Genomic DNA, 71,948 nt, shown 5'->3' on the forward strand with positions numbered 1-71,948 from the left:
TCTTAGTGTAGTTTTGATTTGCATTTCTCTTATTACTAAAGATGGTGAACATGTTTTCATATGTTTGTTGATTGCTTGTAGATCTTCTTCGGTGAAGTGTCTGTTCATTTCCTTAGCCCATTTGTTGATTGGGTTATTTGTATTCTTGGTGTAGAGTTTTTTGAGTTCTTTATATATTCTGGAAATTAGTGCTCTATCTGAAGTATGAGTGGCAAAGATATTCTCCCATCTGTAGGCTCTCTCTTCACATTGCTGATAGTTTCCTTTGCTGAGAGAAAGCTATTTAGTTTGAATCTATCCCAGTTATTGATTTTGCTTTTATTTCTTGTGCTATGGGAGTCCTGTTAAGGAAGTCTGATCCTAAGCCAACAAGGTGAAGATTTGACCTACTTTTTCTTCTATAAGATGCAGGGTCTCTGGTCTGATTTCAAGGTCCTTGATCCATTGTGAGTTGATTTTTGTGCAGGGTGAGAGATAGGGGTTTAGTTTCATTCTGTTGCATGTGGATTTCCAGTTTTCCCAGCACCATTTGTTGAAGAGGCTATCTTTTCTCCATTGCATATTTTTGGCACCTTTGTCTAGTATTAGAAAATTGTATTTATTTGGGTTTGTGTCCGTGTCCTCTATTCTGTACCATTGACCTACCTGTCTATTTTGGTGCCAATACCATGCTGTTTTTGTTACTATTGCTTTGTAGTATATTTGAAGTTCTGGTATTGCGATACCCCCTGTTTCATTCTCCTGCCAAGGATTACTTTAGCTCTTCTGGGTTTCTTATAGTATATTACTTTTTATATAATTTTTCTTAATTGCAAAAATTATAACTAATGTTATGATTTTAGATTAAAAATTAACTGTGGATTCCCCTTGAGTATTGAGAAAATACTGAAAGCTTCATATTTTCCCCTTTAACAACTCTATGTATGTGAAAATCTATAAACATTTCAGGGAACTCATGGGTCCCTTCTGTTTTATCCTAAGTTCCAGTTTATAATTCCAATTTCTTTATTTCCTCATCGTGAGGATCTGAGACTTTAGAGCAACACATTTATTCTTCCCTTCATCAGTAGGACCTGGATGTAGGTATGCTGTGTCTTATTCTTACTGGTAGTCTCTCTGGACACCATGTGGCTTCTTGGGGTGTGGTGGACAGGAGACTGTGCAGTGCCAAGAAGCTCTTCCCATGCTTCACACACTCGAGCATGTGGAATCCCTTTGCAGGGTGTGAGCTGGACAGTGCAGGTCTCCCCACTTCTGCTCTCAGAGGCCACCAAAGTCCTGGCAGTATCCACAGTAGGTGGGTTGTGCTTGCAGGAGAATGGAGACAGGAGTGTCCCAGGCACATACACAGTGATCAATAAGTGCTTAGTTAGAGGGTCATCCTCATAATTTTCATGCTCAGCTTGTGTTTCTAGGCTAGAATAGGAAGGAGTAAGTGTTGCCTGTGTGGCCTAGAGGGAACTCTACAGCAGAAGTGCAGAGAAGAGTTCTGGAGAAAACAGAAATATTGTTTTTTGTCTTGCTTGGGATAGTCTCCCTAGGATGCAGGTGACCCAGATAGTACACTTGGTCAGGTAAGTCCTCACAGAGCAGGAGACCCATTTGAGAAAAAGTAAAGATCCAAAGCAGCATTTTTCACTTTCAGGGATCAGCAAGTACAACAAGCATAATGTGGAGCTGGGTGATTAGGTTTTCTTAGGAAAGAAAGGAAGCTGGTTTGTGTCTGGGGCATAGAAAGGAAGAAGAGGCAGCTCCAGAGCATGGGTCTTGTATCTCATGGTAAGTCTTTGATTCTTTTTCAACTTGAAATGAGAAGGCATTGGAAGTTGAAAACAGACAAGTTGGTGCATGTATGTAAAAACCCATATCTTCCTCCTTGGGCCCATTCAGTTAGGCAATTCTGCCTTTCCTAATGTTGCAAGAGATGGAAAACGAGGTTGAGGGACTGAACCCAAGGACTCCAGGATCAGAGGAGGATGGGAGTGAAATGCCTGGCTGAGAGGGAGAGTAAGTGGATATTGAGATGGTGGGACCACAAGATGGAAGCACACTGTATTTACATGGAAGGGACCAGCCCTAGAGAGCTGCTGGGCCCACAGATCTTACATGAACAGGATTGGACTTGTACCTGATAAGGACTGAGAGATGGAGGCTTTAGTTCTTCAGATGAAGTTTTGTTGCCCCGGGTGTGCAGGGACACAGGCTTCAGCTGCCAGTGCCTTCAGCTGTGGAGAGATGCCTCACCCAAGGCTGTGGCTCTTCTCAGGGAAGCCCACATCCAATGACTGCTCCAGGCTGGGGCATGAAATTCTGGCCACCCTGCTCCACCTGGGACAACTCTGAAGGGCTGGTTCAGCTCCACAGTTCCCTGCAGGATTGGCTGAGACTGTCTTTGAGCCTGAACCGCAGCTGAGCTTTTCCCTCTGCTCAACCCTGCCCCAGTCCCCTCCCTTCCCTAGGCCATGTGCATCCCAAGGGCACTTCTAAATAAACACCCTGAGTGCTGAACTCAGTCTGCTCCTAGGGTGAGAAACTGCAACACTACTCTAGGTTCTTGATTGAGAAAGTGAAGACCTGATATTCTTGCTGATATTTCAATCCTTCATTGCAAGGTTGTTCAAGGATGTGAGGAATTAGAAATGATAATCTCTACTTCCAATCTATGAATTCTTGTAACTCCTGGCAAAAACAGATGCCTTTGAATACTAAAGGTCATAAGGATATGAAGCAAGTGTTTTGCCCTTGGCATGGTAGATCATTCCAAGTTCTACCCTTAGATTTAGTGGAAACACTGCTCTGAGAGGCAAAGTATCATATTTGGGGCAATACGCACTCATGTGTGTAACAAGGTGGTGGCAGTTTTGAAACACTGTCAATTTCTTATAAACCCAAGCACACATGTAACTCTAAAGAATATGCTTCTATGTGAAAGACAATGGAATGAATTTGACCTAACTTCTCTATGTACATGTATGAATATACCACAGTGAATGTCACCATCATGTACATCCACAAGACACTATTTAAAAAACTGGTAAATAGGGGAATTATCAGTTGAGTAGAGGGACGGGAACAGGGGGAAGGAGGAGTGGAAGGGAAGTGGAAGTAGTGGGGACTGAAATAGAACAAATTATGTTTTATGCTTTTACAAGTATGTCAAAATGAATTCTAATGCTATGTATGGCTACAAAGAATCAGTAAAAATTTTTTTTAAATCATTTTAAAACAATGAACCATAGGTTTGTACTATAATAAATAGATCTCAGAAACACGAGGTTGGGCTAAAGAAACCATTTCCAAGATAAAACAAGATTATGATTCTATTTACATTCCATCCATGAATAGGCCAAACTGTTCTGCAGTCATAGGAGCTAGCCAGTGGTTGCTTCTAGTGTGGAGTAGGGACTGACCAGGAAGGTCCATGAAGGAGAGAATATTTTGGGGTGGTTGGATCATCCTACATCTTTTTCGCGTGATGCTTGCATGGTTGTACTCAATTTTTAATATTCACTAAAGACCTAAGATTAATGCATTTTATTGTGTGGATTTTATTCTGAAGCAAACTGAGTAGGAGAGAGGGTAATAACAAGTGAAAACGTGAGAACTTTCTTAACAAATCTCAGAAAATGGATTCCTGGGTTGGTGAGGAGAAAATAGAAAGCAGCCCAATCTGTAGAACCAAATGGGGGCAAGAATTTAGGACATATCACTGAAGTTGGGAGTGAAATTGAGGAGAAGTGCAGGAGGTTTTGTTGAAAATTTATTTGAGAATTTAGTAGTTGGTTGGATCAGCTCTATCAAATTATCATTTCAGTTAGTCCTTTATAGCAATCTCAGTTGAAGACCAGAGTTCTTGTTCTTGTTTTCCAGATGAAAAAACGGTAATCTTAAAATTCAGTGGTAGAATTACATCGTGGATATGGCAATGCAGAGAAATAAGGGATTCTGAAAAGTCTTTCAAGGGAGTAGCCTTGGCTTGCATTCCTATTGTGGACAACGGGAGCTGCATTTGTTCTTGTTATCTTTCAGTAATATCACAATTTCTTCCCAGATGGATCGATGCTGTGGGAAGTCTTTGATTGAAAAACAAAAACCCCTTGGGCTGTGAAAGACAACATAAGCACACAAGGCTGCTTCCATGGCACTCCTATGTTTTTACTCTGCAACATTCATAATTTTTTTATTCTCTTGCCTATAAGTACAAAGAATAGTACAGTTAAATTTCTAAATTAGTCTTCTGGAGATTCAAGCAGTGGAGGAGATTCTTCAAGAAATTTTACTCAGAATTATATATCACTTGCTGTTGCCACACTCAATCTGAACACACTCAATTTGGAGCATTCTTTTTAGTAAAACATACCCACATTTACCTGTTTGTCTATTCAAATAAGTTTTTATTATATTCTATTTTGGGAAATCAAGAGACATTGATAATAAAACATACCGATAAGTGTAGAACTCTCTCTTTTCTCTCTACAAGACCTCTATTTTTAGGCTTTTCTTCACTTCTAAGAAATAATGAGATCAGTGCATCTTCAATTTATAGTCATAATTCTACACACAAAAGTAGTATGTCACTTATGCTTTCACCAACTTATTTCCCCCTCCATCTTTTTAAAGAAAATTCAGTGTACAGATTTAAGCATGTCGCTACACATACAGATTCAGGTAACTTCAAGAGTCAATAGGATCAGTGCATCTTTTCATCACATCCCTCCCTCTACTGTTGGACAAATAAATTACTTTCATATTTTTTTTTTAATTTTTTTGGTTCCAGGGTTTGAACCCAGTGGGGTTTTTATTTTTTATTTTGAGTCAGGGTCTCACTAAGTTGCTTGGGGCCTTGCTAAATTGCTAAGGCTGGTGTCAAACTTGCAATCTTTCTGCCCTGGGTCTCCCGAGCCACTAGGATTACAGGCATGTTTTACCGTGCCCAATTACTCACACATCTTTGCTACCTCAAACAACACTTCACTGCACATCATCATACACAGAATCAATGAGTTGTATTTATTTTTATTTTCAACTTTTCTGGGGACAGCTAGCTTGGTTTCAAATTTCTATCTCTCTTAGCACTGTAGGAAAGTTCTGGTTTCCCATTTTGGCCCACTATTGTATTGTCACACATACTCATTTTTCATATCTAAGTCAGTAAAAAATACTGTCTTATTGCATTTCTCCAATTATTAATGACCTTAAACATCTCCACATATTTCTTGGTACTTTGGATTTCCTCTTTTTTTAGTTGTGTGTTCTAGGAATTGGCTGCTTTTTTAAGTTGACTATTTTTAAAAAATTGATCTGTAGTCTGCAGCCGATTTTGGATTTTTTCTTTTTTTTGCCACTGAGTTTACCTCCAGCCCATTCTATTTTTTTCATTTTTGAGTCAGGGTCTCATTAAGTTGTCCAGGTTTACCTAGAAATTGCAGTTCTCCTGCCTCAGCCTCCAGAGTGGCTGGGATTATAAGTATGTGGCACAGTGCCTGACTTCATTTTTGATTTCTTACCACCTTCTCTCCTTGGGCAACTTTATTTTCAAGATTAAATATTTTGTCTTCATTGTCTGAGGTTCTGTCTTCCAAGTGGTCTAGTCTTTTGGTGATGCTTTCCATTGAGTTTTTTATTTGGTTTATTGTTTCCTTCATTTCAAGGATTTCTGTTTGGTTTTTATTTGAGAATCTCTATCTCTTTGTTGAAATGATCTTTTGCTTCCTGCAGTTGCTCTTTCAACTGCCTATTGGATGATCATTCATTTGCTCTCTTATCCATCCTTTGCTTCACGAATCATTTTAATCATGTATAATCTAAAGTCCTTTTCTGACATTTCTTCTATCATACTGTCACTGGATTCTATTAATACAGAATCTAGATTTGTTTGGATCATTTTCTTCCCCTGTTTTTTCATGTTGTTCATGTATCTTCCCCTCTAGCAGTGCAGATCTGGGTATCACAGTTTCCCCACTGTAGGCTTATAGTGACCCTATAGGTTTCCAAAATCTTTTCTTTAAGGGGGAGATCAATATCAGCAGTGCCCAGTTCAGAGAGTACGCAACCCGAAACCAAATAGCTCCTATGAGGACATTAGCAATATTGTCATAATAAACAGAATGAGATCAATTATTATCTTCAGTATAATAAATAGATTGGCAATAAGGTCTACAGTTTCTAATGGAGGACAAAGAGGATGCAGAGGGGTGTAGAATGTAGCTGTTAATGGGATAAAAAAAGAATATATAGAAGTTCTAGATTATAGAAAGAGTGCGAGTATACTCAAAAGAAGTTGGTTATTAGCATGGAAAAAGGGAGAAAGAGACTCCAAGGGAACAGGTAAACAAAAGGAAAAGAGAGCGAGGGAAGTAAAGAAATAAAAACTTAAAATTGTTCGATAATGAGAAAAAAGAAAATCGATACTATAACAGTCATGTAGTATTCAAACCTCCCAGTCTTCAGTAGCTTGATGTATGAGAGGTATCTGACAATAAGCTTCCAGTCTCCAGCTGGCGTCTCAGGATGGGATTTGCCCCACCTAAAGATGGGAGATACAGCTTCCAGGATTATCCAAGATGGCCACTCTGGCTTCCAAATGTGTTGACAAGTGGGCAGCTGCAGCTCAGAGTGTGGGTGTGGTCAACTGGAGGTCCTGGAGGTGGAGTGCAGTTGGTCAGGCAGGAGTCCTGGAGGTGGGGTGTTGTCGGTCTAGTTGCGGGACCCTGGAGGCGGGGTGCAATCAGTAGGTCTGGGGGTTCTGGTGGTGGGGAGAAGTCAGTTGATGTGAGGGCCCCGGAGGCAGGGAGTGATCTGTCAGGCTGAAAGATCCTGGAGACGGGGCTCAGTCATTCCGGCCAGGGGCCCTACAAGTCCTGGCTGTTGTATCAAGATGGTAGCAGCCACATGTAACCAAACCTGCAGGTACTGTGACAGTGAACTTCCAGGCAACAGCAGGCAGCTGGTGCTCCAAAGACAGTCTGTGGTCAGTCTGCTGTCTACTATCGGACGATCGGGAGGTGAACCTTGGGCAGTGGGTGATGGGTATGTGAAAGGCAGGAGACGGACAGGCAAGCAGCAGGCAAATGGCGGATGATAGGTGTCTGACAGTGAGCAATCTGCACTCAAAAAGGTGTCAATATGCTGGCAGAATGCAGGTTATCTCAGTAGACAAATGGGGTAAACAGCAGGGGATCGATAAGCTACAAAAACTGCCTCACCAAGAAAGATATCCTCTGCTTGAAACCCAAGTTACACAGCAACAATGAACGCAGCCTCTCTCTAGTCCACCATCTTGGATTGAGATCCTGACTTCACTTTTGGATACTAATTCATTCTTTCCCTCCCTCTCTCTCTTTTTCTCTGAGTCTCTCTCTGTGGTATTAGGCATTGAACCCAGGTGTGCTTAACCACTGAGCATATTCCCAGTCCTTTTTTATATTTTATTTAGAGACAGGGTCTTGCTAAATTTCTTAGGGCCTTGCTGAGTTAATGAGGCTGGCTTTGAACTTGAGACCTCCTGCTTCAACTTCCTGAGCCACCACACCAGGCCAACCTCCATGGTCTTGAACCTTTAGAATTGTGAACTAAACACACTTCTTTATTAAAGTATGAAGCCTCAGGAATTTTATTGTAGCAATGTAGCAGTGGTCCATCTCATGCTTTGACTATAGCCCTTGTTGCTCTGCCACTAAGGCTTATTTTAAAATGGACATGTTTTTCTTTTCCTCTTCTCCCTCCCTCCCTAACCTGGGAGCAGGGAAACAAGATTACCTTTTCCCATTCCAAGTCAAGTTACCTGTCTTTGAGTACAGGAAGGAAATGGCACCAGAAGACTGAGGAAGTGACTGCCTCTGAAATTAACAAGTGAATTTCAACACCACATTAGGACAAACCTGGGATCCTCTGTCAAGGCACACCTGGAATGTAGCCTTTGAATAGCTTCTTTGAGAATCCTCTTTGACCCCTTATGGGCAGAATCATAGCCTCTGGAACAGGAGTCCCCTGTGCTTCTCCTTTGCTAACAAAGCAATAAACCTTCTTTTTCCTTTTTCTCAAGACTGTATCCTCCTTATTAAATTGGTGTTGGGGACAAGGACTGAGCTTTTGGTAACAGCAACACAAAACAGACTAAGACCATGGCCTGTCTATTCTGTACATACCTGTATTTGTCCAATTAAACTCAAATATCACAGTTTAATAAGTGAAAAGTCACCCATTTTTTAAGGGAAATCAACTTGAAGATATCTGATGTCAGATATTCAAATGTCTCCATGACTCAGTCTCCTCATCTGAAAATAAGAGTTAATAAGATTTTCCTTGTAAGTTATCATGAGGATTAAATCAATCATTCTTTGAAGAGTAAACAGTGTCTGTCATTTGAGAGTCACCATACATATTCTTTTTTGTGTGTGTGTGTGACACTAGGGAGTATTGAACTCAGGGATGTTCTACCACTGAGTTACATTGAGGCTGGCCTCAAACTTGGGAGTCCTCCAGCCTTAACCTCCCCAGTTGCTGGGATTACAGGTGTGTACCACCATACCAGTGATGTTAGCTATTTTAATAATATTTTGATTATAAATCATAAAGAGGGACTTCTGTTCATCAAAAGGTATGATAAAGGAAAGAAAAGACAAACCAAGGAGTGTGAATAGATATTATATTACTCATATCCAATAAAAAGCTATATTATCAAGTATATAAAGAACTATTACAATTGACTCTCTGTATCCATGGGTTCCACTGCATCTATAGATTCAAGCAATCATGGAATGAAAATAGTTTTAAAAAATTAAATCTGTACCGAATGCATACAGACATTTATTCTTGACACTCCCTAAACAATATAGTACAACAACTACTTCCATTGCATATACATTGTATTAGGTATTATAAGTAATTTAGACATGATTTAAAGTATATCAGAGGATACATGTAAATTATATGCAAATACTATACCATTTTATATAAGGGACATGAGCATCCATGGATTTCCATATCTTGAGGGGGTTCCTGGAATCAGTGCCCCCACCCCAGATACTGAGAGATAATTGTACAAAGAATGAGGACTCAGTTTTTTAAAAAGTGGATGAAATTATTAATAGTCTCTTCTTGAATAAGAATAGTCAAATATCCAATAAATGTATGAAAAAGTTGTAAGGAAATCCCATGAAACCATGCTGGACACGGGAAATCACATAAGGGAGTTTAGTAAGCAAACAGAGTGTCTCCCTGCAGGGTAAGAGAGAAAATGAGAGGAAAAGAGAAAGGAAAGAGAAAGGGTGCCCTAGAGAGAGTGGAAAGCCAGGAGGAGGAAAAGCAAGTGAGAAAAGATGGCAGTGAAGCTATCTTTAAGAATCCCACCCAACTAATGGGACCAATAATGGAGAAGGATACTTGCAAGCTGACTGATGAACCAATAGCTAGCTAGGATGTTCACAGACTGACAGTAGTTGGGAGGTGGGGAAATGGCTGCATCCAAAAGGGTGGGGAGAGCAGCTTTATACATTACAAAAGTACTGTCATTAGTAATCAGGGAAACACAGAACTTAATGGGATACCTTCGCCTGACTGCCTAACACTGAAAAGGCTAATATTTACCTAAGATTTGCAGAGATGAAAAGCAACGAACACCATCATATGGAGCTATTGAAAAGCAGTTTGGATGATAGTTTGCATTCATGTGTTCTATGACCAAGAGATCCGTTCATTAGTATGAGTACACATGAACACCTGTACACAACCTACAAAGTCCAAAAATGGTCAGAGTAACATTGTAAGAGGCCAAAAGTGAAACTATTTAAATGCTCATCCATGGCAGAAGTATTCATAAAATTGAATACCTTATAGAAAGAAAATGGAATAAAGTACAACTACATGGAGCAATATCAGTGTTGAAAAAGGCACATACAAAGTACATTAAAATATATAACTAAAATTCTTTGTATGTAAAATTATATGATGTTTTTAAAAGTGGGCCAACTTTTATGTAATTTATTAGAATTCTACAGGAAAACTTTATATTTTCTCTCAAATTTTTAAATTTATTCAACCATTTATTTAAGTAAGTGTGAACTCATTTGTTTTCTACTTTGGATTTTAATACAATATTACTTTTATTTTATTTTTTTATTCAATGTCTTTGAGAGTTGGCCATTAGGAACAGTTTCATGTGCCCCTTTAACAGACCCCAATCAATGTTTTTGTTTGTATTTAGCATATTCTTATTTTCAGCATGATAAGATAATGTAAGCTCATTCCATGTATTTCCTGCCAAATTCTGGAAACTTTTTTCCTCATGTTTTCCTTTTATTTGGGAAGAGATCAGGGATCAGACCTGAGGTTCTAAATGTTCAACAATCCCCCCCCCCCCCAACCCCGGTATGGTCAGTGCTGCTGATCGTAGATCATTCTTTGAGTAGCAAGGATGTAGAAGACTCCATTGTGATTCTCCTATGGAAATTTGACAGCCTCCATCAGTGGTTCTTGAAGTGTGGCTCTCTTTCCCAGAGATGCAGTATCATCTGGGAACTTGTTAGAAAAGCAAATCTGGGGGTCTCACCTTCCAGATCTACTGAATGAGAAGCTGGGGTAGGACTCAGCACTCAATTTTTACAAGCTCTCCAGGTGATTCTAATGTACACACAAATGTGGCAACCACTGGTATTCATAAGTTGATGGTTTTAAATCAAGTAATAGAATCTCTAGAAAGGGAACTGAGGCGTCAGCAATATGTACTTTTTAATTTCCAAGGCACAAGGGTCTCAGATAATGCCAGTGTTCAGTCAAGGATCACTTCCACAGAGCACCCACAGATGCTTTGAACACAACTGACTCACCGGAATTTTAAGGAACATGTGACAAAGCTGCTTTTGTTATAATCATGACCTGGTGGAAAGTTTTTATCGTTCTGAATCCAATGTAAAACAGACTTTTCTGGTATATTGTATATGTTGTCTCCAAATTCCTAAGATATACATAAAGCTTTGTGTCTCTTTCTTAGTATTTGAAGTCTCAGGACTCATCAACACATCCTTTACTTTGAAGGAGATACCCAATGCAGCCCATCCCACTAGATTTAAAAGAACTTCACTGAGTTACATGTGTACTCTCAAGTCACCAAAAATATTTACTGCATTGTTTTTCCTGGTCCTATGAGAATGATATAACAATAAAATAAATCAATGTCCTGTTAACAAGGAAGTCTGTGTGTGGGGGGGTGCTTATGTCTTCTCCAACCAGGATGGAGATAGCAGAACAGGATGAGTGCAGGTACTGGGAGGAGAAAGTCTGAGTTCCTAGGGTAGACTACAGAAGAAATGAGGCTTGGGGAAACCTGTCTGGGTCTGGGTATGAGGGTCCTGGTAACTTAGCTACAACAAAGGCCCTATGCTGTTCCTCAGTGAATGCTGGAGAGAATATTCAGAGAGGGACGTTTTTGCTTCACAGCACAGACAGAGGGATGGAGTGAGACTAGATGTCTGCAGAGGTGCGCATCATAGGGGTTGTGTGGAGGAAGCTCTGTCTGCCTCCTGCTCAGGCTTCTGCTATAAGATGGACTTCAGAATAGTTGATTAACATCTTTGGGGACCTGAGACTTTTTGTTGATCTAGGAGGACAATCAGTTCTGTCAGTGGTAATCAAAGAGTGGAGAAAACTGTGATAACCAGAGTTACATGGACCTTTTATAACATCTGAGATTAAGAAACTGAAAATTAAATAACCATAGTGAGGGGCATTCCTCTTCTTCTCTTTCCTCCTCCTTCACCTCCTCCTTCTTTCATTGGTACTGTGGACTGAACCCAGGGCACTTTATCACTGAGTTACATCCCCAGTTCTTTTTATTTTGAGACAGGGTCTTGCCAAATTGTTTAGAGCCTTGCTAAGATGCTGAGGCTAGCTTTGAACTTGCAGTTCCCCTGCCTCAGTCTCCCTAATCACTAGGATTTCAGGCATGTGCCACCATGCCTGGCTTCAGATTAGCTTCTTTCGCTTAATAATATGCAACCAAGTCTCCTCTATGTCTTATAGCTTGATAGCTTATTTCTTTTTATTACTGAATAATATTCCATTGAATTGGACATACCACAGTTTAAACAAAATTCACATATTGAAAGATATTTTTGTTGCTTTCAAGTTTTGGCAATTACAAATAAAAATGCTATAAACATATGTAGGTTTTTGGGTGGATAAATGGTTTCAATTTATTTGGTTAAATACCAAGAAACTCAAGAGCTGGATTATATGGTAAGAGTATATTTAGTTTTATAGGAAAAAAACAAATTATTTTCCATCCATCACTTACTGTTCTTTTTTCTCTTGATTCACCCACATATTTGTACAAAAGGTCACACATGCTTATTTGCAAATTCCACTCCTTGTCATGTTTGGCCTTGTTGCAGTGCTACCAGGGCAAGGTCAAGATTTCATAAATAGGAGCCAAAAGACTCAACCTTTCTTCAGAACTTCTACACTGGCTTTTGAATAATCTTTCAATAAATCAGCTCTTTCCTCTGGCTCTCCATTTCCTTATTTAGTCAAAAGAAGCTCTTAGCCACATCACACCTGTGCTGGAGTTGACACATAGGTTCAGACCAGTGTGAACAGTATTTGTGCTAAATAACTGTCGGTTATTATCAGTGTTATTTATAAGCCCAAATTAAAAAGAGGTACATTAGAAACTCTACTTAAATGCATACTTTTAGAGGTTGGTGTTCAGGCCTTAAGAGTTCTCCAAGATTTATTAAAAATTTTCAGTTATAGATTTTGTGTGACTACCTGCCCACATTGTATAATTCATAAAAATCAACCTATGCTAACTTATTTTTTAAAATATTTAAACAGTCATTTCCATATATTTAGAAATGACTTCACTATGATATTTATTTTGTTATGGGGTATAACTTAAGAACAGACCGATCACCACTGAGAAGTCCAAATTTGAGAGTCTTTATTAAGCCGGCCAACTGACTGTCTCACACAATGCCCCCAAAAAATGGTTGCTGGGAGAACAGCCCCGACCATAGGGTTGTAGGGGTTCTTATACCAAAAATCACATCAATCAAAAGTGTCTGTTGCTATGATTCGAAATTACACATTAACATCATGAGATCATCAACAGAGGGGGAAGTGGGTCAAAACGACCTTTACCTAGGTACAAACTGAAGAATGGTTACTAACGTCCACACAATCACTGTTCACCTGGTACATTGTTTAGGAGCAATAGGAATCAAAAGAGAACAATTTTTCTTCTCGTAAGAATTGTCATGTTGAGAGTTTTAATCCAATCAATGAATTAATCCCCTGATAGGGATTAACTGAGTGGTAACTGAAGGTGAGTAGGGTGTGGCTTCTTGCATTGTCTTACACATGAGCTTTTAAGGGACACCTCATTTCCAAACTAAAACAACCATGGATCATCATGGTTGTTTTGAGACTTTCTATAAGATGGTGCTGGCCCTGCTGCTGACTCAGTTCTATATTCTCAGGAAAGGTATCTCTTAATCTTAATTCCTCATGAGCTGTGTCACATTGAATTGGTTTTTGTAAATCCAGTGGATTGTCTGCCCTTAAGGCAAAGTCCTTCTGGTCCAATCCTCCACGTCAGGTGCAGGTGGTGGAATCACATGCACATAGTACACTGCTGTCTCTCACTGATGGATAGTTCGTTTCCTAGTTTCCTACTGACTGAGGGAGAGACCGCTTGGCAGAAAAACATTGGCTAAAGATAACAGAGAATATATGTTTAATAAACATTGCTTTTTTACTGAAAAAAAAAAAAAAAGAATTGTCATTGACTACAGAATTGTATTGCTAAACATGTCACGCTAAGTAACTGATGATGGGTACAGAGGCAGGGTGTTCCCATGGGTGAAGCTTATTTCCTACATAACATGGAAATTACAGAGCAAAATGGAGTCTGTTTAGTCATTTGCCTTATAGTCTGGCCTATAACATTCTCATGGAGCCAGATCTGTCAGCCCATCACAATTTTAGTGGGTCATAGCCATGTATTCAAAGTTTTTTCTTTTGATGTTTGTGTTACCTATCATTGCTTTAAATAGAAACATGCAAACAGTTGCTAGGAATTGACTACAGAGACAAGCAGAAAGGAAATAGATCTGAGTTGAACAGAACCCTGGTAAGGAACAACCCCTCCCTCTGGTGGTCCCCTCACTCTGCTCACCAGCTTCTCAGAATGAAATATCCAATGCTCTACGGTTGCTCTTCATTGCCACAGTGAACTGTCTCGGCAGCCTGCAGTGACCAACAGGATGATACCTTGAGCAACTTTTCACTAATTTTCAGTGTTGTGGTTTAGATGTGAGGTGTACCCCAAAAGCTCATGTATGAGACAATGCAAGAGAGTTTAGAGGTGAAATGGTTGGGTTATGAATGTTTTAACCTAGTCAGTGCACTAATCCTTTCATGGGGATTAACTTGGTGGTAAGCGCAGGCAGGTAGGGTGTGGCTAGAGGAGGTGGGTCCCTGTGCCTTCTGGGTATATAGTTTGTCCTTGTTGAGCAGAGCTCTTTCTCTGCTTTCTGGTGCCATGTTCCCAGCTACTTCACTGTACCATACTCTTCTGCCATGATGTTCTGCCTCACTTCAAGCTCTGAGGAATGAAACCAGTTGTCTATGGACTGAGACCTTTGAAACCACAAGCCCTAAAATAAACTTCTCTTCCTCTAATTGTTGTTTTCAGTTCTTTTGGTTTGGCAACAAAAAGTCTGACGAAAACACTCAGCAAGAATTGGACATTATGAAAATAAGCAATTTCTGGCAGGACACAGGAGGGGCATTAGGAGAAGAGGACCATTACTCAAGATACCACCCCCCCAAAAAAAATTTGTGCTGCTGGGTTTCTGTATTTCCTTACCTCATCTCTAGTATACTGGCATCCAGTATCCTTATATCCTAAAAGATCAGGATCTTCCATCCCAGAAAGGACTGTATCAAGCCTGTGGACCTCAGAGAATGTCTTTTCCTGCACTCATAAATGACTTCTCTCCTATCCCATTCTTCACAGCCTTTAAAAAAAAAAAAATAAATAAATAATGACATTGTGTCTAAGTATTTCAGGTCCATTCATTCATTCAATGAATGAGAACCTGTTGTATACCAAGCTCCGTTCTTAGAAGACAACAGTTTAAACTCTCTTGAGCCTGTAGTCTCATCATAAAGATTGACATAATAATATGCCAAGTAATCAAAAATGTCAAGAGGAAAAATAAAGCACAGTAAAGGGTTAGAGAGTGACAGGGGCTGCTATGTTTGGTTGGATGGTCAGGGGTGACGTCTTTTGGGATGTGGTCATCAAGTGAACCATGTGGACATGGAAGTGGGGCATGTTTATGGGCAAAAAGACAGGTACAAATGCTTTGAAATAGGAGCATGTGCTTGCAGATTAGCAAAGGGGCTGGCGTGAGTGGCGATGGATTGGAAGTCAAGGCAGAGGTCTGGATAGGGCCAGAGTAGGCGCAAACATCTTGCTCATTGCAAACTTCTCCAGAACACCACTGATTGGAGTAGTTGGTGTTTTAGGTAAACAGGGGGTGGAAGAATTTGGGTGGGCCACAGACTCTTTGAAAGCACTTATAATAGACAGCTAACCCTGGAAATGACTGTGTCTTTCCAACCAGTTATAAGTCCTACTATAGCATGACTTTTTTTTTTGGGGGGGGGGGGGGTTACTGGGGATTGACCCAGAGATGATCTATATTCCCAGCCCTTTTAAATTTTTTTATTTTGAGATAGGGTCTTGCTAAGTTGCTGAGGCTGGCCTCAAACTTGCAATATTCCTACCTCACCCTCATGAGTTGCTGGGATTACAGGCCTCTGCCATTTTACCTGGCTGGGAACTGTTTTTTCTTTTCTACTGAATCAGCATTATAGTGCCTGTCTGACTCACAGTAGGTAGTACATACTGGCATTGTATTAGACTGCACTCCACTAGATGCAGAGGATTTCACTGTGTTAGCAAACACATAAGCAATCTATGAGCAACCCAAAATCAAGGACATGTAGTCAATACATGGGAAATTCACTGAGGCTCATATCTGAAGACCATAGAGGGCTATGAAGCTAGTGTGAAGGAAGGAAGGATACACTTAGATCCTAGGGAGTTGGTGGCAAGACTTGTCTGGAAAAAGGGCCTTGGGCAAGTTGAACAAGGGATCTACCACTGAGCTACATCCCCAGCCCCAGGGATTTACTTTTAGGATGATAAAAAATGTTCTAAAATTAGATCATATACTTCATGAACATATTAAAGCAATTGAATTGCATACTTTAAAAGGGGAATATTTATGGTGTATGAAGTACATCACAGTAAAGCTGATTCATTATTTAAAAAGTGGATCACAGACTAAATGTAAAAACTAAATCATAAAATATAAAAGGGAATGTTAAAACAAAGAATTGCCTGGAAAAACAGCTACCAGATGAGAGATCAGATATGAGAGTAGAATGGGGTGTGGATTTGAGGGTAGGACTGTGCACAGGGAAACTGAGGTTCCAGATAAGGATAAAATTTGGGAAAGTACTAGAATTAGGAATTGGCAATCATCTTAGGAAGCATTCCTGGTGATTGTCAAGTATTGGCTGAGTAAGTCTCTCCCATCTGAGAAGCTCCTTAGGAACCAAGCAACTTTCCCTTGCTTTTCTTGGGGATGACACTTATTAACCAGATTTGCACACGGCCATCTGGCATCCTAGCACTTTATTTTATCTACAGTTGACCTCATTTATTAAATCTGATTAATACAACCTGTTACTGTTTTTCTTATTTTTGTTCTGTACAGCAAGGACTTAATGAATATTATTGATTGAATAAATGACTTGAAACCATCAACACAAAGAGAAAAAAGGCCCACTTTGTAAGAAAAACCTATGACAAATAAATTATTGCTTTAACATTAACTATCTTTTGAAATAAGATGTACAGTTCTAAGCAGAGGTTAAAATAAATCGAAGAGCCAGAGAATAAACCATTTCTCATATTCCAACACCATCCTTTCATTTATTCACTCAACAATTACTGTTAAGCCCTCTTCCCATGCAGCAGTGCTCTGGAGGCTAAGGGTGAACATAATATGGAGCTCAGAGTCTCCTTGAATGGAGTCACAGACAAGCATTTAGACAGTTTCACCAGAAATGTGTCTTCTGTCAGGAGCTGTCAGCCTCAACTTCAGGGCCAAGGACACATACACAGGCCCTTGGAGCTGTGTCAGTCTGTTTCTGGGCTCTTGGTAGCCCTCTCAATCACTTCTTCCCAATCATGACTGAAAATGGACCAAGGCCACTTTTCTTGGGAGCAATGCCAGGCATGGGATAAGCCTCCAGGGACCTGGGATAAGCCTCCAGGGACCTGGGGTAAGCCTCCAGGGACCTGGGGGCTGGCTTTGACTGAATACATTGACTTCTTTACTCTAGGAAATGGATACTACTTACTATCAAATCCTCCCTCTTCCATCTGTGCTATGGGCATTCCTTGGCTCCTTTAGAAAGTGGGGCCATTTAAATCCCATTCCTTATGTTTCATTCTCTCTTGCCACTATTAATCTCTTTTCCATGGACCAAACCTTAATTCTTATGTTGAAGCCCTAATCCCCAGCATCATGACGTTTGCAGGAGGGGTTTTGGGGAGGTTGGTAGGTCATGAGGGCATTAAAACCTTAAAAAAAAAGAAGAAGAAGAAGAAGAAGAAGAAGAAGAAGAAGAAGAGGAGACATGAGAGTAAATTCTCTCTCTGCATTTGAGGCTATAGGAAGAGAATGACTGTCTGTAAGTCACCTTCATCAAGACCTCAACCATGCTGACCCCTTGATCCCAACTTCCCAGCCTCCAGAACTGTGGGAAATGAATGCTGCTTAAGCCATTCAGTGTATGGTAATTTGTTATTGTGGCCTGCCTGAGCTGACAAGGCATCCTCTCAACTGTTTGTCTAAAGTTCATACTGGATACTCATGGAGAAAGTTAAAAAAAAAAAAAAAAAGAGGGTAAAGGAATCAAGAAACGAGTCGCTACATTATGAGTGTCTGCAATGAACCTGGCTAGCACTTCTGGTACTTCCCTCCTTTTCTCTCCCAAGAGCTCCATCTATACTGTAAGGCCAATAGAAATTCTGAGCCCCAACTCTATCATTATTCAGGCAGTGACTCACGACTCTGAGGCTCTAGCTCCCCCGGGAGACTGTAGCAGAGTGGTTACCAGGATGTATCCTATGTTTAAACCCCAGTTCTGTGCTTAGAAATGTGTGGCCTTGGCAAGCTGCTTCATCTCTGTGTGTTTCAGCTTCCTCTTTCCAAAAATGGAAATGAATGAAAATAGCAGTGCCCACAACAAGGGTGATTGTGAAGACTAAATAAGCTAACATAAGTAGAACACTTTGAGCAATAACCAACTCAAGGTAAGAATGTTTCCACACATTCTTAACACTCCGAACATGAGTTCAGAAGCTCATCCCCTGAAAAACCCACTGTTCAAGACAAAAGTATTGGGGAGAAAGGAAGGTTTTATTTATGACCAAAGAATGGAGAAGTGGGAAAAGCTGTTCACAAATCAGTTTTCCAATTCCAGAAGGTTGACAGGTTATAGATCTAGGAAAGGAATACGTTACAAATGTAAGGGAGTTCAGTCAGTTTTTCATCATTGTGGCTAAATAGCTGAGAAAATCAACTTGACCGATTTTGTCCCATTGTCCCAGATGTGTAACACTTATAAAAATTTTAGTATAGTATATAATTGTCTAATGTATAATTATGTAACAATATAAATATAATATCATAATACTAATACAATAATATAGGTTTTAAATTATGAGTTCCAATTTTAGATTTCCGGGTTTAAATTATGATTTTAATGTACCCATATCAATTTCACAGAAGTGAAAATTGGGACTTAATGGGAAAGAGGAGGTTTATTTTGGCTCATTTTCAGAGGTTTCAGTTCATGGTCAGTAATTGGCCCCATCACTATAGGCTTGTGGTGACACAGATCATCATGACAGGGAGGTGTGGTGAAGCAGAGATGCTCACCTCATAGCAGCTGGGAAGCAAAGAGAGAGAAGAGGGGATTGGGCACAAGATGTACCCTTCCTGGGCACACCTCCAATGACATGTTTCTTTCAACCAGGCCTTAACCTCCTACAGTTCCCACCTTCTCCCTGTAGTCAATTCATTTATGACCAATCAATGGATTAATCCACTGATGATGTCAGGGCCCTCATGATGCAATCACTTCCCCAAAGCCCCACTTCTGAACATAGCAGCATTGAGGATCAAGCCTTCAACACATGAGCCTTTGAGGGACATTCCAGAGCCAAGTTAAAACAAACAATAAGGAGGAGAGGCAGGCTAATAAAGAAGATAAATATTTATGTCTGTTTTGGGATAGGCCGAGATCTTCCAAAAACTCCTTTCATGGCTTGGTGTTCCAGACATGGCAGCTGGTAGGTGTTCTTAGCCCTGAAGGGTAGAGAGAGAGAGACTAGGTAAGTGTAGGTCAAGTTAAATCTATGTTATAGTTTTGGACAAAACATTTTTCAAATGATCAACATGTCTACATACAGAGCCAAGTAGAATCTGACCCACAATTAAGGCAACAAAGGGGACAGACACAAAAGGAGAACAGAGAGGTCAAGTGTTTTCATCCCATTCCAGTCATCCTTCAGACATCTGTAGGCTCAGAGAAGAGTCAGTTTTTTCAGCAAAAGGGAACTTCAGGCCCCTGAAGAGTAACCTAGGCAACCATTATCATCATAACCCACATGGCAGAGGTGTTATCTACAGCAAAGATAGTGGGAGACTAATAATGCATTGCCAAGCTGTGTGACCTCCACAATTAGTTATTTTTAAGTCAACAAAGAGCAAGTGAAACTAGAAGGTTTATTTAGGTTTTTTTTTTTTTAATAACAAGGACAAGCTGTTATTTTGTTATTTTATGTTTTTTTTTTTTAAAGTATACTTCAATACAGTGGTAGGAAAAAGACATACAATAAAGTCTAGCTAATGATGGCATATTATTATTATTATTGTTGTTGTTGTTTTAGTATTAATGTTATTATTACTATCATTCTTATTTTCAGACTTGGAGGTAATGGATCTGCTGTCTTCCCTACTAAAGAACTTGAAAAGAGATTGACAAAGCAAAGGGCTGTAGATCATTCAAAGCATGGGCTGGAATCCCAGCCTGGCATCAACTTCAAACTTGTTGCATTGCAAAAACTCAGAATCTGCATTTTTAACTAGATCCCCACGTGAGTCATGAGCAAGTTTAAATTTGAGAAGCAAGGCTCTAGCAAGTGCTAGATCTACTTCTAGCACTGGTTCTCAGCTTTGCCTTGGATACAATGCCTGAGTTCCTCAACCCTGCCCCACCCCAGAAATTCCATTTTAATTGGCTGGAGCACAAAAGCTTAAAAGGTCCCTGGGTGACACTAATGTGCAGTCAAGGCTGAGAGTCACCCATGGAGCATTTGGCTCAGAAGGAGTTAGGCTGCAGGGTGCCTGGGAGTTTCTTTACTTCAGCAACTGCCAGTGAGAGTTCTGGTTTGTTTTGCTTTTTTGCGGGGAGGAAGAAAAGTGGAAGTATGAAGGAACACAGGAAAGACACATTCTTCACAACCCACCCCCACCATTCCCCAGTCTTCTTTCCAGCCAACAGGACACATGACAAGGCTTTTTGTCCCACATTTCTGTTTCTTTGTTGCAGCACCCAGGCTGTGTTGTTTGGCTTTGTCTCTCTCACTCAAGTCACTGTGCTGAAGGGACTTGTCTTTTCTTCGAAGGAAATTTGTATTTCCTTGGAAATGATGTCCTCCTTGCTGCTTCTCCTGCCCATCATTCACAGTACCCAGAAGTCGTTTGGTCGTAGAAAACCTGATCAGAGATCTTTCCCTGAACTTTCATGTCAAACCCTTGACCCCTGGTGGAAAGTCCACATTCCCAGTAGGCTCGGGGAAGTTATCTGAGTGAATGCTGCTGCCTAGACAATGGTCCATGCCTCATTGTAAAGCTAAGGACTCTCCGGGGCACGGGTGGGAGGCAAGGTCATGTCATTCCTACATTTTAAAGAGAAGCTGGAAACCTGGAATTTTATGAAAATTCTTCAGGTTTTCAATGTTGGCAGTTAATTAAAAAACATAACAGCTTTGCTGGCCAAATAAAACATTACCTGAGGTCAGAGCAGACCATTGACTTCTGAGGCATGCCTGGTGTTCCAAACTGTCCATTTGGGTTGGAAAAGTTCCATGAGCAACTAAGCTAAATGATCTTGCTTTACCTTTGGTACTGGTAGAAAAGGTAAGATACCTGAGTATCATGTCTTCCAAGTCCTGTAGCCAAGGTTTTTAAATCGGGTGGCTTTTTCTGGACTCGTTATGTTGGGCAAAGGCACATCTTCCATATATACAGGCCCAAGTATGGCTGTTTCCTCTGTACCATCTAGGTCCTTTGTGTGTCCTAGGGTCACAGTGGACTTCTCTGCCTCACCTGATGCCAGACATTAAGGAGTTAGGCAGAAGATGTTGCAATTTCCTGGGAAAGCAAAAAGAAGGAAAGAAAGGAAGGTTTATATTCTTCAGTCTTCTCCCTCTCCTATAGCTTCCCTTCCTCTGCATAACAGCCCCAGCATTTGTCAGAGTTCCTTGTGTAATACTGCCTTGCTTTGTAAGTGACTAAATGTTTCTCCCTCAATATTCTCTTTATACAAGATGACGTGACTTGTGTTTGTTGCTAATATTAGATTTGGAACAGATGCCCTCATTGTTGGGTCCTGGGTACATGCAGAGCAGATTAATAATCTAAAGACAAAGACCTCATGCTCAGTGACTTACTTTTTTTGTGTGTGGTGCTAGGGATTGAACCCTGGGCCTCATGCATGTGAGGCAAGCACTCTACCTCTAGGCTACATTCCCAGCTCCCATGACTTTAATAGCAGAACTTGCTGCAAGGGACAGGAGTTTACACTGCATTGGGTGAGGTGTGGGGGGCATACCTTTGTCAGACACAGGAGTTGAGTATAGTATATCTCTCATTGGAAATGTAGGCACAGCTCTCATAGGAAGGGATGAAGAGTATACAGAACCAAGAGACAAGGACTTCATGTGAACATAAGCAACAATACCCAGGCCACCTAGTCACCATTGGTGGTCAAAATAAGGACCCAGGGAAACCAGGTAGCAAGCCTAGTGGATCAGTGGATACTTCAGTGGACAAGACCAAGGCCAGCGTTCTTTCTGCTCCTTTCCATTTTTCTCAATATAGCCTTCTTGGAAAAATCAGAGGATGGTGGTTACAAACTATGAACCTACCACATCTCAGCATGAACATTTGGGACTTTCCTCTTCCCTCATTCTCAGAATGGACTCAATTTTGTGAGGTAATTTGTTTCTTAACTTCTGCCAATGTGTTGTATTTTTCCTTAAATTTAGCTGCCTGAACCCTAGTAGAAGCTAATGTTGCTTGCCATGGTAGAGAATGTCCATCTCTGGTGCTTCCTGCTCACAGGCACAGGCTGCAGATTCGGTTCGTAAGGAGCACCTTCTGCCAACAGAGATCCCAACACTAACACAATGGAAAACTGCCTGAAAACTTGGCTAAAGTCAATGGATCGAAATCTTTTGGTCTCGGGGGCTGAGTTAGAAAGATCCTATGCCATAAAAATTCTCTTGACTTGCAATTAAATTCTTCAGTTAGTAAGTTTACAAACTGAGTATAACCTTTATGAAAATAAAAACCAGAGCCCTAAAATACTTGGCTTTTAGTTTCCAGTTTTGCATTATGGCCTTTCCCCCATCCCCAAGTGAAAGTCTGGTGATCTACCTATAGAAGGGCAAGAAAGAACTAGCATTTAGTGAATTTTGCTATAAGTCAGGTGCTTCACACTGGTTATCTCTCTGGAGAGCTTAAAAAGCTTGTAAGTGGCAGAGTTCATATTTAAACCAAAGCCTCCTAATACCCAGAAATACGCTTTTTTCCATTTGTCTAAGCTTTTGGAGTTCTCTTGCATTCTCATGTTGTCACGTGCAGAATAAGACACATACAGATTTAGAGATAGGACTGAATGTTTTCCTTTTTATTTTAGAGATAAAAATAAACAGATATTGTTTTAAACTCATAAATAATTACAATGAAACAGATACTTAGGCTGATAGATTTCTGAAATGTTTAAAGTTCTGTGTTGAAAATAGAAATGACCTGGTAGAAAGCTTATATTGTGAATTCCAGGAGGGCTAAAACCATGTTTTACTCATTCTGTATCTATAATTAGCACCAAGTCTGGTCTAAAGGGGTTCACTCAATATTTGTTGAATGAGCGGTTTACTCCTCAATCCCCATCAGCATTAGGAGGAGAAACCTCTGCTTAAAAAAATAGAGGAACAGTGACTGTGTCTCTTTTACCTACTGAGCAGACTGTGGTCTTCAACAATACTACATAATATTAACAGGTATTAGGCAGGACAGCCCAGGCAGGCAGTTCAGCCACATCTGGAGAAGATGGAGATTTGGGTCATCTTGCTGCATCAGAACCTCCACCTCATTTTGTACTATGAACAAGCACTTTGGGGATGCCAGTAAAAAAACGTTCTTCTGAGAGTGTGTCTGTGGTTTATTCTTAGTAAATTTATAGCAGTTTCCAAACTGCAACGAATTTAATATTATTTACTTTTTTTGGAGGGGGGTGGTATTGGGTATTGAACTCAGCGCCACTCAACCACTAAGCCACATCCCCAGCCCTATTTTGTATTTTATTTAGAGACAGGGTCTCACCGAGTTGCTTAGTGCCTCACTTTTGCTGAGGCTAGATTTGAACTCAAGATCCTCTTGTCTCAGCCTCTTGAGACGCTGGGATTACAGGTGTGCACCACAGCGTCTGACTTTAATATTATTTACTTTTTAAAATGCCAGTTGGAAGGTGAAGTTTCATTCCCAGCACCCACCCCCTGTGCTGGGTCCTTTGGAAGTAGGAAACGGTGGAAGAGGTCTGAGTCCTGTGCCATTTAGGAGGGAAGTATCGTCTCCGCTCAGCTGTCTGTACACAATGGACTCAGCACCTGCCACCGTGCCTTCTGTCACCGCTTCCCCAGGGGGGACCCGGAGCTTCTGGGACCCCTGTGGGTGCTCTATGCAGCCCTCATAGGGAGGGACCCCAGCTGTGGTAGGCGGGTGGCTGAGTTCTGAGTGGAGTAGCTGCACTGACCGACACAGCTAGAAACGGAGTGTGTCAGGCCCCAGGCGGGCAGGACCTAACTGTATTGTTAAGCAAGGCCGGTGAGAGTGTACTTGAAGCTTTCCTCATTACACTTTTTAACAGAATACCTAGAGGTGACAAACCCCTTGTTACATTCCTAAATGCAGCTAATGTCACAATAGGTCTTGTCCCTATGGAGACTGTTGGGAGATGGGGCCAGAATGAGACTTATCTCGGACACTTGAAGTGGGCAGTGTAGAATAGTGGAGCATAGGCTGGTGTTTAATACTCTCCCTTTGAACAGACATTTAGAATTAGACATTGAGACATTGAGTTTTATAGAAGGAAGTTAAATTCAGAGTAGTTTATCTAAGCCAGTTTTCTAGAGTTGTCTGGAATTACTTGTCATTTGTCTTTGTTTATATAAGAGTAGAATGGAAATATGATTAAAATCTTAGAGAAATAGTTCATTATTTGTATTATTTATTATCCTCATGGTTTTATTTGTAGCCATAAATTAATTAGTTTTATCATATATTTAAGTTTTTGTCTTACATAATTTTTTTAAATCATAAAAACCGGGTGATCTGTGAGAGAAGTATTATACAGAGCAATTCCAGCCAGGTGTTAGACACTCTGATGTCGTAGGGCCTATTACAAATGGAAATATATGATCAATTTAAAGTATTTAGACTCATTATACTTGAAAACATTGCAGGCAAACAAGAAATATCACACTGCCAGGATCCTATCTCTCGAAGAAGCTATTGGAGAATTTTGAGGAGCTAGTTGCCACATTGCCCAATGATGTTCAGCCTGGGCCTGATTTTTATGGACTACCATGGAAGCCTGTACTTGTCACTGTCTTCTCGGGAATTGTTTCATTTGCCATTTTCTTCTGGAGAACTATTCTTGTTGTAAAAGATAGAATATATCAAGTTACTGAACAGCAAATTTCTGAAAAGTTAAAAAAGATCATGAAAGAAAATGAAGAACTGGTAAAAAATTGTCAAATTATGAACAGAAGATCAAGGAATCAAGGAAACATGTCCAAGAAACCAAGAAACAAAATGTGATTTTCTCTGATGAAGCAATTAAATATAAGGGTAAAATCAAGCTACTTGAAGAAACTAATGAGATTCTTGATGACAGAGCTAAAAGTCTTCATGTTATGTTAGAATCTGAGAAAAGAATGTCAAGAATCAGGACTTGATATTAGAAAACAAGGAATCTATAGAGAAGTTAAAGGATGTTATTTGGAATGAATACATCGGAATTTTCAGAGGTTCAAATTGCTCTTAATAAAGCTAAGATTAGTGAAGAGAAGGTGAAGTCTGAATGCCATCGGGTTCAGGAAGAAAATGCTAGGCTTAAGAAGAAGAAAGAGCAGTTGCAGCAGGAAATTGAAGACGGGAGTAAATCACATGCTGAGCTCAGTGAGCAAATAAAATCATTGGAGAAGTCCCAGAAAGATTTAGAAGTAGCTCTTACAAAGATGATAATATTACTGCTTTGACTAATTGTATTACACTGTTGAATCAGATAGAACGTGAATCAGAATCTGAGGGTCAAAATAAAGGAGGAGGTGACCAGAAATATAAAGGAGGAGGTGAAGGTGAAAAATCAAAGTAAGCAGCTGATGGATGTCTCTCAGACACAAACTGCAATATCCGTAGTTGAAGAGGATCTAAAACTTTTACAACTTAAGCTAAGAGCCTCAATGTTCACAAAATGTAACCTAGAAGACCAAATAAAGAAATTAGAAGATGACCACAATTCACTGCAGTCTGCTAAAGCTGGGCTGGAAGATGAGTGCAAAACTCTGAGGCAGAAAGTGGAGATTTTAAATGAACTGTACCAGCAGAAGGAGATGGCTCTGCAAAAGAAACTAAGTCAAGAAGAGTATGAGAGACAAGAAAGAGAACAGCGGCTGTCAGCTGCAAATGAAAAGGCAGTTTTGGTTGCAGAGGAAGTTAAAACTTACAAGGGGAGAATTGAAGAAATGGAGGAAGAATTATAGAAAACAGTGCTCATTTAAAAACCAGATTGCTACTCATGAGAAGAAAGCTCATGATTAGGGGCTCAAAGCTCATGCTGCAGAAAGAGCTATAGCTGAAGCGAAAAGAGAAGCTGCTAATTTTGAAACACAAATTATTGGAAGTGACCCAAAAGATGGCAATGTGGCAGGATGAACTTGTGATTGTAAAACCAAGGCCGGGAAGACCAAATACACAAAACCCTCCCCGGAGAGGTCCACTGAGCCAGAGTGGCTCTTTTGGCCCATCCCCTGGGAGTGGTGGAGAATGTTCCCCTCCACTGACAGCAGAGCCAGCTGGGAGACCTCTCTCTGCTACTCTTAATCGAAGAGATATGCCCAGAAGTGAATTTGGGTCAATGGATGGAACTTTACCTTGTCCTCAATGGTCTTCTGAGGCATCTGGGAAACGTTTTGCCTCTGACCCAGGATGTAGTCCAGCTCCCGTGAACAGCAGCTCCAGGAGCTTTTCTCCAGCCAAGGTGATGGATGAGCGCAAGGTTAATATGGCTACAAAAGGACCTCCTCCTTTCCTAGGGGTATCTCTCATGGACTCCCCTGTGGGAGGGCCTCTACCACCACCTGTTGGATATGGACTGCCACTTCAGCTTGGTAGGCCTTTTGGTCTTGGCCACTTCCTCCACCATTTGGTCCTGGTGTGCATTCACCACTAGGCTTAAGAGAATATGCACCAGGTGTTCCACCTGGAAAACAGGATCTGCCTCTTGACTCTTGGGAATTTTTACCAGGACCCACACCACTTAGACCTTTAGGTTTCTTTGGTCCAAGACAGTACTTCATTCCTGGTACCCGATTACCACCTCCAACCCATGGTCCCCAAGACAACTCATCATCATCTGCTGCAAGAGACTTACCACCTTCAGGCTCTAGAAATGAGCCTTCACCTGCCTCTCAGAACAGTAGCCAGGACTGTTTGCAGGCTTTAAAACAGAGCCCATAACCATGACCTCTGACACTTAGTCAGAATGTGGACTGTGCACTATTCATTGTGTTAAGGAGGGATTATTGGCTTCAAAATTCAGAAGTTTTAAGGGTTTGTTTTTAGAACTAAGCTGCTTTGGCAGTATGCATTATTGAGCCAAAAAATTCAAAACTATTATTTCCCCCTCTAAATAATGATCACCTCTTATTAGATATCCTTCCAACTTTGAAATGTGCGATAAGGAATACCTGTGTTTTAGTTAATGTAGCATATATAATTGCTAAATGGTTTATAATGTCATAAAATATGAACATTTCCTATGGAAATGCTTTAAGAACATGTATTTCCATTATCCTGTTTTTAGTGTATTCCAGTCGACACAGAGCAATGGTGTTTATAAGCTTGATCTTTCTCAATATCTGGTCTCAGACTGTTACACTAAAATGTTTACTCAAATATCATAAACTTATTTCCCTTCTTGCTGAAGTTCTTTGTAGAACTTTAATAAGCAAGTTCATAAAAATTGCTTATTAATATAAAAAAATAAATAAAAATGTCAGTTGTATTTCAGAGATGTGCTCAGTTGCCCATAGGCCAGGTGTCTTTCATTGTAGACTCATGGTGGGGGGTGCTTTGATGTGTATGTGTACATGTGTACATTTTCTATGAGATTTGGTTAATATTCCTCTTTTTTAACCCATTTTAAGTGTGGTAAAAAGTATCTAACATAAATTCACCATCTTAATTATTTTTAAGTGTTAAATACATTTACATTGTTGAGAAATCGATTTCAAGAACTTTTTCATCTTGCAGATCTGAATCTCTATACCCATAAAACAACAACTAATATTACTTTTAAACATCATCTACAGTCTAACTTTGCTTTGCTAGAAAGAAGACAGCTCTGCCCTCTATTTCAGGAAAGCATGACTCAACCTCCTGTTGCTTATACATGGAGGACCTTCTTGACTCAGTAAACCACATTCTTCCTCCTACCTGTGGGGTGAGCCAAGCAGGCTCTTAGGTTTGGTCATTATTAGGAAAATATATCAGTGATTCTAACCCAAATAAGTACTACTACTCAGCTTCCCTCTTCTACTAAGCCCAACTTTGTCAATTATTCATTATTTGTCAATTCATTATAAGTACTAGAGACACTACAGAGAGGATAGTCAAAGACATAGCTTCAGGGGCCTAGAAAATATTATTCTAGTTTACAAGCTATGTTTCAACATGTCTCACAATTAAGTATCATTTTCTACCATATCCATTGTCTTTCCTGATCTGATCCTCCCCAGATTGGCCTAGGTAGGGTGATCCTTCTTTGTACCATAACAGTAGTTCCCTTATCAAAGCATTTCTCACATTGTATTGCAATTGCTTATCTATCTTCCCTGTCACACTTCAAGTTCTGTGACACCAAGGTCTGTGTCAATCTTGCTGTGGAATGGAGCTAAATGCATTATTAAATCAATGTTATACAATTTGCCAGTTGTGAGAGGGTCCCCCTGCATTGCTATTGCATTTCTCTGGTCCAAGTCAGAGCAGCTTGCAGAGGATCACTGAACTTCTGTGCACTGAGATGTGCTGGCATGTGAGGGCCATGAGAACAGGAACCAGGTTAAGCTTTGCTGTCCTTGAAGACCCAACACTGAGCACAATTGATGGCTCTTGGTAGACATTTAAAAAGCATTTTGAGAATGAATGAATGAATTAGAGCAATGAAGAAATAGAAGTTTCACAGAGGAAGGATTCTTTCTTTTCTCTCTCTCTCTGTGAGCATGCCTTGATAGCAGGCATAGGATTTATGTCCGCCGAGGGAGAAGGTAATGATTATGATACAAGGGAAATACTGGGCTCGATAGGTACAATTAGAAGGGGCTCTTAACCACATGTAGGGCAGAAGGGGTGTGGTGTGAGGGTATGCTTGTCAGGAAGGTCAAGGGGAGTAGGTTATGATGCAAAGACAAGGGCAAGAGAGCACTGGATGTTTGTGGAACTGCAGGAAGTTGAATGCTGCTTAGGTGTTGGGACAAGGTGGGAAGGGATGAGGCCTGACAGAAGGAGGGGCAGATCTCAGTGGTCTTGAGGTCAGTCAGGGAGGACTGATTTCCTCCTGAGGCAAAGGAAAGTGAATGCAGGTAAGAGTAGGATGACAGCTTTATGTTAGGAAGTCACCCCAGCTGGAGAGTGGAATAGAAGGCATCATGGGATAAAACCCAGGCAGGAGAGATGAGGATGGCTTGGTCTATGTGGTGTCATGCTGGGGCAGGAGGAAAGAAGTGTCTAAGTGGGCTCATATTTTCAAAACACTTGGGACAGAACCAACCAAACCTCCTCCCTTGTGGGAAAAATCAGTGGAAAGGAAAAGGGACTCTAGGTGACCAAACAGAGAGACAGTAGTGACTTTATGATGGTCATTATGTGTATCACACATGAAGATGCTGCTAAAAACAAGGTCCCCTGCAATGAGCAGTAGGTAGACATTTTAGTTAGATCAAGGTGCCTGCCCCCATAGTTTGTTCCAGATGTTAGGAGTTAGGATACTTGTAATTTGCAAAAGTAAGTTAAAAATTATAATATAATTTTATCCTTTGGAGGCAAGCACACAAAAAGAATCTCTATTGTCTTCTACTATAAGTTAAAGGAAATATAGGCAAAATCATTAGTGGGATGTGCAAGTGTTCTGGGTATATATGTTCAGCTACTGATGGGGGCTGGAGAAACTCAAATCTGCCATACAGAGTGGGAGGTGGGGACAGAGATACTTAAAGAGGAGGCAGGGATCAGGAAATACTGAGAAATAGTGAATTAAAGTCCCACAGATACTTCAGTCATATGGGCCAACAATTTATAATGTTATAATGTATCTGTTTGTTAAAGTATAATATAATCATCATATTTGACCTCTATCACTTCAGACTTTGTGGCAGGTTCTATGATCCAGAGATTAAAGAGACTCTGCCTTGCCCCAGGAGTACACATCTAATGGAAAAGACAGACACAGGAATCATTACTGTCTAACATGATAAGAACCACAACAGATGCACTGTCAAAGAATATAGAGAAGAGAGTGATTGACTCCTAGTTGTTCAATTGTTTTATACAGTTCTGTAGGATTGATAATGTAAATTGATACTGGGAACTAATAATCTTATAAAATAATATAAATACTTTTAAAATCCTGTAAAACCTATAAACCTCTAAGCATTGCAGGAGAGGCATCACCTCCATGAGAGGATTTGACTGAGGCCTACATGGGAGAGGCATCACCTCCATGAGAGGATTTGACTGAGAACCACTACCAGATAGCCAGGGTCATAACCCCAAATCAAAGGGACACTAAGTTTAGTCTTTTCTGTGACAATAAAGTAAGTGTGTCTTTTTTCTTAAATTAATATACAAATTTAGTTTTCAATTCAGGGACTAAATCTACTCAAAATTTCCTAGCCCTGAAACCTGTAACAAATTTGTGAAATTTCAGAGAATGTTTTCACCCTCCAGATAAGACTCAAAGGAAAGCTCATTCTTGGGAATTAGAGACCTGCTCTAAATTTGATTCAGGACTCACCATCTATCTTATCAGGCAAGCGTCAACACACTCTGGTCCTCAGTTTCCCAAGTGGCAAAAGGGGAAATAAGATTAAATAATAAGATGTCAGTAGAGGAAGCTGGCGCTATCTCTGGCTCTATCTCTATTACCAGCACCCTAGTCCAAGTTACCATCTCTCATCTGGATTATTGTAATTATTTTTTTCATTCATCCTGGATCACTCCAATCTACCAGTCTCTGTTAAGAAAGCACATGCAATTGTATAACCACCATTGAAAAGATAAAAATTCTCAACGTGATTTATAATATTCTTTCCAAACTGCACATCATGAACCACAAGTGGGTCGTATAAATAATTTCATAAGTCAACACCAGCACATTAAAAAAAAGTATAGTCATAGAAATAATTTCACAAGTCACCACCAGCATGTTAAAAAAAAAAAGTACAACAAAGTAGAAGAGAACTATAAGAATGCAATGATAATTGTTTCAGTTAGCTTTCCCCCACAGTGACCAAAATACCTGACAAGAAAATTTAGAGGAGGAAAAGTTAATTTTGGTTCACAGTTTCAAAGGTTCGGTCCATGGTCCTGCAACTCCATTGCTCTGGGACTGAGTGAGGCAGAACATCATGGTGGAAGGACATGGCAGAAGAAAGCTGCTCTGCTCAGGCTGTCAGAAAGGAGAGGCAGAAGGAGAGAAAGAGGGAAAAGTGTACAGGACAGATATGGCCATGCCCCCAGTGACCTACTTCCTCCAGCCACGCCCCATCTGTCTACAATTACTACCCAGTAGTTCATTCAGCTATCAATGCATTAATTTAGCAAATGAATTAATCTGTTGATGAGGTCAGAGCCCTGATCATTGCCTGAAAGCCCCACTTCTGAAACTAACTGTATTGGGGACCATGCTTCCAACACTTTCCCTGAGCTTTTCAGGGTGCATTCCAGATCCAAACCATAACAATAAGCATTAAGAATTATTTAAGGGCTGGGGAGATAGCTCAGCTGGTAAAGTGCTTGCCTTGCAAGCACAAGGCCCTGAGTTCAATCCCCAGGACCGAAAAAAAAAAAAAAAAAAAAAAGAATTATTTAATAAACAGCAAAGGCTCTAGTCTACCGCGTGATAATGACCTCTGCCTCCTAGTCCCATTTCCCATAATCTCTGCCAGTTCTCTGCTCTAGCCACAAAAGCCTTCCTTAAATTCCTCCAACAAATCGTGCTTCCTTGTTCAGTAAGACCCCTTACCGCATGCTGCTTTCCTCTTCTCTAGTACATGTCAACCATCAGATCTCAACTCGGTGCCACTTTTTCAGGCAAGCTTTCCCAAACTATATCTTGAACCCTTATAAGGGTCAGGTTCCCACAGTTCCTGTTCGATTTTAAATTATTTCTTTAATAGTACGCTTCTTTGGTTAGCGACAATCCTTTCCATTAGGCTGTGGTCTACCTGGCTGCAGGGACCCTGCTCTTGATTACCATTGTAGTAACCCAATGCCTAACTCCCTTGAGCACCTAGGTATTCAGAGGAGTAAGGAAGGAAGGAATCAAACAACCTATCTGTCAATGATGCTGGCTGCTCTCCTTCCTTTCCTGGCGTCGGTTTGGTTTCTAGCCCTTGCACTAAGTAAACCACAGCTGGGCTATAATGTCTGCGTAGGTTAGCAACTTCCTTTAACATAATTCCTTAACTTGGGTGTTAGTGAGGAAGGGGAGACTGCTCTTCATCAGGTTTCAGGAGGAGTCTGCTCATCCTCTCCAGAGTCATAACTCTAAGAGCATCTCACGCCACCCCTCTGCATCCCTGGGGTCCCCTGGGACGAACTTGATCAGAAGGCTTCTAAAGCATCCCCCTGCCTAGGCGAGACCGACCCGTTCCAGCCCCTCGGACGAGGCCATCCCACTCAGACCTGCCACTCTTCGCCGTGAGGTTCCCCTTGACTGCTGGACCCAGGCGGCGCGGCGGCAGGTGACCAGCCTCTCTAGGTTCGGGTGCTTTCCCTGGGAGGTCGCCAGCATCTCTGAGCTTCTGCAGCCATCTTCGGGGACGCAGGGAGCGAGGCCAAAAGGGGGCGGGTCCCCGTCCAAAGGCCCCGCCCCCACCGCCGGAGCCGCCCTGCCGGGCTCCGCTGTGCGCCGCGCCTGGGTTCGGACTTCCCCTCCCAGCCCGGCTAGGCTGCGTCGCGCGCTGCCCGCCCAGCCCGCAGAGCCCGCGCCGCGGCCGCCCCGCCGCGCTCTCAGAGGCCGCCATGGGCACCGCGCGCTGGCTCGCGTTGGGCAGCCTCCTTGCCCTGGCGGGGCTGCTGGAAGGCCGTCTTGTGGGCGAAGAAGAAGCTGGTTTTGGCGAATGTGACAAGTTTTTCTATGCCGAGACGCCTCCTGCGGGGCTGGCCGCCGATTCCCACGTGAAGATCTGTCAGCGCTTCCAGGGCTCCGAGCGTTTTGCCACCCTATACAACACCCGGGACCGCATCCCTGTGTTCTCAGCGTTCCGCGCCGCGCGTCCCGCGTCTGGCAGCGCGGAGCAGCGCTGTCTGGTGGAGCCGCAGGTAAGCGAGGTGGTTCCAGAGCCGGGCGGGGCGCGTGGGCCAGCCTCCAAGGGACGCTTTGCAGTACCGCGAAGGGCAGTGCTAGGGAAGGCAGTCCCCCATGCCTTTGAAATCTTGGACTAGGAAACCCGGGTTTCGGATCCACCCCATTGCGCCCCAGTAGTTACAACCAGCCTCACCGCTGTCGAAACTACAATGAATGCTTGGCGATCTTCGAGCCTTCACCTAGAGCCGCAGGGGAGGGAGGTCCCCTGGGGAGGGGGTTCTCCTTACATTTCTGCGCAGACATCTGCAGTGTCTCCTTGGTTTCCTGAGTAGCGTGGAGCGTGAGACGGAAACGTAGGAAGACCATTCACATCCGCGGAAAGCTTAGGCCGGCCACTCAGGTTTGGTTCATGTCATTGCTGCAGAATTCATTTGGGGGTGGGTGAGCATTTTCATCCCCATTTTACAGAAGAGGAGATCAATGCTCAGGCAGGTGAAGAGTTTCTGATGACCTCCTAGCTGGTAAGATCTGGCAGATTTTTTGATTATAGTCACTGCCCTTTCTCCTAAGGAAAGCATCTTTTTCAAAGCCCATCCTAGTGTAGAAATTCTTTCCTCTACACAGAGCAGTGAGTAAATTAGCTCTGAAGTTGTATTGAGTTAGAACAATACAATAAAAGCATGAGTTTTTAGAAATGCAGTGAAATAGTTACAAATAGTAGGGAAACATTGATTATCTGCAACTGCTAGGAAGGACAAACCAGTTTTTCCTGACTCTTTATATCTACATCTATATTGTCAGACCACTTGGGAATCATGTAACCTCTTACAGGGTTCTGTCTGGTGACAGTGACCAAACATGCCAAGAGGCCTCTGAGGGACCTGCTGGGTTGTGCTTAACACATCCTAGCTCACCTCTGTCAGCCTCCTCTCCAGAACATCCAGTCCTGCTGGGCTTTGACCTCTCACTCCACCAGAACTGCCAGGACAGAGCTATCATACAGCCCTCAGTTCCTGATGATCACAGCTGCTTAGTACCAGGTGAACACCCAGCTGGCTTTCAGGTGATTCATTCAGAGCCTATGGGTTGTAATCTTATTCAGAAATTTCTAGCCTGGTACAATTTCTAGCTTGGCTGGGTCTCAAGCAATCTGTTTTCTTACCTTCTCTGCCTCCTTTCACCTATTTTGTCTGTCAATGTGAGGACCTATGAAATTAGGCATGTGAAAAAGACTTTGTACACTCTTAAGACATTTTAGTTTAAAATTAGTGTCCCCCACATATGCACCTAGAGTTCGCATACTGTGTGACCTCCAGCTCCTTATTATGTACTTTGATTATGGGCCTAAAAAGAAAAGAGATGGCCTGGTCCTTTCTCCTTGAAGATCTCTTGCAGATGAAATGTACACAGTAAGAAGTCATGGGAATGTATGCTGAATAAATATCAGTTAAATTCAGAATCATTTAGTAATCACTTGCTGTATGCCAGACATTTAGTATACCAGAGAAACTCAAGGTATATTAAATGTATGATTCCAGAAATCAAGGGCTTCCTAGTCTGCAGGTGGGTATTCTGCTTGGAGAGGTCACATAGTATCTGATTAGACACACTGTGTGGGCTCAAATCCTAGTTCCTCCCTTGACTGGCTATAAACTGGGGCAAGTTAACTTGGAGATAATAACATGGCAGTGGTTATAAGGATTAAATGAGTTACTATATATAAAGTTCTCGGGGAGGTGTCTAACACATAAGCATTAGATGTTGTTGTGAAATAAATAAAAAACCCATAATTTAATAAAGGTAAACAAAGTCCTGTTAGATTTAATCTGTCTTTAAAGTGATGGGGGAAAAAGCCTTAGAGTCAGGATGACATTTGTGCTGTGCATGGAAGGAAAAGGTGAAGTTCAGAAAGGAGACAAGGAGGAACACATTTTAAAGCTGAGGAAACATGAGCAAGATAGGCATGGCAGATTCAGGGCTCATGGGGAGTGGTTGGAACACGTAAACTAGTACAGGTGAATAGATTACAGTCCACTATACCTAGGTGCTCAGAATAAAGGGGAATCATGGAAGGGAAGGGCCAGGTAGGAAGGAATCATCAAAGAAGACTTGGGGAGGCAGAGCCATTTATACAGTATTTGAAGGAGTCATAAGGGACATGATGTGGCAGAGAGGAAGTGCAGAGGACTGTCAGGCAGTGGAGACTTTGGGCGTGGTAATGAGGAATGGGACTGGGAAGATAAAAGTCTGTGCTGAGGGAGGGGAAATAGTTCCATATGGCAGATGGAGAGATGAGATGTGTAGTGGTTCTGAAGATTACAGAGGCGGAGTGCCCACCCTGCGGGAGAGATCAGAATGGTCAGAGGCCTGAGAACTGCAGGATGCTTTTCCCTGCAAGATAGATGGGCTCCCTGTGCCATCCCCATCCCCCAGCCTGAGGTCTTGTCAGCCAGAGAGGGAGGAAAGAAGAGAGGGAGGGAATAGGAGATAAGGAGGTTCAGGACGACTTCGGAGAGCACTGCAGCAAACCTGACCCGCCTGCTCCCTGAGACCTGCCTCTCAGCCAAGGTCTCCACTGCAGAGAGCAGCGCAGGGCTCAATGTGTACTTCTGGCTGCTTCCAAGCAATTTATAATGCTAAGTTGCCTTGTGCTCAAATCAGCGTCTTCTGAGGTCAGCATTACCAAAAGGCCCAGCAGGCAGGAGAGGAAGAGGCAGGCCAGCAAAAGATCCCAGTGCTGATGAGCCAGGCAGTGCCGCACCGACCCTGGGATCCTCACGGCCTGACCCAGCAGCTTCCAAGGCCAGGCCAAGGTTCTCCTTTGAAAAAAGCTTCTAAATCAAAGATCACAGAAAATTATTACTTGTGCTTAAAACGTTTAAGGTGTGTTGGCTGCCTGACACCATCAGGACAAAGTTCAAGCTGCAGGATGCCTTTACAAGGCCCTGTGTGGCCTGGCTCCTGTCTCTGGCTCCAGCCCTGTTTCTTACTACACCCCACCCTCACATTTATGTCCTGGCATTACCAAGCTGCCTGGAGCTCCTCTCCTAAGCCATAGTTTTGCCAGTCTGTTTCTTTGCTGCTGTTGATTCCCTATGTCCTGAATGCTCTTTCTATACTTCATCCTGCCCTTTACTTCCCCATGCCCACTCTGTTCCATCCTTTATGACTCTGCTGTTGTGTCCCCTCCTTCAGAAAGATTTCTTCACTTGTGTTGGATCCATTTCCTGGGTCAGGCCCACCTCTTTGGTTCTCTTATAATTTCTCTAATTTTGTACTTATAGCATTTTGTAATTAATTACCTTCTTATCTATCTGTAGTGGCAGCTGAGAACTGCATCTTATTGACTGTTGTATTCCTAGTGCCTAGCACATAGAAAACACTTAATAAGTGTTAAATAAAATGATTTGTTTTGAATAAAGTAGTTAGGAAGATCAGTCAGGCAGAAGTGGTGAGATGTTCTGCTTGCCTTTTCTCATCAAGGAGCTTCCTGTTTCAGAAACTTGTCCCTGTGACTGGACAGCTGCCCCTGTTCCAGACGTGTTCCATATGCAGAGCTGGAATCCTCCTTGAAGGCCACCCATCAGTCCTTGCTCTGACCCTTGGATTCATCCTAAATGGTTTGGATCTATTCTCTGCATACCAGTCCTTTAGTATTGGACACAGGCTCCCATCTCTGCCCATGCTGGAGGAGTTCAGAAGGGACCTTCTGAGGGAAAGAAATTTAAAGGGAAGCAAAAAAAAAAAAAAAAAAAGGTCTGGAGGGTTTTCATTCTGAACTCCAGAAACCTGAGTACTGGGATCTGATTAGTGCATGGTACTTCAAACCTTTCAGCTCAACTCCTTTACATAATGGAAAAAATTTTACAAGACACTAATGATACCTTTCCAAAGTACATTGCTCATTCACGCCAGAAGTCAAAATATAGGACCTTATTTTCTAAGTATGAATGCTGGAAGGAATTGGCATTATATTCAGTAATAACAATGTACATTTATTTAGTCTTACCAAAATACTGTGTGGTAGATATGTGAGGTAGATATGTCATTGTAGAGATGAGGATGCTGGCTCAGAGAGCCAGTTGTGGTGTCTAAGGTCACGCAGCTTAGATTTGAACGTTTGAATTGCTTTTAGTGTTCTGCTCTTTTTATACATCATGGGGATTCTCCAGATTCACAATGGATCCAGTACATTAATGGTATTAGGACTTTAATTCTCTCTTTTAAATGAGAATCCTAATCTCAACTCCATTTCTATTTCCCAACAATCAAAGGACAAATGGGAGCACTTATTTGGAAACATAAATGTTGCTCAAGTCTCAGTGTTTCTAGAGTGAAGAGGATATTTTGATAAACTGAAAAAGCATTTTCCTGGAGGGTACAATAAGGTCATATTTCAAATCTCAGTAAATGTATATAACAGTTTTCACAAGTTAGAATCTTGAGTAAGTCCCTTATCTTTAATTTCTGTCAGTGATTTCTTGCTTACACACCCTAAAACACTTAGAAACACTGTTTAAGGGATTCTAACCTCAGATCTCTTTTCATCACATCAGAGGACAGATACATCGAAGACATCACACACTTAAATTTCTGTGTAAGGAAGGAGCGAACAGGACAATACTATTCTTCCTGTTTTGAGGCTTGATTCAGACTGTTGCTCTACCATTTAAGGTCTACATAAATATATGTGACCTTAAATTCTTCCAGCACTATTTTTCTAGTTTGTTTATTAAAGGTGATAACAATGTTTATCTTACAAGAATAACACATGTAAGCATAGTAGTTGGAATATAGTGAGGTCTTGATAAATATGAATCTGAATATTTTTCAATGATCTTACTCTGATAGATGGTAGACATACACAGACAGACAGACACAGTATGTTGGATTTGATAGGTGACTGCTACAGTTCTACAGAATGCCCCTAAAATGCAGAACATTTATCTGTGTATCATCTCAGATGCCCGATCTATGTCCCATATTCCTGTAAGTGCTCAGAAAATGCATGGTGAGAGATGGAGTGAACAAAAAGTTGAATGAACAGAATTAGGTGGTTAAAAAAAAAAAAAAAAAAAAACATAAAACAGCAACAACCAAACAGTTACCAGAGCTACCTTCCCTGGCTTTGTCCTAAGGCGTGAAGAGTGTGTTGTCAACACACAGTTGTCAGCACACGCATTCTCCTGTGCTGAGCCTGGGTAAAGCTGGGAAGCACCTGGCTCCAGAAGGCGGTTCCAGGTCACTCATTCACCACTTGTTCTGTGGTGCAAGGAACAAAAACAGGAGCCACTCCTGCCACTCTTTGTTGCATTTTTCTCCTTTTCTGACTTTGTCCTCATCTTTGAATTTGTTGTACCCATTCTTTTCCTAGGGAGCAAGTGAGGTATTTTTCTCCTGTTGGGAGAGTGTTTTAGGGATATTTTTTCCATAAACAGATCACTGTTGATAATTCTCTATATAATTCTGTTGGTTCAAACAAATTTTGACCATCCAGGAAAGGAAATATAATTTATTGATCCTTTCCTATGTGTGAAAGTCTTCACGAACTGACTTAACTCTATTGTTACGCTAGGTATTATGATCCATGCTCTGATGTTTAAGAAACTGAAGTTCATGGTGGTTCAGTCACGTATCTAAGGTCACCCAGTTGGCATGGCAGAGCCCAGACTGAAACTTTGCCCAATTCCAAAGCTTTTAGCTCTTTCTTCTTTGTCATGCTTCTTTGCATGTAAAATGCCTGAATCCAAACTGATGGACTAGATTTGTTATTTTGTTTTATGTTTCTTGAATTAATCCAGTTCTTTGGATGGTTTATGACTTTACACACCATTCTGAAAATCCCAGCTACAGATTACTATTAGCTTGTTAGTTGCCTGTGGCAATTGAATGGAGTTTTCCTTAGGGAATACAGATTTTATTCTTTGAGTTTCTAATTTCTCTCTCTCTTTTTAAACTTTCAACTCTAAAAGTAAAAATATAAGAAAACAAATCTTACCACTTGCCAGTCACTCTCACTTTCAGTGGTGTGGTCTTGCTGCTAGAATTACTGTTAGTTCAAGAATACTGTTTCTTTTTTCTTTTTTTTTTCCCCTCCTCCAACATGCATTTCATATCCTTTCTTTCATTCCACGAAACTTGACATCTATCATAGCAATTTTGCATTGCCTGTTGGTATATCTTTGTGGTCATAGAAAGGAAGGAGAAATAAAAAGAGAAACTGGTTGATAGGCTGAACCAAGAGCAGAAGCACCATTTAGTATTTCAGTCATGCTTTTGTTGACCCAGTGCCTGAAAGAAGTGTGACTCAATCAGAAGAGGTCAAGCTGAGAGCATTTTGTTTTTAATCAAAACTGAAAATGTGGGTACCTTTCATTTTGCAGAACAAACAGATGACTTCATATTTGAATATGCAAATTAAATTATATTTTCTTACACTTTTTTAGAGATGATTTGTCTTGAGGTTTAATTACCTTCAGTTAGCAGAGATAGCAGCTTTAAAAAAGCCCTGGGTCCTCTATTGATTATCTCATTTAGTCAACAAATACTTATTGAACCTCTGCTATGTGTCAGGCACTATACTTAGCAGTGGGAATAGATCAGTGAACCAAAAAAGACAAAAGTTACCTACTGTCATGAGGTTTAACAGCTAATAGAGGATGCAGATGATAAATAAAGTAAAAAAGTAAAGACATACATAGGGTGTTAAATAGTTTTAAGTGCTAAACAGAAAAATAAAGCAAGGAAAGAGGATACAAGCTATCAGGGCAAAGGTTAAGTTTAAAAGTGTTTCCTGGGAAGATGTCATTGGGGAGGCAACTTTTGATACAGATCTGAAAGAAGTGACAAAGCCAATCATGCAGATATCTGGGGTAAGAACATTCAGGTAGAGGGAAGAATAAGTACAATGGCCCTGAGGTATGTGTGATCCTTTTGATTGAGGAAAAAAAGAGGTCGTGTGGCTAGAGAAGGATAAAGGAGAGAGTGACAGGAGATAGGTCAGAAAAGTGGGAAGGGTGATAGCAGATCACTTAGGTCCTCATAGAACAATTTGTAAGAAATTTGATTGCTGCTTTATGAAGTAGGAAGCCATTGTGCAAGGTTCTGAGCATAAGGTTTTGACCTGATCTAACTTAGATTATAATAGAATAATTTTGGCTGAGGTATTGAGAACACATTTATGGGATTAAGGATAGAAGTGGAGAGACTGGTTAGGAGTTTCAGTAATCTGGCAAGAGACAGTGGTGACTTGACCAAGGTGTTGCAACCTCTTTGGTAGGATGGTGACACTGTGGTTCTGGATGGCTTTTGAAAGAACCAAGAATCTTTGTCGGGAGAGAAAGGTGTCCCCAGTGACTCAAGGTGTTGGGCTCAAATAGCCAAAAGAATGGAATCTCTGTGAATAAGACGAGGCTGTGACAAGGAGGGTCTAGGGTCATAGTAAAAAGTCCTTTTGCTCACAAGAGTAAGAACAAAGAAGTGGTTACTGGAGGCTGGAGGGTAGGAAAGTGGGGAGCTGTCATTCACTGAATAGAGAGTCTCAGTGACAGTGGGCAGATATATTCTAGGGGCCTGTAGTACAACAGGTGCCTCTGGTTGACAGTGCTTGTTTTGTGCATTTCAGAATTTGTTAAGAGGGCAGATCTCCTGTTAAATGTACCTGACACACATACTCACAAAGATGAAATTGAGAACAGAGGGACACAAGGGAACTTTGGGAGGTGTTGGATATGTCTGTTACTTTGATGGTGGTGATGGTATCAGGGTGTTTGCATATGTCCAAAACCATCAAATTGTACAGATTAAACATGTGCAGTTTTTACATATCAGTCATACCTCAATGAAGCTTTGTGTGGAGGGAGGGAATGATTTCAGACAAGCTAAATGTGAGACACTCTCAGGTGTTCACTGGGGCTTTGGGTATAAGACTAGAGCTCACTGGGTGCTCATTGTGCAGCAGGAATGTTTCTAGGATTTTTTCCCCCGCATGTAATTTTACTTAATCCTCACATCAACCATAGGAAATAGAGGCTATGGCCATCCCCACTAGACCGAGGAGGAAAGTGAGCTAAGAAGAGGAATGGGGGTTTGAATGGGAGCTGTCTGACAACAGTACACCCTGAGTCACCTCTGTTCTCAAACCTGTTAATGTATTGAGTGAGCTCCTATTTAACTCTTTAGTGAAGTTTCTCTTTTGAAAGTTCTCATGTTCATTTACCATCAGGGCATGTTCCCAGTGTCTTGACCACATGCCATAGAACATCAAAGGCCCCCAGTCCCCATCCTTCATAACAGGGTTGCCGGTTCACTAAATATTGCATTAGTCTAAGGGACCTGCTAACCCCTTGTGCAATCTTGTTCTCTTCTAGTCTACCTTGAGCACTTCCTGTGGTCCCACCTGTGCAGACATTTCCCTTAAGGCATAAAGGACCAGGTTGAGGCTGAGGAAATAGATCATTTAAAAACTAGGTAAACTCTGCTCTGTGAGCAACAAGTGTTGTCCCCTGGTCTCCTTGAGAATGGCAGAGATGAGAGGGTAGGGATGGGGTCTTGTATCTTTTTGGGCATGGAGAGGCTGTTGGGTTGGCTGTGGGGTACAGGACTGAGGAGAGCTCTGCCCAGGGAAATAAGACCACTGTGAAACTTCATGACCCAGTGATGCAATAAGTTCTACTTTGGGACAAAAGTAGATGGACTTTGCTCCAACTCAGAACCCTCCACCTCTGTGAATGCAGAAATTCTTTCTTCCTTTATGACTGCAGTACCCTGAAGTCCTTCACCTTTATAAATTCTTACCTTTACCCTTAATCCAGACTTTAGTACAGCTTGTCAAATAGGCCTTTCCCCTGTGTTTGTGAAATGACAGTATGGTTTTTGGGAAATTTGGTTGCCATTGTCTTAATATAACAAGAAAAGGAATTGATCCAAGTAAAATTTGTTGATCAAATAGACCAGGATACACGATTGAATGAAACCACATAGGAAAATGGCCACTATTTTTGAACACAAAGAAGTATGGGGAAAGAAAAACAGAGTTAATGAAATATAATTTTTTTTCTCATTCCTGGATGTCTCTATTGTATCTGGCACCATGGTACACATCATAACATTGGCCCCCTTTGAAGATGTGGACTCTTTGGGATGGTTAATGACCTTAATTTCTGCACCTAAGTTGGTCCCAGTTCAGTTCTGTAACCTCTGCTCTCTCTACTCTCAAATCCAAGCTCTTATTGTCTCTTATCTAAGTCTCTGCAAAGCTGTCTGCTGATGTTAACCTATTGCCCTGGTTGTCCTCTGGCCCTTCTCCATTCTGAGGTTAGAGGGGTCCTAATATCCATCTCCTCGCATCTCCCATGGTCTCTGTGGAAACCCTTCAGGATGCCCCATTTCTCTCCAGATAAAATGACACAACTCCTTATCGTGGCCCCCAGAATCTGCCTGGTTGGTCTACCATTCCCTCTCCAGCTTTATCTGGTGTCACACACCTTGCCAGGCCTTTGACTCTGACCACTGTCACATCCTTCTCTCTCTCTCTCTTTTTCCTTTTCTTTTAAAAATGTCCATGTTTCCTCCCATCACAGGGCCTTTGTACCTGTTATGTTTTGTTTGAAGCTTTCCATGCTGTTTCCCACCTACTGCCCATAATACTCTGCAGTAGCACCCAACACATTTCCTGTATGTTGCAATTACACATCTATTGGTGTGACTAATTGAGTGCCAACTGACTAGACTCATAACTTCCATCAAGGCATTATCTAACACGGGGTGTGGCATACTTTTTCTGTATGTGCCAAATAGCAAATGTTTTAGGCTTTGCAGGCTATATAATCTCTACTGCAACTATTCAAGTATACTGTTTTAGAACAAAAACAGCCACAGACAATCTAAGAAAACTTTACTTATGAAAAAGAGTAGGTAGGTTGAATTTGGCTCATGGGATGTGGTTTGCCAACTAGCTACATAATAGTGCTTAGTATGTAAATAACAGTCAACATAGCAAGTATGTTAAATGTTGGACACCTGGTAAATGTGCACTTAATAGTGGAAGTGATATTTGAAAGCTAAACAGTAATCCTGTTTCCATTATAGCCTTAGATGTTGACCTGTGGACCTTTTTCAACTAAGTTTTTTATGGTTATAATGATGGTTGCTATTTATATTTATATTTTTTATGATTACGAAAGTAACATATGCTCATGCTAAAAATATTTTTGAACATTTTAAAGTATATAAACAAAAGATCCCACTTCTCACAGATACCCAGTCCTCAGAGTTTGTTTGTGTGTGTGTGTGTGTGTGTGTGTGTGTGTGTGTAAAACATTCCAGAAATTTTCATCCTACCTACCTAAAGACACATGTACCATTTCATACCATTTAGTCTAGTAATCAAAGTCTGTGAGGCTTGAACAAGCAAACTCCTCAAACAACTGTCGACTCGTGGACTTGGAGAATGTGGGGACCCTATGAATGGGTGGGTTTGCACATAAACAATTTATTTCAGTAAGCATTTTAATTCAGAAATAGAAGGCCTGGGGACTTCAAATACAGAGTCTACTTTATCACATTTTTCTTCGAAGAATATGTCATATATAACTACAGATGGCTTGAAATGATGCAACCCTCTGTCTCCTTCCTGAGAGGTATTATCCTTTCCTCTTATAAAGAGACCACATATACCAGGAAGTCAGTGGTCTGTCCAAAGTCACAAGGCCAGTACGTGGTAGAGCTGACAGATCTCTACAGCTCTAACTGGTGTTCTGTACTAAACCAGATTGATAGGGAGACCAGTTCCCTATCTGTGGCAAGGGGCTAGTAAATTGTCCCTATCCTAGAGAGGAGTGAGGAAGACTCAGTGAGGCAGTGTGTGCAGAAGTCACTCTACGCTGTGTGGAGCACTCAATTTTAACGTTAACTTTGCTGAACAAAGTAACTTTTGCTTCCCAGACCACATGTGTCTTAGACACAACCAGGATGTGTGTGCCAAGCTCCCAGGGATGACCCGTGGTCATTGCTGAAGTGCCCTTATTTTCACGAATTCTGCTCTGTCATCACCTTGACAATGACTGGTTTCAGCCTTTTCTCTGGAATCTGCTTCTTTGCACTAACCTCTGTTATTGTTATCCATTGGAGTCTTCTCTTTTGAAAATTTGGTAGAAATTCCTTCTCTGTTCCCTGGGATGCCTCCCTGATCTGCTTCCAGACTTCTGGGACCAAGATGACTTGTCTCTTCATTTGTTCCCCAGTTTTAATCCTGATACCTAGCAGGTTCCATTGCCTCCTAGGTCCTTGTCCCTGTTCTCTCAGGGGCTCACTGGGTTCTTATAAAAATAGGAATCCCATATTTCAGGCTTCTTGATACATGAATCATGAATGTACCCAAGCCAATCCAGGAATCCAGGTAAAGGGCAGGGCTATTATAAGACAGCCCTTGTAGATTTACAGGTGCCAGAAAGGAAATGGTTCTCAAAAGAACCAGAGTCAAGAATCTTCTAGAAACAAATGGTCACAGAGTGTTCAGGGTCCTGTTCCCACTCTCTGTCCCTTCTCTTTTACACAGCTCTGCTTTCCCGTGTGTCAGCCTTGCTGCCAACTCTGACCTGTCTCTAGGAGTCTGTTCTCCCTTCACTGACTGTTGTCCATCTCTGAGTTTCTTAGAGAAAAGCCAGGCTGCTGGTAGCTGACCAGATTGAGTGGCCCTTGCTTGTGACTGGCATGGAGTTGGGTAGGAAGGGTCACACGTCTTCAGAGATCATATCAGAAAAACTCCACTGCAAGTGTGAGTTGGGACCTTGGGAAAGACTTCACTGAGCCTGTATTAGCCAGGGTCCTGGCTAGAAGCAGATGGAACTCAAAATAGTTTAAAAAATGGAATTTAATGAAAAAACTATTTACAGAGAACTGAAGGAGCTGACAAGATATGGTTAAGTGCCTAGGGACTAGCACTGGCAGGAAGCTGTGAGGAGTTTGGTGAGAACTGTGGCAGCAGAGAAACCCCACAGCCAGGCAGAGAGGGGAGGCAAAGGAGAGCTCAGTGGAACCAACTGCATGGCTGGAACTGGGTGTGAACACAGGGAGGATTTAGGTAGCAGAGAAGAAATGTGGAAGGCACCCCCAGCCAGTGGTGGCAGAACAGCTGCACAGAGGAAACCAGGAGTGTTGGCATTCCAGCCACAGAAGTGGCATGACTCGGAGCTGGGGTGACCTGTTTTGATTGAATATAAGGGAGGGTTTGAAAGAAAGGTTGGGGAATTTGGGGGAAAGGCTCATGAATGTGCCAGTTTGTCCTTAACTGGGACTGTTACTTAGGATACTGTTACAGATGTTAAAGTTAAAGAGTATAAATAGCACAAATGAACTTTGCAGTCCATGTATGAACAAGCCAGGAAATCCATGTTCATACATGTTACATGATTGAATTATTAGCTAATCTAATAGGTGGACGGTCCATATGGCCTATAGTATTTTTCTCCCTATTTTGGCATTATTATTGCAGCCCTTGAAGTCTGTGGATGATGCTCAGCCAGGGCACTCCCCAGGATGATTTCAATTTTTGTTTTTCACTGTGGGCCTCATGGAGCCCCAGTCCTTCGTCAGTGTCACCTAGGGTAGGGGTTCGAATGCATATGAGATTAAACCCCCAGGTCTGTTGCACATATCTCTGTTGTGAAGTACAAGAAACTGCATGTTTAACAAAGACCAACATTCTTCTGATACAAACTGAATTTTGATAACTATTGATTTAAGGAGACGTTACTAATTCCCTATAGTGGCTGTCTAGGCAGTGACTTATCCCATCAAAGGGCAATAAATGGGAATCTGACAAAGGCCTCGCTCTTAATTTGGAATCATATTAGAATCACCTGGGTAACTTTGAAAACATCCTAGTGGGACTCTTTTTATTATTTATTCTTCTGATTTAAGAGGCTTGGGTGAGGTCTGAGGATATTTTTAAAGCTTCCAGGTGGTTTTGATGTGCAGCCAGGCTTAAGAACCTTTGGTCTTGTCTGAACTCAGAAGGTGGAAAAAATTAGAAATGGAGACTTCTCAATTTAACTGACTTTTCTGAATTCTGTTCCACATAGTGAATACTAAGAATAATTGCTCTGGAAGAGAAAACGGAATCCAGAGTGGAAAACAGGCTTCTGTGAGTAATGAGGAAGGAAACCCTAGAGGACCAGAGATGATGTAACCTGAGAAGGTTCTGCCCTCTGGAAAGGTCTTAAAGGAGTCAGGCATTTTCTTAGGCTCCCAGATGGAGGCTGAATTGGAAACTCACCATGAAAGGAGCAGCCAGAGGAGTCCCCTTGGAGGGGAGTCCCTTTGCCCTGGTGGTCCCCCTTGGCCTACCCTCAGGGCTTTCTTGGTGGATCTTATTGCCAATTTAGAGTTGGTGCATTTTAAAAAATTCCTCCTTTTTTTTTTTTGTTTCAAGTTTTCAAGAAAAAGAGAAGTCTGAGAGGGAAGCGAATCCCCTTTCAGGCGTCCTCCACTTCCACTGTTCACATCCCCACAGTTCACCCACTGGGCGCTCCAGGGTGGGTGCCCCTCAGGCCAGCACTGGAAATGCCTCTTCCTTCCCAAAGCAGGAAGATGTGTGTGGCTTGGGAGCCCAGAGGAAGGTGATTCACTGGGAAGAAGGTGGAAAGGACCAGCAGGCCCTCCTTCGTGCTGGAGGGCCAATCAGGAAAGGAAAAGCTCTTCATTTCTCTGTCCTAAAAAAAAGGGGAAAAAAAAAAAAAAAAAAAAAAACTAAGAGGAAATCGACATCCTTCTAGTTTTCTAAAGCTGTGTCTGTTCCCAAGAGGATAAAGAATATTTTAGATGCCAAGAAGAGAGGATTTTTTTTTTTTTTCTTAAATGGGTGTGTCGGGATTTGCTTTCCTGAGAGCTGAAAAGCCTCCTGGTTTATTCCTCCTGCAGTGTCTTTAATCAGCTGTGCAGCCCTACAGGCTTCCTGATTTTTTTGTTTGTTTGTTTGTTTGTGTTTTTTGTTTTTTGTTTTTCTGAAAAGCAGCTCTTTCCCTTACTGATTGGGATATTTTCTATGGTAAGGAGGTTCTCCTTGGACTTCCTGAGTCTCAAGCCTCGTTTATTCTGCCATGTGTGACTAGAGAGGAGATTTATGCCCCCATCCAGCTCTGATAAGATTATCTGATGTTCCCATTTTCTGATGCATTCAGGGTTCCTTGTAAGGAGGGGCTCCTGGATCTATCCAGTGATGCAGAAGTGATAACATCTCCTATATCCCTGTGCATGCACACAGAAACAAAATTGGAACACCTACCATTCAGCTCATCCTATTATTTAACTTTTGTTGAAAAAGAAAACCTCAAAGGAAACAGTTTCTTTGTCCCCACAGAGTTAGATAGGGGATCACTTGGTCCTCTCCTGACCACAGGATCTTGTCTGACTCATCCCCTGCATATGCTTATCTAGTCTCAGCTTAAAATTCTCCTAGGGAAGGAAACTCCACCCTCCACATAGTGAATCATTGCCAAGTTTAATAACTGCTTTGATGATCCTTCATCAAGACCACCTTTTCCATGTGGTAGATCATGGGGCAGAACTAGAGTCTTGTCTGCAAATTGGAAATCCTGTGAGCATCAGAAGATTGTGGAGGTCCAGTGAGATCATCTTTCAACAAATACCAGTCACTTCCTAGTGTACAGGGACATGTTGCCAGGTATGGGAGCAGAAGCAAACCAGCATTGGCTCTGTCCCCTGAATTTAGCGGGAGAGGCAGGTGGATAAACATATTCTCTATGCAGTGACAGACTTGTCTGGGCTTTGTCTTTGGTAGTCATCCTGCTGACATTGCATACCCACTTGCATCCCATGCTCTGGGTTCTGTTTGCACTCATGCCAGCTGCCCACCATCAGCAGGGTCATGCCTGGCTCCTCCTTCTGCTGATACACTGTTGCTTCTTCCCAGCCTTCTCCCCTTCCTTGTCTCCTGAACCTGTCTTGGTCTTCAGCTGCACCTGCATCAGTAGTGACATCAGTTATTACCTGAAAATCTTAGCCCCCGCCCTCCTGGGTCAGGAGCCTCAATCTGTTTGCATTGACAAAGGCCTCCTATTTCATACCCACCACAGGCACCTAGATCAGTTCTTCCTCTGCTACTGTTCCTGAGTTACAAATCATTGCAAGGGATACATAAAAGTACAAAAGCTGAAGCCCTGACCTGGGCAGAGCTGGCCCTGCCCCATCAATCTCCACTGACTTCCCCAGGGCCTCCTTTCTTCTCAACAGCCTTTCTTTCCTCTTTTGCAAATTTCCTGGCACAGAGATCTCAGGCTCAAAACCTTCCCTATTCTCCCTGTGCTCAGGGCCCCTGGCTGTCATGGCAGATGCTGACCACCACATCCCTGCGATGTTGCCACTACCAGCCCCTCATCTGCCCTTCACTCCTCCCTGTGGTCTCAGAAGGGAGTTCCCTCAGCCTAGGCTGGCCAATTTCCATGTGCTCCCATATCATTTTCCTTATTTTCCTGCTCTTCTTGTTCCATTGTTGCCTTTTTGATCATCATCTGCCAAGAACCTACCACATGAAGAGCTTCGTTAGGCAGACAAAAAGTACAAGAGATGATCCCAACCCTAGAGGAGGCTTCAGTATGTAAAATACAAGGAACAAACCCACAGGAGCCCACTCTAGCACACTCAGTTCCCCGCTCTCTGATAGTTCTTTTCTCTTGACTTTGAACTCCCCTGTTGTACGCGTACATGTGTTGGGGGCGGGGGGAGAGTGTTCTTTAAAGCCAACCTTAGTAGCATGTTGAAAATTTCTCTCCTGTCTCCTCCCCCAAGTCATTCTAGCCCTGTGGAAACTTCTTGTGCTCCTGTGTGTTTAAGACATTCCATCATCCTCTGCCTACTCCCAGGGCTATGCTTATTTTGTTTCCTCATGGCATGGTTACCTTACTGATCTTGGAGGTCTTGACTGGGACTCCTGACCCCTCAGAGGAACCCCCTTGTATCTGCCATGTCTCTGAGGTATGTCAGAGAAAGTGTTTCTGAAGCTGGTATATTTCTAGCCTTAGAAGAGCCAAGAAGAGTGAGCAGAAGGAAGAGAGAAGAGTGGAGCAGGCTGATGAGCAGCGTTGGTGCTGACAAGCCCCAAATCTCCACCTTTGTGCTTCTGAGGATCATTCTTAAAAAGTAACTTCTTTCCCTCATCAGTGACAAACTCGCTGTGGCAAATCTACACTGGGTGACTGTGGCTCATGAGGTTCGCATGGGTTTTGCAGCCTAGCGATCTTTGGGGACAGCACTCTACTCCATACTCCCTGCTCCTCTACTTCATTGCCCTAGTTGTTCTGGAGCCTCAAGAATCAGCCTTAAGATGCTCCTTCTTGCAGAAAGTCAAGTCGCCTCAGCCTCCCGATGCCCCTTTTATTTGTCCCTGCAAGACCTTGTCTCTCAAGCCAAGTTTCTGTTATCTTCTGCCCTTATGCAAGACTTCCCAAACAAGAGGTCCACTCTGTAGTCTCCTTTTGTCCAAATCTACTCACTTCCATCTGCTGAGCCCTGCCACTACTAATCCCTACTCATCCAAGTCGTGGCCTTTATCCTCATCCTTCTCTTTCCCCTCTGCAGCAGGTGCCACACAGTGTGGATCAGGCTCTGTTCAAAGTGTTCCCCTCTCTTTACTTCTCACCTGACACTAGGTTGCTGTCCTCACAGCTCCATCCAGCCTCCTCTTGCCTTCTCTTGGTGGCCACATTGTGGTTCTCATCTTACTCCTTGACTGGAACTGCTAGAGGAATATGGTTAGAAGCTTTGGAATCAAAGGAGCCAGACTTGAGTCTTGGCTTTTCCATGTACTGGTTGGATGACTTTGTTCCTGCCCCTTATCTGAGTTTCTGTTTTCCCATGTGTGAAATGCAGATGGTAATACTGTCTACCTTGAAAGGTTATGGGAAGAGTAAGTAGGATGCAACAATGTTTTCCAAATTTTTGTCCAGTTGTTTCCAGTTAAACCCTTCACTTTTCCTACTGGAAGCCCTGTTTTCTCAAGCTGCTTGTTTCTGCCCGTAAGCCTTTGTGTAGAAATCTTACTAAACTGTTACTGACCATTTGATTTCACTAGATCTATCAAAGCCTTGCATATCCTTCAAGTCTCACTTTAGGCTTTATTTCCTCCAAGAAGTCTTCTCATAAGATACTCATTATGTCCTTCTTCCCCTGAAATTTGTTTCTTTTTTTCCTATCACTTATTTAGCATTTGAGATATCATTTATTACATTGTTGTTTTTCTCTTGAATTTCTATTTAACTTTGTATCTGAAACTTCTTTCCATAAATAAATGTGCCTCTCTTGATGTGAAGACCTCTTATATTCCTCGTAGGAATATAAAACAGGGATTAGGACATTAGCTATTGGGTGTACTTTTGAGTTCACACCCTGATCCCACCACACACTAACTGTGTGACCTTGGGAAAATTACTTAATCTTCATAGCCCTTAGTTTCCTCACCTATCAAAAGGTGATAATAATAACACATAGTTTTCAAATTTTTGATGATTTGAAACTATTTTTCAAATAGTTATGGGTTTCAATGAGGGGATAGTTGGCTCAGCCACTTACTGATTCAATACATATAAAGCTCTTAGAATAGTGTTTGGCAGCTAGAACTTGTTAATGATGGCTGTTATTATTATTACCAATTCCAATGCTTTGTTTAATAGCACTAGGCACATGTAATATAGGCTTAATAAATATTGTTGAATAGATAACTATTTCCTCTCCAGTACTCCTTTTCAATTTTCTATCCCATTTTGTTAAATATAACATGTATATTATCCCCCAAATTGAACATCTCCATTTAATTCTGAAACAAAAAAGAAACCCCATGGGCTTAAATAGTTCTTACTATTTGGTATAAGAAAACAGACTAGCTTGTTGACAGAAGCAATGTTTTTCTTGGTACTAAATTTGAAAAGGAATTTATTATAAGATTATTTATGGAGCATGAGGCTGGTGGAATGAGGACAGCTCATTCTTCTAAAACCTACTTAACATGTTAGATTAGAAAAAAATTTTCCATTAAATACAGCAACTTTATCAAATTACATCAGCAGCCCAAGGGGACTGGGTCACCCGGGAGGTAGATTAGACAGAGAGAGCTTTGTATGTTCCCCTACCCAGAGATTCCACTGGGAAACCAGAGTAAGATTGCAAAAGGATAGGTGTAATCTAGAAATTGTAATCTGAAATTACTTCTTACATCATAGGTATATTTTTGTCTTTATGGAGCAGTGTTGTCAGTAATTTACTGTAATTGCAATAACCAGATCATTAAACTATATCTGTAGAGAACATAGAGAAGATACATCTGTCCTTTCAGTGACAGTAGCAAAGAATATACTTGATTGTTTTAGTCAAGTAGCATTACTATTAAAAATACAGTCTCCATACATTAGGGAGGTGTTTTAGGCAGGTATTTTAGTCACATGCACACACACACAGGCATCTTTCAGAAAACAAGAGCCTATCAACAAGTACTCGGTTGCTTTGTAGAAGGAAGTGAGTCAGTTAATGATGGGGAACTGGCATACTGATTTTATTTAGATTTTTTTCAGATGATTCTTCAACAAAGGTATTAGCATGCTAGGACAGAATGGAAACTTTAGCAGTTGAAGAGCTGACAGGCTCTGGTTTTGCACTGACACACAGCAGCTCTGCTTACAGATATTTAACCATAGAGGCTGGTAGTGGCTAACAAGTACCTATACAGATAACTGCAGTGGCAGAAGCAGGAAACAATGTAGCAGGGACAGAACCCCTTTAGGCTTAGTGCAGTAAAAGTCCCTAAGCTGTATGAGCTAAGAGTCCCTAGGTTTGTTGACAAGCATGTACCCATATAAGGAATGTAGAATGCACTTCTAATAGAATTGCACCAACTCCCTTGCCTTGATGAACCCCAAACTTGCTTATGTATAAAAGTAAAAGCCCTGCTGTGCTTGAGACTCAGAATTTGGGAATTATCCCTCTGGGCCATGACACCACTAATAGTGTTGCTTCCAGATCTCAGTGTCCCAACCCTCATTTCCTGCTACATTAGAACATTAGTCATCTTGGAATTAGAAGAAAATTTTGTCATAGATTAAAACACTGGTCTTAAACCAGGGAGCAATTTAGCATTAACAGGCATTTCTCTCAATGGAGATTAGTTAGTAGGGTTAAAAGGTTCTGGGATTTAATATCATTTTATAAGTGATGTGGAAAAGTGGCTTCATAATTTAATATCCAATTTTGGGGGATGATTCCATGTTACAAAATATAAAATCAATGGAAATAAATTTTCAAGAAAACGGAAATATATTATGAACAGATGAAAGAGTTATGAGTAATAGATAATGCAGAAGCATTAGCAGAAAAACAGAATCAAATTGTTTACAGACTGGCTGCTGTGGCTTAGGGAAGGTCTGGGAGTCCCTGAACCCTACCATTGGTGAGGGGCTTCAACTTATAACATTCTTGACACCATCAGTAAAGGTGCTGAGAAGTGCTATTCTGCTTATTCTAAACATTTTTCCTGGATGTAGTCTACAAACAGAAAAAAAGGAGAGATTTAAGCAAAGTAGATAAATTTTGGGATAATAAATCTATGATGAATTTGAAGGTATACATTAGGAGACACTTAAGCCTGGGACAATGCATAAAACACCTGGCCTAACTCATGTGGAATAATTCTTCTCCCACCACAAACACATGGAAATGCTGGATAAAACTTATAATTAAAAAATTAAATTCCTACTTAAGCAATTCCTATTTGATACCAGAAATATAAGAAATAGATAGCCAAAGTTATGTGTGGGAAACCACAATGCCATTAGGGACTAGGTCTGTGAATGCCTGGGGACAGGAGTCAAAGCTATATACCACGTTCATGACATGGAACTGCAGCTGGGCTCATGGGTAGAGCTGGGAGCTGGGAAAGTGCTACAGCACTGGTGAACCAGGCAGGAAAACTATACTTGCAGGTTGTTATAGAAAGCAGCTACCTACCTACTCCATGTCATGAGTGTGTACATGGTGCCTTCCAGACCTGAGCTTAAAGCCAAGCACCTTCCCTTTGTGTAGGTCCAGATTTCACTGCCTTCTCCATGTGGAAACTCTGAAGTTGGAAGATAACTCAGAGGCTCATCCAGAAATGTTAGACTCTGTAGATGCCTGGCAGAGTCAACTGCAATAAGTAATCCTATGATCCCACCTACCCACCACCAACAGAACGCCCTGGGCCTCTTGTGAAGCCAAGCTCAGCAACAAAAACTGCAGAGCACTTGTATATACCCACCACCTTGCTGTCAATCAGTTAGAAGCAACAAAATAAACTGAAAAAACAAATAAAATAGAGAATATTGTAAGGGACCTTAAGATTATCATGTCCAAACTATTTAAATGTAAACAGGAATGGGAGTGAGGGATGGGAGAGGGAATTTGAAATAGAAATGCTAGAAAAGAAAAATGTCATTGAAATGGGGAAAAAAAATCCTACATAAACAGGTCAAAAAAGACTAGACATAGTTAAAAGAGAGTCTATGAATTGGAAGCTAGATCTGAGGAACTCACCTAGAAGGCATTATAGAGAGATGATGAGATAAAAATATAAAAAAGAGGATCTGACACAGAAAGGATAGAAAGAAAGACTTTGGTGTATATCTAAGGGTGTTCTCCAAAGAGAATAGAGGGGTTATGGAAGATCAGCGTATCTTCTTATAAAACATTACTATCATTTTTGTCAAAGATTTAATACTGGATTAGATGAACCTTGGGAAATTTCTCTAAGTTTTTAATTTCCTGTTTTAATTTTGGCTAATGATATCCACATTAGTTTACCCACTTTAGTGTATTGTACTAGGGCCACGAGCAGACAAACCAAGCTTACAGTGCTGATACCTCCATGATCCCTAATGGAGGGCAGTCATATGCAGACCACCAGAGTTCTTCTCCAACACCCAACCCATGGCCGAGGGGACAGACTTGGGCACTGGACTCAAGGACAGCTTGTTTGACATGACCTGGTATGAAAAGATGAGCTGAGGAAATCAGACTCTGTCTCTTTAGCATTTAAGTAGGAAATTAAGTAACAGAAGAGGCTAAAATGGAAGGTTAATGATATGGCAAGTGGCTAGAGAGTCCACGATGTTCCACATGCAAATTCAGGTCATGAAGGAACAGCAGTCATGAGTAAGAAGCAGCCCTAGAGGAGAGAAGAACCGCCAGGAAGAAATAGGTAGAAAATCCAGGTGGGAGGGAAAGAGGATGACTGACAGGTCAAGTGTAACTGTCTCTCAAAGGCAGTCAGTATTGTCTAATTAGTCTCAACCACACACTTTCTGCCAAAATTCCCTAGCACTGCCTGGAATCCATTTCTAGTTCCAGCAGTACCAAGGTACCCACAATTCCTGGGTCTTTGTGGAGCCTGTTATTTAAACTTTTCTTAGGTTTCCGTGCCTTTTATCCTTCCAATGAACCCATCATTATAGGAGGAAACTTGAAGGAGTCTTTGTTCCTTGAAAATGGAAGGTCTTCAGGAATGCCAACCAGATTCCATTAAGCTATACAATTTACCTAGGTCACCTTGGTTACATACAGTCCCTTTCCTGTTTAATTCACCCTGTGGGATGGGAATGGAGATGATTTTGATGAGGCTGATTTTACGAATTTTCTTCAGAAAGTCTGCTGTGCCAGTATGTTTGCTCTTCTGTGCTAACTTTGCTGGTGTGGAGAAGGAAAAGGGAACAGCCAAGTGAGCTGCTAACAGAAACAGTGACTATTTCCAGAGAGAAAATGGAATTACAGACAGTGCAGTCTTTTTTCTCTACCTTCTGATAGAGGAAACTATGGAGCTATGTCCATTAAGATGATGGGAAATTGTATGGTTTAGTAATAACGAACTCATGCTTAAGGCAAGACCTCAGTTCAAATCCTAGTCCTGCTGCTCATTATTGGATAACTGAAAAAGTTACTTCATTTTTCTGTGTCTTAGTTTCCCCATCTAAAAGTAAGTTCAAAATGCCTTCTGTATATTATATTTAAAATATTTAATTTATAATTCAAAGAATATTAGTCTCCAACACCTGCTCCCCCGCTCACATACTAGTATGTAGGTAGGATATATCCAGGCATTCTTTCTCTATTTCAGACATTATATTGTCATACAACTGTAGCACCAAATCTAGGGTTAATAACAATATAGTGATCATGGAAATGGGGTTCCGAAGAAATCAGAGGGAAGGAGAGGGAAGATGTGCTCTCTACCTCCAATGTGTCCAGTGTATATAGTTTTGTTAGCACTTTGCCTGGCAGGGCTGCTCAGAGGAGCACATGGGGCCTAGTGTGGAGTTGGGCCCTGACCTTTCCAACCACCTTTGTGCGGAAGAGTCATAACCTGGGTGCTGGGTGCATGGTTGCCAAAGAAATCTGGAGCACCATTAACCCAAGTGTACTGAGAGGATGTAGAAGTACTCAGTTCAGCCTTCTCTGACTGTAGCAACCCAGAGACCACGTTTTGCAATTTGGGAGTCAACCCAATGTCCTGGTTTCTGCCTAAGAATAGGGTACTGCAGGCCTGCCTTCCTGCATGCCTGCCTTCCTTCCCTCTTTCTCTCATTCTTCTTTCCTCTTTTATCTTTCCCTTTTCTCCTCTTGCCTCTCTCACTTTTGCCTCTTTCCCTTTTCTCATCCAAGAATCCCTTGTCTCTGCTCAGGTCCCAGGCCTGCCATCTATCCTTGTAGGCACCATTTCATCCCTGGGTGGCCCTTGTAATGAAGATGCTTTGGCAGTGCTGCTTCTGTTCTGTCTCAGGGTACTAATTCAGAAACCATCTCCAGACTTGTCCTAGAAGGGCTGAAGACACTGCACCAGGTTAAATACAGACAAAAAGCCCTAGTAACTATCTTACACCCAAGACCCCATGGATCTTGGCAGTGTCATATCTTGATCTCATGATTTAGGAATGAAGCTAATATTTCCTTGGGGTATATCTTTCAGCAATAAGAGGACAGAGACAGTTGCTTTGCAAAATGAATGAGTTTCTTATCTCTGTCCTACAGGGGAGGTGGTGGGAGAGCATCCAGGATTATTGCTCCATCTAAGACTAGGGAAAAGAATGGAGTGAGTAAGTAGCTCAACCTGTGGTTACTCCGTTAGGCTTCAGCAGATATTCTTGTTTCAAGACAAATCACTTGTCCATTCCCTCTCTGCCCCTACCTGAGCATGCATGAGAGGGAGGGCCTGCACCTGCCACTGTGGCGGTGGAGAAATGGGGAGTTGGGCTGCCCCCAGAGATGGGAGCTACAACACAGTCCCTGTGTCCATGACTACACTGGGGGTTTGTATGATGTGTCTAACAAGTGACACTGGTGAGTCAGTCAGCAAGAATTTATTTAATTAGTTTTATTGTTTGTTGATTTCCTTTTTTAAAATTACACATATTATAAATCATTTATGATTTGATGTAGGTAGGGGCGGTAGAGATGGAAACAAGAACACTGAAGGAAAAAAACATCATTTGCATCCCCAAGAGTCAAATAACCACTGTTGACTTTTTGTGTCTGCTTCCAAAGATTCTTCTTGCATATTTTTGGCTTTTAAAAAATTATGAACATTGAATTTAATATCTTGCCTTTTACTTTTGACATCATAACATATACCCCATCACTGCAAACTTATTTTCACTACAAATGCTTTTTAATGGATTTGAGATATTTCTTTAGTGGATATAACATTATTTATTTAACTTTTATTGTTTTTGGAAATGTGGATTTGTTCTGTCATATGCTATTATAAATACCGCAGTGATGACCCTCTCAGGGCCTGAAAATGAATAAGAACACTTTGAGAATCTAATGTGTGTCAGGCCTTGAACTGGATACTATGGAGAATACACATGGTCCCTGGTGTCAAGTAATTTACAGTCTAGTTTGGGAAATAAAAACATAATACTTTTTGTTCTCGTTGTAAAGTGACAATATACATTGTATAGTTGAATTTTTAAAAAAGAAATTTTATTTTATAAAAAGTAGATTCAAGAATATGTATGTAAATATATACACACACACACATATAAATATGTAATATATAAATGGCATATAACACACATGTAGATTGACCAAGGCAAAATGAATTATTAATCATAGCAACTGTCACAGGGACATTAAGTTTTAACAGCAGTCAGCCTGATTTGAATTTGAACTTTGTCTGATATCTAATAACTGACAACAAACTATACGTTTTCCCCCCATGTGGTTTAAATGGTCTGATTAGAGCAATTGTTTTTACATACCCTGAAATGTGTAAGTATTCATTAAGAACCTGTGCATTAAATTGCAGGCATCATTGGTGGATAATTCTTGAGTTGCAGTTCTGATTTTTATGTGCCTATTGAGATCTATTCTCCCCTTTTCTTTTTTACGATTACTTTGAATCTCATGGGAAAACGTTCCAAAAAGGAACTATGACATTCCTAAAAGTTGAGGAGATTAAAAAAGAATGCCATGGGCTGGGTTGTTACTCAGTGGTAGAGCATGAGCTTAACATGCGTAAGACTCTGGGTTCCATTCCTAGGACAAAAAAAAAAAAAAAAAAAAGCTCAAAAAACAAAACAAACAAGAATGCCACAGCTTTGTGTGTTTATGTGTGTGAGTGAGGGAGTGTTTCTGCAGACAAGGGGTGGAGAGACACTCAAGGAGTAAAATAGGAAACAGCCTATTTGAAGGATGCTTTCAAATTCCAGGATTGTGAAATACTAGAATGCAACTGTATGTGTGTCTGAGAACCAAGTCTTTCTAAATCCAGCTCTAGAAATGTTAGAGTAATAGGGACTTCCCTAGAGTCTTGGTGGAATTATCCAACTGTGAACCCTCAGTTCCTGGACAGGGATGCATCTCAGCATTTGTTCTCTTCTTGCAGATCGATGATCCCCACAGCAGCTTTGAGGAGGTGATGTATGAGGCCGAGGCCATCGGCTCCGTGAACAATCTGGGAAGCAAGCAAGCCTTGAATACAGATTACCTCAATTCTGATTATCTAAGAGGACAGCTGTTCCCCTTCACCCTTAGCAGTGATCTCCAGATGGCCACATTCACTCTCACAAATTCAGCTCCCATGACCCAGTCCTTCCAGGAACGCTGGTACCTGAACCTCAACAGCCTGATGGACCGGGCCTTGGTCCCGCACTGTGGTGGTGGAGAAGACCTGTATATTATCACGGGTGCAGTGCCTTCAGACCACAAAGTTAAAGACAAAGTGACCATCCCTGAGTTTGTCTGGCTGGCAGCCTGTTGTGCTGCCCCTGGAGGAGGCTGGGCCATGGGCTTTGTCAAGCATATGCGGGATAGTGACATCATAGAAGATGTGATGGTGAAAGACCTCGAGAAACTGCTTCCATTTAATGCTCAACTTTTCCAGAACAACTGTGGTGAGACTGAGCAAGACACAGAGAAAATGAAAAAGATCCTGGAAATGGTTAATCAAGTCCAGGACGAGGAGCGAATGGTGCAATCTCAAGAAAGCTCTAGTCCCCTCTCCAGTACCAGGAGCAAGAGGTCTGCCCTGCTGCCTCCAGAGACACCTGAGGGAAATAGTAGCTTTTTGGGAAAACTCATAGGTTTTATTGCTACCCCATTCATCATGTTTTTCCAATTAATTTATTACCTTGTGGTAGAAATCCTGAAGAACTTTGTCTATTTCCTATGGTATGTTACTAAGCAGGTGATTAATGGCATAGAAAGTTGCCTTTGCAGCCTGGGCTCGGCCACCATCTCATACTTCTTGGCCATTGGAGAAGAGTTGGTGAGCATACCCTGGAAGGTGCTCAAGGTCCTGGTCAAGGTCATCAGAGCCATTCTCCGGATCCTTTGTTGTCTGCTGAAGGCCATTTGCCGCGTTCTGAGCATCCCTGTCCGAGTCCTTGTGGATGTGGCCACTTTCCCTGTGTACACTGTGGGTGCACTTCCAGTTGTGTGCAAGGACATTGCCATGGGAATTGGTGGCACTATCTCCCTGCTGTTTGAGACTGCATTTGGCACTATGGGTGGCCTATTTCAGGTCATTTTTAGTGTCTTCAAGGGGATTGGCTACAAGGTTACTTTTGACAATTCTGGGGAGGTGTAGAATTCAAAAAACAAATAGTATCTAGTGACAGAGAATTTGTTTTTTTTAAATAGAGAAAGCTGGAATATTGCATCTTTACAATGGGTTTCTATCATTAATTGTCATTATATTTTGGCCCTTGGTGAGAGTGTTTGTTTGCCTGTTTTTGCAAAGAAATATGATGTAATCTAGATGACCCAAGAGAAATGCTCAGGGTGGGGTTAGATATAGGAATTTGCTATGTACCTCTTGATATATGTGTAAACTTCCAAGCCACTAATAATTTCAGTGATTCACTGATACAGAGTGAAACACCTAACACATTCTGATGTGTGTTTGTGATAAATAAAAAAGGAAGAATTAGGATAACTTTCGACCAAAAGCTTTCAGAGAAAAAGAAGAAAGGAACCTTGTTCTTCTCATTACCCTTGAGATTTAAGGCAGAACAGATCTAAATATCCTTAGCCAATTTCTGAGCCTTTGGCTTGTCTTTCTCCCCAACTCAGCTGACCTTGGGAAAGTGCATAGGATGCCTCTCCATTGAAATAGCTTTTGTAGGGATATAAAACCTGCGATGTCTCTTAGCTTTTCATGGTTCTCAAGAACCTGTTAGATTTTTATTTTCTTCCAAAGCTGAAGTTTGCTGCATTTTTTCTTTTAGATAACGATAAGCATTTTATGCCAAATGTGGCACAACGAATTTTGGATGCAGCTTTGAATGGAATAAATACAGCTCCTCAGGTGTAAAGAAGGGAACACAAGGTTAACAGCGTTGCTCTTAAGTGGATATCGTCAGCCAAGCTTGAATTAACTTGATGTATATTAAATCACTGGCTGACAAGATTGAGCTCAAAGCTCTACATGTTAAGATAATATGAAAATTTATATTCTGCAATATACTAGATCTTTTGAGGCATCAAGTAAGTACCCAATACAGTAAAACTGTCTGACTTCTCTCCTTAAACAATTTTTCTGGTATGACCATATTGAAGTACAAAATAAAAGAATATTCTGGCCATCCTGGGGAAAATTGTATGTATATAAATACTTAAGAATCTTAATCTCTTATAGTGTTTTTGAGACTAGAAAATATAACTCCCCCTGAAATGCAAGTTAAATTTGAAAGCCATTCCCAATTTTTTGATCAAGCACTTGTTATTTTAAATCTTGCACTAAAAATGATAAGAAGAATCAGATTTTGCTCTGTCTTCCACAGCTGGTATAGAGTCATCTGGATTTTTCTAAAGAGTTTCTGTCATTAGAAAAGGGCCACATGTGAAATACTGACCTTGGTATAGCCTATGAATCATCAGAAAGTTAGATGCAAAAATTTAGAGTCTAGAAAGTTAACACAGGGAGAGCAATGTGTCAAGCATTTGCACGGGCAGCTGGATGAGAGAGTGTTGCAGGAATTACACTTCATAGAAAAATAGTTGAATTTGCACCCAGAGTGGAGCAGGGGCCAGCAGGCTGGCAAGCTGATCAATTTTGGGTGCAAGGCCAGGAGGATGAACACAAGACTGGTCCATGTTAGGGACAGATGACACTATTTATAAATCCTAAGCAGTATTTGCCTATACTTTTCTTTAGGTAAATGGAAGGATTAGGGTTTTCCTTGGTACTGATGGGTCAAGAATCCAGCAGTATGAAAGAAAGGGAATATTAGAAGTGTCCAGAGAGACAGAACCCCTCATTTCATGAAGAGCCTGAGGCACAGGGAGGCAACTGGTTTGTCCTCAGTTTTATGACTAGTGGAAAGCAGAGCAGGAGCCAGCGTTGCCCTGTTACACCTAGGATGTCAGATATGGAAGTGTGTACTGTTACTCAGTTGTCTCCCTAAACCATAAGCAGGATTTTTGCATCCACCAAGTGGTGTCCAGACCCTGAATAATCAATTGAATTTAGCATGTACAATGAAAATGATTGGTATCCATATGTGATATCATGCTTACTGCATCTCATGTAACCTTTTTTCCCTCATAGTGCATATTTGCATTCCAGAAGGCCCAAATCTGGAAACTGAAAAACATCTATGGCAGCTTGAGTCTCTTAGCATCACACAAGGAATAGGGCATCCAAACTGTTTCTTTGGAAATATCTTCTTTTTTTCACATTCGGTTGTTAAGTGTCTGTTTATTTATTCTTTCATGACATTTTTTGAAATTTGAGAAGGAATAATAAAAAATGTGTATGAGATTAGGTGACTGAGGCCCTTCACTCTGAACCAGTAATGTTAACTGTTAATTGAGTGGAACTGACTGTGTTGGGCTTGAAGCTCCACCAGGTCACTAGACTGCTGGCTTGTTCCCAACACTGGGAACTTGAAGTAGAAGTTTGGGTTACTGAACCTCTGGCTCCAAGATTCTGGTGTGGCTCTGATCTGTCTGATCTGTCCTTAGGCCCTCGGGGAAGTCCACCACTCCTCATCATTTATGGAGCTGATTTTTTTTTTTTTTTTTTGGTCTGAATCAGCCACACCTTTGGACACTCCTCTTTTCCATTGTGCATTTTGAATGTTGGCTTCTTAGCATCAGAGCTTTCACCAAAATGCATACTAGGGAGTTGGGAGAAGGAACAGAAGTGAAGCACTCTTCATTCTTCAAGCATTCATTTATCAAGCAAACATGTATTTGGTCATCACGATTGTAGATGAATAATGCATGGATTCCATCATTGAGGAGTTCAAATGCGGTGGGAAGAATGCATGGTACAAACCATATTTGTAGAACATCATGGTAAGTGCTACTTAAACCTATTAGCAGCATGCTCCCTGGAGCACAGGAGGTAAAACTACAAAACCATGAAAATTAAGGAGGCCTTTACAGAGGGTGTGATAGAAGTAACCACCTGATATTTTCAAGCTATGTACAGTGCTGTGCACCTTTCAGATACTCAATAAAGTAACTATTGGCAACTCACTAGCAGTTCTGAAAGGAGAGAATCCAAATGGCTTGAAACGAGGTTTGGGGATTACCTGTGATTTTTAAAAGTTTTCTTTTTGATCCCCATTAACTCAAGTGATTCCAACTCACATCTAGCTTTGCTCACTTTTTAAAAAATGTTGAGTTATACATGAGAAATAGAAGTTTTAATCTGTGAAACAAGACTTAGAGCTACTTTTCAATGTTATTTGTGTCTTTCACGAATAAGGACCAAAGGCTTATTGCTTCATTGAATCTGAATTACAAAGATGATTATTGAAACACTCTAATTTATTGTTTATCTATTAAAAAATCTTCCACAGTGTTAGAAATTACAGTCTGAAGGGAGAGCTGGTCATCTTTGTGGCTTTTAGTAGGGTGCCCCCTCTGGGTGGAGATGGGGGCAATTCTTGACTGCCTCGCTGAGTCCATACTTTTGTAAGTTCTGGCTTCCCCAGAACCCTATTATTGGCAAGGGAGTAAACTACACAGACAACATGTGTATTTTAGCTGCTAAAAAGGATGGTAGCTCTTGCTGTAAACAGTCATTATTCTTCAGTCTCTTGATTTAAGGCATTATGAATTATATCCCCAAAGATTAATTGATCCTGAGGAATTGATGACAGAATTTCTGGATCCCCATATTTGGACCCCTAAACCTGTACTAGCATGATCGCCTGCTTCCCTCATATCAATATGTACTCTCCAGGTAGTCTCCGAATGGCCCTTTCTGTTCCTCAGTGCCATCATTGGGGTGTCTCTTTCCACACACAGTATCCACAGAACATGCTAACAATGGAGACATTGTAGGCCTGGGTTTGATATAAAACTACCTGGGATCTTTGCAAATTTCATAATAACATGTCATTTTTAATGAGAAATTATTTTGTTTTATAAAGAAGAATCATGCATTGGGGTTTTTATGCCTTGACCCTTCAGGACTAATCTTGGCTATTTTATCTTGATATAGTTACTCTTCCCTAAAAAAAAAAAAAAAATCATCTTTTTATTTTTCAATCCAGAGCCCCTTTCCTTAGGGACAGCTGCTCAGGCAGCCCTAACTATGAGTGGTCTTACCTCATGAGCATCTTGAACACTCAGAAAGCCCTGGACAAGGGTAGAAAATTACAAGTGTAATAAGACATTTTATCTATGCAAACACCTAAAGTTAAACTTATATGGTTTTAAATGTATAGGAAAATGTAAGTCATGTTTAGTAAGAGGGCTTTGAGAATTAATACTTTAATTTGATGGGAGTGGGGGAGATACCTGATGTCATGAATCAGCTCTCATTAGTTCTCATGTGTCTGTGAGCCCTTCCTAAATATAAACATATTTTGGTCATTTCTTGCTCATCTAAAAAAGTACATTGACTTCCTTTTCATCTGAAGGTGGCAGTCTTATCCACATAAAGTTTGTAAAAGTACTTTTACCTATGGGGATTCACCTGATTTTTCCAAACATTTCATAAAGTGGAGTATTGGCATGTATACTGATAGCCATTCAGACTTTGACAGTAGGAGTCTAGAATTTGATTCTCTTTCGTGTAGGAAAAGGGCACACTTGCTAAGAGGGACCAATGTGTAATAAAAAAAAAAAGGATTTTTAAAAAAACTTTGAGTGCAAAGAGAAGTTACAAATTGATCAACACCACTTCCAATTTGGAACATTACTATTTAGACCATCCTGAAGAGTCAGTATTATGGGAGAGACCATGTCCCAACATCTGGCATCTTTGGTATGAAAAAAGGAGCTCAAAATCAAACTTGACATGTGTTCTGCACTAAGGTCTCTCTATAAAGAGCTATGGTATAGAGTTTGGGTTTTGTTTTGTCTGTTCTTGAGTCCATACTTTGGATTCTGTAGACCTGGGCTCAAGTTTTAGTTCTCTTAAGACACCTTTGGGAGTCTCTAAACCTTTGTACCCTTTCTATAAACTTATCTATAAAATATGGCTAATAAAAATATCAACCTCATAGGGTTTAATAAAGATCAAATAAGATAATCTGCATTGAAGATGATAAAATACCACAAAAATATAAAGGTTCAATATTAGAGGAGTCTCCAGGGATGGTCCTATTTCCTTAAAAAATTGGTGCAAAGTTCATTTTTTAAAAGGTGAGCTGATACCAATGAAAAATATTTGTACCTAAAGCATAAATGGCTTAGCCAAAAATTGGACTTAACAATAATTGTTGAACATTAATGCCTTGGGAAGGCTCTGAATTTAAGGTCCTCAGAATTCTACCTCTTATCTATCCTTAAGTCTTCCTTTCTTAAAACCCCCAAATTTCCCTCTGCAGTAAACTACTCCATATACTTCATGCCCATTTGTGCTCTGCATGAGTCACCCAAGTCCCTTTCATTTAATTGAAATGAAAAACACCATATGAGTCATGTAATAATAAGAGCTGCACAAGAAATAAGTGCCAGAGAACACAAAGTCACAGGTGACTCTCAGAACTGGCAGAAGCCACCAGACTCCCTGGCAACCCATCAACTGTGGGCCAGCCCACACCTGCCCCTGAGAATACCATACAGTAGCTCCTGGGAGTACGTTTCTGGAGGTTGTAGTAAGTGTGTATTTTTCCCTAAGACAATTGCTGATTAGGCTTATTTAGGCATATCCTGTTCACTGCATCCAGAAATAAAATTCCAGAAAATTTTAAGTCCCCAAAGTGAGTAACTGACAGACTGGTGGAAAGGGCAGGGTACTCTTAGGAAACAGGAGACCTGATTTTGCTTCCTATGAATTACTACACCCTTTCCAGAGATCACCGTTGGTATTTTTACAAAATGAGAAGAGAGGATCAAGCAGAACCATCTCTAGGGCCTTGGAAAATTGTGAGTAATGAATTTTTCAATAAGCATTTTCATATCATTGGGTCACAGAGATTCTGATTGAGTTTTATCCACTTATCTCCTCTCTGAGGCTTACCAAAGGTCAGAGAAATCCCTGGGACATTATTGGGAAAGACAATGACTGATTAGTTTTTGGAAACATCATCACCATCATTATTATCCTCATTATTATTATGAGTATTTCTTCTCTCTTGATTTTACAGAATTAATTAGCAAGGTAACCTGAGCATTTAACCTGAGGGCATTTCAGAAATTCTAGTAATACTCATTACTCCCCACTAACTCCCCCAGCAGCCTGCAGTATTACCAGAAATCTCACCACTTGGCACTCTTCCTGAAGGCTATGAAAACAAATAGACTGAGGTGAGTTAACATATTGTGTCAATACTAGCAACTTAGAGTAAATGATTTATTATGAAATCCTTCCCACTAAGCTGGGAACAACTCCTACACACAAACAATTGCTTTGAGAGGTAAGAGGTGTGGTGGGAACACTGCACTGAGAGACAAGAGGTGCCTCTCTCAGACCAGCATCCCATGATTGCATATGGAGCCTTCCTCACTAAGGCAAGCCTTTTACTAGGAGGGCTGGGAACAAAGTGTGAGATTTTCTAATACCTTAGAAATAAGGCCACCAAATTGTTCTCTAAATGTCCAATATAAGATCATCCTCTAATGGACACACCTGAAAGAAACAGCAAGGCCACACAGTAGTGCGCTGGTAAATGCTGAACAACCTGCTTTCAGAGAGATGGGAAAAACCTCAATTTGTAACGTTTGCCAATTTATGTAGTGTAAATACTCCCACTACAGCTGATTCCAAGCTCCCAGTGTGGCATCACTGAAAACAGAGTTGGTAAGATCTGTGAACAATCTGTGTTCCTGAGCTGGTGGGAATTGCTGGGAGCTGGCTTCCCCAACCACGACTTCATAATCCAATTCTAGAAATTAAGATATCTAGATATAGATATATAGAAAATTTCTATTAGAAAGGAGTTGAAAAGTTAAAGTATGGCAGAGAAAGGAAAATCACTGAGACTCTGGCCACACCCATGAGTAATATGCAGAAGAGGGTAAGTTTGGGCAATTTGCTTTGAAGATTTCAAATCTGAAGTCTTCATCAACTATCCTATGAAAGGGATGCATCAAGTTATTTTAGTTCAATGCCATTATTATCGCTATTTATCTAACACTTCTTTTTCAATCTATTCCAACCAGTCTTCTAACCATGACCTAACTTTCTCTGTTGATTTGCCTCTGTGGAGAGAGTACATTAAACACAATACTGTTTTCCAGCAAAATTGAACAAAGTGAATTTTGATTGTGTTTCACCTTCCCACACAGCATAATAACATAATTTACTTAAGATGCTAGTGGGAGTGTTCTAGTCTATATATCATTATATATTCCAGTTTAGATCAATATCATTATAGTATTGCCCTCAATCTCTCATGTGTTCTAGTGCAGTCTCATTTCTCTGAAAGTTCATCAGAGTTCACATCTGAACTTTTGAATCTGGAAAATACTGTGTCATGGTGTCCAAATCAATAGATAATTTTGTATAGCCCCGATTATCTTTCTCTGAAGTACCAATCTCACATTTCTATCTCCCAATTCAGAACTTCTCTTAGTTCTGTAACCTCTTCCCAGAAATCAAATATCATGAAAACTCTGTCATTGTATTTCAAGATGGTAGAATGCATTAGGATTCCTTTGGACGCATGCAATAGAAATGCACCTCCATCTAATCTAGTCCCGCATTTACTGAATCATTTAATAAATGCTTGGAAAGACCCTGTGGATATCGGGGACTCGAATGATCAGAACCTTCTCCTCTGACTCTGCCCCTGTGTCATCCTCATTCTCCTTTAGATAGTCCTCATACGGCAGTGGTCAAGAAGGTGAGATGAGATGATGGACCCAGACACGGTTATGGATGCACATGATGGTGGTAGCAGTTGTCATAAGAAGGACAGAGGGGATACAAGACAGACGTGTAATAGTCCCTTGTAGATTCACCTACGTATTTATTTGAGATATATAATAATGCCCTTTAAATTCGTAAGGTGCCTTAAGATATATAAAGCCCTTCTGCATTTTTTAGTGGACTACATTTCAACCACATTATCTTAAACACACACACAAGTTCTGGCAGTTCTGGGCCAGCATTTCTACAAGGCCATAATGCACTGGAGCTGAGTGGACAGAGTGAGCCCTCTGCAGTTTGTCATCGTTCCCATCAAGTCTCTGTCACCCCTCTGACCTGACCCACTTACTTTGCTTATTTAATGTATTCCTATAGCTATTTGGACTTGCTGATTCCTAGCATGAACTCATTCCTTTCACATGTGTCCTGGGAGTACTAATTATCCCCACTTTATATTTTAAACAAAGATTCAGAGATTCAACTCACTGTCCTAGGATGACATCAGAACCCAGATCTTAGAGATTGAGGCTGTTGTGTCCCACTGCACAAAGGTTACAGGTTGTGCACAGGTTTCCTGCTCTCTTCTGGTGAATAGAGCCCTCCAAGGTTGTGTCGTCAGCTCTACACATGGAATCCCTGAAGCAATTTTTTCCTTGCATTTCACTGTATTTGTAATGCTGTCACAAATTTGGTTGAAATAGTGAAATTCCTCCAAAATTTACTGTAGAAAAAATGCTCATGATAAAATGAGGCAATGAATAATCAAGTTGGAACAAATACCTGTTAATATATCAGTAAGTCCTACCACAGAGCTGGATATTTTGCCTGACTTATGGATAAGATATACTTAAATCTGCTATCAATAACTCACTCCCTAATGGCCACAGTTATTTTAGTGGTAATTTCATTGTCTTGAAATTGCCCTTACTCTACACATAATCCCAATATCTGTTTCCATGATTAAAATGAGGGGTTTGCACGCAACTTTTCTAAGACAGTGATATTTAATCCTGGCTACATATTAGAATCACTAGGGAGATTTATTTTTAAATTAATATTTAGGCTCCATCTCCAGTTATTTGAACAGAAACTCTGCCAAAGAAGATATATATGTAGCAAAACAAACAAACAAAAAACACCTGAAAAGGTGCCCAATATCATTAGTCGTTAGGAAATTGCAAAATTCAAATCACCGTGCAATATAGTATTCTCTCATACATGTGAGAGTGGCAAGAATATGGATCTCTCATTTACTACTGGTGAAAATGAAAAGTGGTAGAACCTCTTTGAAAAACTGGTAGTTTGTTAAAATGTTAAACTTAGGCCCACCATCCTATTCAGGCACTCTGCTCTTAGGTTTTTACTCAGAAGAAAAGAAAGCATGCATCCATACCAACACTTGCACATGCATATTCAGAGCAGTTTTATTTGTAATAGCCCCAAAATGGAAATAACTCAAATATCCAGCAACAGGGGACAAACTATGGTGTATCCACACAATGGAATACTACTTAGCAATAAAAAGAAATTGACATATACAACCACACGGGCAAATCTTAAAGTAATTATACCAAATTAAAGAAGACAAAAGAAAAACATGCTAAAATTCTAGAAAATGTAAAATAACTTATAGTTCAGAAATCAGATCAATGTTTGCCTGGTGATGGGATGTAGGATGTAGGAAAGGATTAGAAAGGGCATAAGGAAACTTTAGGGACTGTATTATATATGTTCATTATCTTTTTTTTTTAATAACCTATTTAAGAAAAAGAAACTATTTCTAGCCTAGAAAAAAATTTTAAAAACCTTAAATCTTATTCATTGTCTTGAGTAGAGTTATGGAGTAGGATGTATACTTATACTGTCAGTCATCAAATTGATTGTTAAATGTGTGGAGTTTGTTGCATAACAAGTGTGTCTCAATACAAATATAAATAAAATAGTGATGACTGGATCTCTCAGCTGCAAAGATTCTGATTTAATTGGTCTGGATGGACCCTGCCATCAGTATGTATTAAAAACATCACATACAATTCTATTGGACAGACTGGGTTAGTTCTATGATTTTTAGATCATTACAGTTGCCCTGGGTTAGGTGATTTGGGAAAGTCCTCCCACTTTCTGGATTAGAGCAGAAATAAATGGCTCCACAGCAGCTTTTCTTCATGGAAAAGTGTGCAAAATGTTCAAATCCATCCCACTCGTGCCCAGAAGCCAGGTCTGGCTGCCTGAAAGTCAGAGCTACTTTTTGACCTTTCACAGAACAGAAGCAACCTCCACCCCTGACACCTATAGAATTATTCCAGTTGGCCTGATGCCTTCTTAAGACTTTGCTGCCCTTTCAAAACTGCCTTTGGTGCATGTTGATGATATTTATCTAAAGATATTAATTGAAGGGTTTGAATATGTAGAAACAGTATGACTTAGCTTAATCCATTCATGCAACATCAGTACACCTTGGGCATGGTGAGAAGCTGATGTCAGGTGTTCAGGCTTCAGAGCTAGGGCAGCACACTGTCCATCCACAATCCTTGGAGTTAGAGGAGAAATACACCCAGTCCCAATTCTTCCTGTAATGGCAGCAAACCTGACCAATGCCACTGACCTGGGAACATGGCAATAAGGAACTCCAACTGGTCCTTTTTGCCAAAGCTCTTTCTACTCAGTCCAGGGACATAGAAAGATTCTGTTCCAAGTTTCACCCTGCCTCTTATTACTTTGGGGAAGTCAACCTTTCTTTGTTTTCATTTCCTCAGCTATAAAATTGAGATAACAAGATTGGGTCTACTTACCCCAGCAAGGTTTTTTGTGGGGTTTTATTTACCTAGAATATCCCAATGCTTAGTAGAAAGGAAACAGAAAAGCACAAGCTAGGTTGGTAGGAAACTGGATGAGCCTCACGGGTGAGTGTAGGCCTGAGGAATCCCATCATTGCACAGTCTCTAGAAAACTGAACTTGCTGGTTACATAACTGAGGTAATAACAGTCAGAATGATAATGATAATAACAATGGCTATGATGTATTAAGCACTTAATTCTAGACATTATCCTGAAGTGAACATCTACTTTATTGAGTTTACAAAAGAGGGCATTGAGGTACTCCCTGGTATGAAACATCCTTCACTGCAGACAAGTGTTCATCTCCTGGCTTCTCTGAGTATTCCAGTCCCCATTTGAGTAACAACTCAAATTGAGAAGACTGCAAAGACTTGAATCCAGGAAAACGAAGATTGAGTAATACAATCACAAATTCTGTGCTGATCCCAAAAATATGCATCCATACGCCCTCTGAGAGAGGACCTGCACAGGTAGTCTCAGGGAGTTTCATAGCCTTAGTGCTTTGCCGGCAAAAAACAGTCCACAGTACAGTTTCTTGCTGAGACTGCTTCTGGTAGAAATCTAATCTTCCTTTGAGAAGGACCAGAACTTTGGCTCAGGTGGCAGCCTGAACTGTTTCCTGAAGCTCCTCTGGCTCTCTTCATTCTTGTGGTGGTTTTACTAACTGCCCAGAACCTGTTAGCAGAGCATTCCCTTATCTTGGTCTGCAAATTGAGTTGGACGAGGCAGTCATCCTTGAGGAACTCATGATATTGTCCCTCTGGTTGATCAGTTTGTTTAGTGTCCCTGCCTCCTAGCTTGCTTACTTGCACATTCCCAGAACAATGCAACCCTTCAGAATTATGCATTTATTACTAGTTACTTTATTGTGTGGTAAGAAGTGAGAGGATATATGAAAAGTGCATAGTTCATGACTGGGCACATAGAAAGTGCTTCCTAAATAGCTGATGTCACACCAGCAGTTATTAGTGATCATTGCCCTCCTTCCTAACTCCACTAGCAGGCTGCCCACGCAGGAAGTGAAGTCCAGTTGCAGATTTCTGACACTGTTTTGAATGCTCACATCCCATAGCTCTTGGTGAAGAGTTGCATGCTGTTCCAGCTCCAAGCTGTTGGTTTGGATGAAGAAGACAAGAACGGTGATCTGATCAGCAACACACATCTCTCTCTAGTGCATTTACAAAGGATCGAATCTCAGAATTACTCACATGAAGAAACTGGATGTTGTAGGAATTGTCTCCAAACGATAACATTGTGCAAAGACATGGCATTGCTTTTTTCATAAGGCAGAGGAAAAACAGTTTTCCATGTTGGCTTAGGTTGAGTCTTGTGAAAAGAGCATAGAAGTGATGGACCATTAAATAGTGCAAAATATGTCCATCCCCACTGAGAGAGACAGTGATTGCATATAATGAAAACATTACTTATCAATGAAAATGAAACTCTCAGGATCTATTGGATTTTTTTTAATTACTGAAAAAGATAAGCAGACCTTATACCCGGAATCTCTTTTATCCCTGACTTTCATCACACAAATACCCTCTATCTTGAACAAGTAGCATAATCAATCACTTGGACAATGTCCAAACACCTAGTCAGGGTGAGCTGGATGTAGGCAAGCACTGTGAACATGGCTAGCTTAATCCCACTAATTGAATGACTTGAAAAAAGTTATAGAGATCCCTTAGGGCCTAAACAAATGATTTCCCCAAACTGGAGGTTCTGAGTGGACCTGCTGCTCTGACCTCAAGGCTTTGACCTGGGACCTAAGAAACTGAGTGGAACTTTTGATGTGGTTTCTCCTCTCTGCTCATTAAAACACAAAAGCCTGATGTGCAGCTGCTCTGGTGGCTACTCTGCTGCCCTCAGCAATGCTGCATCTGAAGTATCACTTGTCACCAGTGCTAATGAGTACTTTGGACTCAGTAGCACATATCGCAAAAAAGCAGCAGAAGCTTGGCATGGGGATGAAGGTTGTGGGACCACCCATGTGAACTGATTTGGTTGTGAACTGCCTCAACTTCTAAGCTGACAAAAGAGGAAGAAGAAGATG

At 41.1% G+C, this 71,948-nt stretch overlaps 1 protein-coding gene, 1 long non-coding RNA gene and 1 pseudogene across 3 annotated transcripts; 2 read left to right on the top strand and 1 right to left on the bottom strand.

Annotated features, from left to right (window-relative positions):
• Nucleotides 1-19,341: 19,341 nt before the first annotated feature.
• LOC306639356 lies at nucleotides 19,342-21,374 on the bottom strand. Its single transcript, XR_013757631.1, has 2 exons — nucleotides 21,300-21,374; nucleotides 19,342-19,454 (listed from the first exon to the last, which is right to left on the bottom strand). It is a non-coding gene; the product is annotated as an uncharacterized lncRNA (long non-coding RNA).
• Nucleotides 21,375-23,555: 2,181 nt separating this feature from the next.
• On the top strand, nucleotides 23,556-32,615 carry LOC306639355 (transport and Golgi organization protein 1 homolog; annotated as a pseudogene). The gene is made up of 2 exons: nucleotides 23,556-24,147; nucleotides 24,970-32,615. The product of its transcript is annotated as a transport and Golgi organization protein 1 homolog (transcript).
• Nucleotides 32,616-32,819: 204 nt separating this feature from the next.
• ENDOD1 (endonuclease domain containing 1) lies at nucleotides 32,820-60,365 on the top strand. The gene is made up of 2 exons (XM_079102804.1): nucleotides 32,820-33,260; nucleotides 58,166-60,365. Exons 1-2 carry the CDS (start codon nucleotides 32,961-32,963, stop codon nucleotides 59,366-59,368), a joined length of 1,503 nt encoding a protein of 500 aa, XP_078958930.1. The 5' UTR covers nucleotides 32,820-32,960; the 3' UTR covers nucleotides 59,369-60,365.
• The last annotated feature ends 11,583 nt before the right edge of the window (nucleotides 60,366-71,948 follow it).

The sequence above is a fragment of the Sciurus vulgaris genome (assembly GCF_902686455.1).
Source record: "Sciurus vulgaris genome assembly, chromosome: 11".
Classification (NCBI taxonomy): domain Eukaryota; kingdom Metazoa; phylum Chordata; class Mammalia; order Rodentia; family Sciuridae; genus Sciurus; species Sciurus vulgaris.

Bases quoted from the DNA above. Each gene is read 5' to 3' on its own strand.
- ENDOD1 (XM_079102804.1), top strand. From the start codon at position 32,961: ATGGGCACCGCGCGCTGGCTCGCGTTGGGCAGCCTCCTTGCCCTGGCG. The intron at 33,261-58,165 runs GTAAGCGAGGTG...CTCTTCTTGCAG, and splicing joins GCTGTCTGGTGGAGCCGCAG to ATCGATGATCCCCACAGCAG.